The sequence below is a fragment of the Strix aluco genome, chromosome 1 (assembly GCF_031877795.1).
Source record: "Strix aluco isolate bStrAlu1 chromosome 1, bStrAlu1.hap1, whole genome shotgun sequence".
Lineage (NCBI taxonomy): Eukaryota > Metazoa > Chordata > Aves > Strigiformes > Strigidae > Strix > Strix aluco.
The window spans coordinates 44707669-44779757 of record NC_133931.1 but is presented as its reverse complement, the minus strand read 5'-3'; positions in this window follow the sequence as shown (position 1 = coordinate 44779757).

Genomic DNA, 72089 nt, shown 5'->3' with positions numbered 1-72089 from the left:
ATTGAATAATTAACATGCACTGGCCACAGTTGCTTATAAGTAGACTTCAGTTTTGAATGTATCTGTTCATATATGCATATATTTTGCTTACAGACACACATTTTCCAGATAATTAGATTCATTTTATAATAGACCAGATGGCAGAGCTTCTAAAAATCTACTCGCTTTTTCTCCAATATCTTGTTTTTCAACTTATTTCTGTGATAAATCACAAGAAAACAATTATCTTGATTTATATGTGACTGTATATAGACACGTGACTGTTGAGGAAAATTAACTGCTGTTAGATTGTTGGATACAATCAGTACTATTAAAAACTGCTTTGCTCCAGAAGAATCTTAGGAAGTACTTTGTCTAATATTTGAGAAGGAAGGAAATTGTAAATGCGTTGTTGGGAAACTGCACTTAAATATTTTGTAAATACAAACTTACCACTTACAGGATAGGTCCTCAGAGGTCAATAATTCACACAGAGTGAAAAAAAAAAAAAAACCAAAAACAAACCACTATGACAGAAGCTCCTGGCATATATACTCCATTCTCACTTTTTTCTGTGTGTGCAGGCATTCATTCAATTGCAGAATGCAGATGACATTTAAACACAGCAAACTGCAACTGTAAACCATGCACATTGAAAAGCTATTGATGGCTGACGTACACTAATCAACAAGCTTTTGCACTGCTTTCCCTTTAAACAACAGAGAGACTGCAATGATCTGAGTAGAGTGTTGAAGAGGCACAAAGTGTCACAGTGTTCTGGAATCACAAGCATTTGTTGTTATGCTCGTTTATTAGGGAAGGAAGACACGTTAAATCAATGCAGCCTGGAGGTAGAGATTGGATGCATCGTTAGACATCCCCATATTTAGCTGAGTAAGTCTCGTTATTTTAGTTATTTCCTTATCCATGAGAAAACCATTAGTCTAAGTTTCAGGTTTAAAGGCTATTGATATGTATATTTTGTTTCCTAAAAATCTATATAAATTCATTTTGTTGACTTGTATCTCCAGGTGCTTTTTTAATGCTCAGTGAATAGGCAAATTCCAGTGAAAATGGGAAAGAGGAACAAACAAACTGACAGCACAAAGCTGTTTTGCCTTGTAAATTAGCTCAGTAGAAAGAAACAAACAAAAAAAAAGTGGAAAGATCAGTAGACTGGAACTGGTCAGTGACAGTCAGGAGATCAGTTCAACTGCTAGAATAAAACTACTGGCCATAAGTGTAAGTGCCTGATATTACCCTGGAGCTCTGATCTCTCATACACAGCAAAGCACTAATCACAGAAACATTAAAACCACTCGGTGTCATCTTTTGGTTTACTAGGATTTTGTTCTGTTCACCTCTGCTGTGGAAATCCCACGTTCTCCCAATGTTGAATGGGGAGTACTTGATGTACAGTGATTGATACAACGGCTTTGCACCTGTGTTTATGTCCTTAAAGAGGAAAATTGTGATGATGGGGCAAAAAAACCCCAAACAAACAAGTGGAGAAGAAACCCCCAAACCCCAGAACAAATGACCGTGAGATGAGAGGATGGTGTAGCTCTGGTGTCTGGAGGAGATGACATCCAGGCCACAGTGGTGAAGAGGTAATCTGCTTAGGGCTACTTTGTGCTTTGGAAATCTTTCCTGTGTTTCAGCTGATTTCAGCTAAAATTCACTTTTGACCCTTGAAATGTCAAGCTTAAATGAACCTATAACTTGGTGCAATTTGAATCCTAAATCCCATAGGCTTGTCATTTTTTGAATAAACTAAGAAAAAGCATTGAGATTGCTATTCCTCTGAGACAGAAAGTCTTAGGTAAATAACATCTCCATCCCAACATGTTTCTTCATGGTTATGAAGAAATAAAAGTTCTAAAAACCAAAAGATGATCAAAAATTTTGTTTTTATTATATGTTAATGGGTTTTTCATAGCTAAATTTGACGATACTGCTCTGAGTAGCTTTTAAACTCCTAGATTACTTTACTACCTTGCTGTCATTCCTTTGTCAAGTAGCCCAGGAGTAAAAGAGTAAATGACATGCCACAAGATGAAGAATCAAGTTACCTTTTCTAAAACTGGTTTTCTGTGGGGATTCGGAAGGAGTCCCTGTTCGGAGGCCATATGCGGGAGATATGAGCAGTGCAGACTACCAGTGTGATTAAGCGATGCCAATTTTATTATGGTGGAGCAAGCCTTTTATAATGCAGCTGAAAATCACATGATATAATCACATGGTATAATTCTTTCTGATTGGACAGTTAGCTTTGCACATGCGCCTTAAGCTTTCTTCTGATTGGATGGAAGCTGCCACATCGACATTGTACAAACTTCCTTCTCCGCCCAAACCCACACCCTGAAGTTGTTTAACTTCCTGGGTTCTTCCTCATTCTTTCCGGGTCATCTCATCACATCCTTGCCGACGCTGAGGCTTTACCAGTCTTGCTCATATGCAGGATTGCTCACACATCCATTTTCTCACAGGGACTCCTTCCAAATCCCCACAGTTGTCAAAGCAGACTGGTAATATTCACCTTTTCTCTAACAAACTTTTGGTGTCTATTATCAAACTAATTTCACTTAAATTTCCTTTCATTGTGGTATTTTTTATTTTACTACACAAAAAAAAGTGTCACTCTGATGGACAGTTCTCCACTGAACTCAGAATAAATCAGCATGTAAATACTTATTTTTGTCAAATGTGGCTTCTACCAGTTCTAACATATTCAAATGTTTTGAGCTAGTGTTAATTATTTTAGTGCACCCATTTTTCCTTCCTCTTTTGTTCTTTGGAAAAATAGCTGAGTACTTTCCTTAACTCTAAACAAGGACAAGACAAAGATTAATATTAAAACATTTTGTGCTATTCGAACAAAATCTTTGTCTTGAAGGCATAATGACTTGTGGCATGCAGAGTCTTTCTGGTATGAAAGAAATAACAATAAAAAAAAGAGCAGACTCTCAGGTGCTAAATTAGCTGCTCAAGAAAGCTCATGATGTTTCAGGAAAAAAAAATGCACAGAACTTTGGCAATCTTCAATAGATTGGTAACTTTAACATTGCATAACTGTCCTTTGGGGCAAATGAAAATGGTAGGTGACTTCAAAAAGTGACTTATACCATCTTAAGATGTCAGGAATTGGGATCCTAGCAGGGCAGTGGGAAACTCTGTCTTAAGAGTCAACTGATAGAAACTAAAGGTAAGAATTTCTTTTATTTCAAAATCAGGACTTAGCCAAGCAGCCTTACACATATCTACTCTCATGTCACTGCAATTAGTTACATGGCTGGAGTACACATCTGGACTAGGGAAAACAGAATTGATCCAGCTTTTCTCATAGTTCAGGGGAAGTGCAATCTGCTCTTCTACAAGCTCTCATCCTGCCCTTGGGATAGTCTGCAGAGACCAAGCTGTTGGGTTCCTACATCAGACTCCGGAAGAGGATATCCCACATCCACCAGAACCAGGATGGAGCAGATCAGCATAATACCCCAGAATTTCACAGTGATTTTCCTTAGTTTATATAGACACAATCCAGAATAATTCCCATTTGCTGCCTTTCTGTCCTGAGACCAGGAACTTCTCAGTGTCTACTAACAGTTTGAAATTGTTGAAAAGCATCTAAGAAAAAAAGGGTGTTACTGCAAAGACTCACAGTTAAGGGAGCTGCAGAAATTTATACCAGCTGAATACCTGGGATTTTATTTGCATGAAATTGAAGGCTTTATATTCCTTATTGATATGATACTAGAAGAGGAAGAAAATGAAAACAGAATTCTCTATTTTTCTCCACTAGATATATAATTTAATTCATAAACTCCCTTTAAGTCAAGATCTCAGATTCTCTCAGTCCATCTTGTCTTACTTAGGTTTGCCCTAATCTTGTTGAAGAAGCTGTGTTTGTGCTATACAGTCTGTTTCTGAAGAGATCCTTCTACATTTCACAGTAATGCAGATTAAGACAGAATGTGAATCTAAAACATGTCAGCTATACTTATGTAACTTCAGGTGTGGCTTCAAAAGAATGACCTACCCAGCAAGAGAAATAGAAATAATACTCCATACTTGAATCTTACTCTGCTTCTGAATGACTATGAATGAATGATAGCACTTATGAATACCTTAGCAGGTAATCAGAGGTGACGTGACAATTTTTTTCTTGAGAGAACTCAACTGAATATCCTTTTCTTAGGCTGAAAAATTACCTCTATAGTTTTGATGGTGTGAAGACAAAAAATATGATTTTAACTTTGCAAGAGAAAAAGAGAACTTATTTTAGAAACGTTATGGAGAATCAGTAACAAGACACAGGTGGCAGACAGTCCCAAGGGATTGCAGAGTATCGTTGTTGTGCAATGGCATTGTGAGCAAAACTAAACATAGAGAGGAGGCTTGGAAACAAAGAATACAGATTTTTTTACCAGTGAAGTCAATTTTACTGTGGATCTCCCCCCACGCTGACTATTCATTAAAAATAAAAAGAAATTCCCTTTCCATGCATTACACTGTTCCTGTCCCAACTCTACATTATTATACATTCTTTCACTGCATTTTACTGACAAAGATTAATATTATTCTATTATCTTTCAAAATATTAGCTAAATTTAGACCTATTAAACACAATGATACTTCTTTTTGCAGTATTAATAATTTTATCTTTAACACTTTCTTGAGAAAAAGTATTTTAAAGTCTACATTTCTGCTTTCCAGTCACATTAGCAAAAAGAAAAGCTTGTTCCTAATTTACTTTAGAAAATACTTTTTCTAATTTTTTTTATTGAGTATACATTTAGTAATACAACTCATAAAGAAAATATCCACCTATTGCTAATCTGAAGTATGATTGCTGCTTTCCATTCCTATCCCATAAACCAAATACTTGAGCTGATCATGTTGCAGTTTACCTCATAACCCACAGTCTCCCACGCATGCAAAAAATTATTTGCCTGAGCTAATTTAAAATAATCTCCAGTAATTCAATAATATCTTCCTTACTATAATAAAATTTCCTGAAATTCCTCCCTGAAATAAAATTTTTAGAAAATTATGCTTTCCTTTGTGACAGAAGTGTTTGAATTAAAACTTTTTTCAAATTGTCTGAGTTATCAGTCATTTCAGTGGCATATACCATATTGAAGACAAGCTTTTCTTCTCTTCTAACTCCTACTTGATACACTCAAAATTATGTTAGATATATCTTGAATCTTGCAATTGAATATTTTGCTACATAAATTCTGTCAAGATTTTTGGTAGGAATATAGTACACAAATCAGGTCTTGGTGTAAATTAATTTTTTAATGTCCATAATTTTATGCTCATGAACAAATTTTAAAAACATTATATTTCAATGTTTCCTTCTTTAGAAAGAAGGCACATTCAAAGACAAGATACACCATTCTAGCAATAGGTTGAGTTTTACTGTAATTTTTATAGAACCTTTTAATCTTTAAAAGAAATAATTATCACAACAGCCCTTTGGACATTTATTGAAGTGTCCAGACAAAAGATATATTAAGTGCTCATCTCAGATTCCCTTACATCTCTCCAAATTACAAATGCACCAGTTATAAACACAAATTCCAAACCTTCAGTTTTACCTTTGAAATTGATAAAGTTGGTTAAGTTTTCTTATATTTGTAAAGACTTCAACAGAATACAAAATGAAAATCTGAGCTTGAATACAGGTCTTGTTTTGGACACAACATATCAAAAAGAAATATACAGAACAATCACCACAGAAACTGTAAGATGTTTGCATGGAACATGTACCAAGGTACTGTACTTGAGCTGAATAACACTAAACAATGCTGATGTTGCCAGGCTAAAAGTAAGGCACACTTTGGCAATCTAACTAGACTACACTTGCAACCATACTGATAATATGTACAATCTGGAACTGTTTCTCACAAAGACAAGAATGAACAAATACACATTACTGTAGCACAATGATTACTGTGTATACATATGTACGTAAGACCTGTAGCCAGCTAGCAAATGTGTGCTATAATGTGTGAATGTATTGAATACAAGGCAGGTTGTGGCTAATAGTCTGAATTCAAGATGCTATCTGGATAGGATGTTCTGGTTTTTGTTTAGCCAGCTGTATACCAGCATTTTGTTGCTTATCAGACTATATGAATAAAAACCCCACAAGTAATACTTCTGGTACCAAGATGAGTGCCAGCTAGAGTTCAGCAAACCTTGGCTGATAGGAGGGAAGCACCTGCAATGAAAAGACAAGATTTCAGTAACATGATTTGGAGAGGGGTGCTGAGAATGCTCCCTTTTGCAGATTTCTTTCTCTACTAGGTCATGAAGGAGTTGGAGTGAACATTCCATTAGACTGAATTGTTTGAGGAACAATGGTTCCCTGGAGGAATGCTAACCAAAGAATCTCCCTCCCCAAGGGTGTCTTAGCAATGCAAGACTCACTGGTGGAAAAAGATTAAAAGCAATACGTTTCAGTAAAAATTAAGAAAAGGAAAAGCAATAAATTCTGTTTTGCAGAGGCTGATATTAAGAAAGAAAGCAAGACAGAATAAGGACAAAAAGGAAATTGTATATAGTGAATTGCATTCTCAGATAAGACATTTTTAAAAACAAGTAGAAAGACCAGATAACATCCAGAAAAGAAGACCAAAGCAATTGTCATTCAGCCAAGTAAAAAATTTTAAAAAAGAAAATAGAAATGAAAGTCAGAGTATTAGTGTGTCTTGAAGAGACAATATAATTTGAAGGACATAGATGACAACAAAGATATTAAATTCCTGTTCCTGTTCAGTCATCATTAGCAGAGTGCCCAAACTGGAAAACCCTGAGGATAGCCCACTGTAACCACCACAAGAGTGTGGACAGATAATATTATCTTATTAAATAATGATGAGATAGTTAGACAAAACAGGGGCTTCATGTGGCCATAGGTCAGAAATGGAAGCTTTAAAACAGGGATAATGCAAAAATCCCCAAAGTGACCAAGACTGATTTGGTCATTCTTTGGTAGAGGAGAAAGACAGTAGGAACACTGAAAAAAATTTGTAGAGTTTTGAGATACTTGTTAAAAGGAGAAGACTGAAGTGTAACAGGAGCAGTTACAAGTCTAAAAATACAGTGTTAAAGACAAGGTAGGATTGCATAATATGACTGTAAAATTTTGATTACTGTAAGCAAAAACTGCTGCTCTGAGGTTAAAAAAGAGAAACACCAGAAATTCAGCAGATTTTCAAAAGCTGAAAGCTGTTCCTTTGTCACTAAAATTCAAGACTGTTTTAATGGAAATCAGCCTTTTCCTAAAATCAAAATAAGCATTTATGCTGGATGCTCTAGGTTTAATGACAAAGGAATTCTAAAGGTTAGAGTCTAAGGAAAAGCTGATGAAAATTGGAAAGACAGGGAGTAATAAAAAGTCAGTACACATGAAGTTATTCCACAGGAACAGGTTAGATGTAAGTACAACTCTGTTTTATTAAACACTTGGTTACTTAAATAGTTAAGTTGAGGAAAGGGCTTGAGGTATAGAGTTTTGAAAAAAAAAAAAATCACTGTGATGTGAAACAAGTGAAGAAGTGCCTGTGTTACAGGAGAAAGAGTGGAACTATCTTTTTCTATTACTTGCAACCCACATTTGAATTGGCTAAACTATTCATGAAATTGTACCCTAAAGGAGGAAAATTGAATAAAAATTTTGGAAGGAACATGTGCTGGTAATTTGTTTTAAATAACTGACCTGTGCTAAAGCATACAGAAGTGATTTTTCTCCAATACCCCTCCTCACTCTTGTTAAGAAATTGGCTATAAATGGTGTCAGGTAAGCAATTAAGCCTGCTTCACTCTGTTACTGTGCTGCAGAAAAAACATAAAGGCAAGACAGACTAGAGTAAGATCATCTCTGTGTAGCAGTTTTTAAACTGAAACAGGATGAAACGGTTGTTATTTGCAAGGAGCAATAAAATGACTGCTTCACAAGATAAAAAAGATCCCAGTAATGTACAAAAAGTTTAGGGTCTGTATATTTAATATATTTATTACTGTAAGTTCTCAGCATGGGACCAGAGCACATGCAAAACATATTTATTAAATTCATGGCAAGAAAACAGAGTTATTGTCAGCATGGAGTACAAAACTAATAGCTGAGCCCACACCAAAATTAACTTTGCATTTATGCATCTGCTGTGCTTGTATATCACAGAATCATAGAATGGTTTGGTTTGGAAGGGACCTTAAATTTAATACTAGCAAAACAAAGATATTTAGTTGTTACATGTTGGAAAATAGGAAAAATGGCGATTGTCTTGTAAAGGATCTTATAATTTCCTCATTATTTAAGCCACATACTGGTTTTTGTGCACAGCCTAAGATGCCATGTGATCACCTTTGTGAACACAGGAATAGCTTCCAAAATACCCAGTGAGGGCTACTGTAAAGAAACATTTCTATGTACTTAAGAAACAGATGCTGTCTATGTGGAACATCCACCTGAGATCCATCCCCCAAAATTATGCAACATATATAAATTAAATACATTTAACAAATTCAATGAAGTGATTTTGCTAAAATTTAAAAAAATAATAAAAATTGTGACCTATATTGAATTACTATAGGACTAAAATGCATAACTACAGATATATAAACTACTATACTACTCAAAATCCCTAGTTTTAGTATGTATTTATCACATATTTATATAATTAGGACAGCTAAAACACATTACAAGATTGAAGGTATTGGGCTTTGCAAGACTAAAGACAACAGAGACTGAGAAAACATGGAATTGACTTTAGCTATTTGGGAAGTATATTACAGGGGAAAGGGTGGACTGTTTGCTGCCTCTGTTGAAATGCAAAAAGAAGAAAAGCCTGAAGAGGACATTCAGTTGAACAAAAAAAATTCAGGTACTTCAATTGAATAAAAGGCTGGCAGAATCCTGTTGCTGGTCAAATAGTCCCTACCAGTTTGGTTATCAATATGTTAAAGTTTCAATGCTTGTTATAATCCTGAACAAATGAAATCAAAATGTCAGTTCTGATATCTAGTTGATTCCTTATGGAATTAATATTGGGCAGAAGAAAGGCAGACTTTGGGGAAAAAAAATGACAAAATGGATGGACTTGCCTTAAGAAAGGAACGGAAGAACAGGATTTCCCACTGGATTTTTTTGTTGAGGGTTTCAAACAGCATAAAAAAAATTGGTTTTAGAGGAATAAAATGAACTTGCTTCAGAACATTAGCTGTCACACCAGATGATTGTATAAACCCTGTTGTTTTGTTCCTATGTTTTTTAATGAAAGTCCTTTTTTATAAGGCATGATCTTGATGTTCTTTCTAAATCAGAAAATCATTTTCTTACTAGCTTACTCCCAGCATTTTGCACCTTTCATAGATTTTGCCTCAAAAAGCAAATACAAAATGTTTATAATAAGCTGTATAATAAAAAAAAAAAAAAAAAAAAAAAGTATGATCTTTTAGTGCAAAGTCCAGCACTGGGAAGTTATGAAATTCGTGTGCAGCTTATAGGCATGCTACACCTATTCTTTCACTCAATTCATTAAAGTGTGGGGTCACTAATTAAATACATTCTGTTTTGTAAGGCATGCAGAAAATGATATTGAGCTGAAGTTGTATGGGCTACAATGACTCATGACAAAGTTAAGGATAAATTCTGTGCAATGCAGCAACCTGCCCCCATTAGTGATCAGCAAGAACAGACTGTAAGCACTCCTGCATGCACTGCACTCAGGTGGGCTAGGTTAAGTAACGCCTGCTCTCTGGCAGTAAAGGATGGTTCATTCTGACACAGAAAAAATTAGATAGGTTCAGATGACAAACCAAAAAAGAAAGAAACTTACCCCAGCCTTCTTGCATGTGTGGGGTTTTTTTCCCCCTCTTTCTCTCTCCAGAAAATATCTGGTTTTGTTATGTGGTACTTCAGCATTTGGGATGAGTTCATATAACCATGGTATTGGCCACACAGTATCATCAGAGACTCCTGGAAGAAATTCATCCTTTCTTCTTGATTTAAAGGGGCAGAAGCTCCTGATGCACTGGGCTACTCGTGACTTGTGGAAAATCTCTTATCCCTTAGTTGGTCCCCCTGTACCTAACAGCTTTGACAGGGACATCAGATTTTCCTTAAAATATTTATGCTCATTTATTTTTTTGTCAAGCTGCTGAAAAGTTCTGGCCCCAAATCAAATAAAATCCAAGTAATTTTTTAATCAGCTTTGTTGTGGTAAAATTTGAATAGAACCTCTTGGGATAAAATTAGGGTACTCCTATGTCGTAAGGTCCCTCCTCAGTGACCTGTTGCAAAACAGACAGTTGAGAAAGCCTATACCATAAGCAAATCTTTCATAAATATCTTCAGTTTAAGAAAATATTCCTCTGTCAGAAAGAAAATAACCTATTTTTAATGAAGTATGTTGTGAAATATTTCTCTGAGTTCTGTAACTCTAGTTTAGGAAAAGCCTTGAGGTAGATGGTTTTACACAGAGCATGACCAGCAATCTGAAGATGTGCTTTATGCTATTAAAAATATGCTAAGCTTAGTAAAATGTCCACTACTGAAGTCAGACAACATAGTTGTAAGTCTGCTGCAGACAAGTTTCTTCAGGATTAAACTATAGATAAATGGTTTTAGAGACAGAAAAATGCAACGTTTTGTGGTTGTTATTTTTCAGCTCACTCTCAGAAATGAAGAGTCAGATGTTAGCTAGTCTATACATCATCTGTAGCTTAGAGAATAGTTTTTAAAAGAATATACTTACACCTGTGACTGTATAAAGTCTCTAAAGTCTCTGATATGTACTAAAATAAAGCATGTTCTTCCAAAAATAAACAAACAAACAAACCAACAAACCCAAAGAATAATCCCAGGTTCTTCTGGTTTTCTGGTGTTCTTCTGGTGACCTGGTTATCAACCACCTGTAATTTACACCACTTATGCACAGTGGTTTCTCCTCACACTTTTCCTGATGAAGAACAAAGACCAGGTCAATAAAATAAATTTATCTTTGTCAGATCTGTCTTTTGTATACTTCATACACACAGATATGAAGTGAAATTCAGTGAATATGTTATATTTTAACCGTTTTTTCATTCAGGCAACAGAAAAGAACTGGAGTTTTCATGTGAATCTGATGAAAAAGAAGAGACGAGATGGCAACCTTCTGATGGCATAATGTGACTCACTTCATCATTATACTTTAATAATTAATAATAATAAATATATAAAATTTCTCCTTACAGTATACTCATAAGAGTAGAAAATATTATTTCACACTTTAAAGTTGGAAAGTTGGAAAATTAAGACACATAATTAGCTTACCCAGGATTCCATAGTGTTAGATGAGTATCTTAGATGCTGAGACATCCTTTCCACTCATTTAGACTTAATGCATCTTCTGTAGAAACCTTAAAAACAGAAGTAGCTAAAGAGAACTTGACTGTCAGAGATCTCAAGGAAGATGTACGTTTGGCTGACCCCTTGTCAATGAAAGCTCTAGGGAAAAAAGTCAAAGAACATTACATTTCTCTATTTTCATTTCTAACATGTTAACAACATGTCGTAAGCAACATTAATTTCTACGAAAATGGTCTAAGAAGACCAAAAAGATACATATACAGTAGTCACTGACAGGAAGAAAAAGTAAGAAGTAATATGGTAGAGGGCAGGGAATTAGAATTAAACCCCAGATTATCATGAGGGGGTAAATTCATGAAACAAAAGCAGAGGCCTGCTGAAGGATGGGTAAACCATATTGAGCAGTAATCCCAAATGTTAAGCAAGTGTTTGTGAATAGTTTTTAAGAGATTATTTCATAATTGTTTAATTTTTAAATTATTATTCTGATGGCTGAAAGATCTTTGTGAGGGAAGGTAACAGCTGCACTCATCTGAAACATAAATTAAATTCCTATTGATAACAGTGGATTTTAAAAAATGTTAGAAAATAAAGAGGATAGAAGAAAAGAGTCATTGTCCACCTTTAAACCTCTAAATGTGAAACTTTCGCAATGAAAAAACAGTAGCACATTCAGCACTGTTAACTAGTAACTAACAGACTCCATGGTCATGAGCTGAAGGTTCAAAAATCCCAAGCAAAAACTGAGTCAGTGAATGACAGAGAACAAAGCATGTTCTCAGTGAGGTTAGAAGAAGCAAATAGCAACAAAGTTCACTTAACATACAAATCTCTATCGTCCTTGTTCAGATGACATTGTTAGAAGAAATCAAACATGTAGTAACTGCAGAAATCAGTGTTAAGAACAAAAGTAGCTATCACAAGGTACACATTTCCAAGACATCAAAAATTCTTAACAGTACCTTCTCTTGTTTGCACTGTTAGTCATCACCAAGGTCAGTAGTCTGTGTAGTCTTCATTGTTATTGCTGTTGTTCATGTCAGATACTGTTGTCGCACATGGGATGAGATCCTGAGCACTGTGACAGAAATAAAGCTGCGTGCAGGAGATGACTGCATTCAGACTTGACCACAAACTGTGGTCCTTGTTGTTGTTGTTTCTGGGTTGGTTGGTTTTATTTTAGGTTGGGTTTTTTGGGGGGAGGGGTGTCATGATGCAAATATCCAGCCCGTTTTATTGCATAGAAGCACAAATTCGACACATTTAATGTCTAACACGCTGCCATCAGTCAGGAGTTAAGGTGCTTGTATATATGGCAACATGGTCAATAGCAACAAAATTTATAAAACAGCCTTTTTTTTTTTTTTTTTTAATTCCAGTACCTTGTGATTAGAACAAGACAACTTCTTTATGGAATCTATATCTCTGATTTCTGGACATCATTTCCTAAGTGTTCTCATTCTGGGATTATTCTACACTTCCTACATCTTTCCTTTCTGTCTAACTTGAAAAGATTGCATATTGCAGAAATCACTGAGGAATATCTTCTGTAAACTGAGCTTCTTTAAACTCTTTTAGTTATCTGTCATATGCTGAGAGAAGAAGTTCAGTTTCAGCACAATTTTAGATGGAAGACAATACTACAGTCTCTGATACTATATTATAAATACTAAAAAGCTTAATTTCTCTTGGAAGCTCTCCAATGAACCATTGTTTATTAATTGCCTTTGTTCATACTGTCTTTAATAATAAAATAGGCACCATTAATAAAGGTGGCTGTTCTGCCTTAGGCATTATGTCCATCTCTGGAGCATGGAAACAACCTTACACAATTAATCCAGTGGTCTTAATCAACAGTCCTTTACAATGTACATTCATTAAGATTTGGCCTAGTATGAGTTTCTCTTGAATGTTCATGCTTTTAGGAATTCCAGAATAAAATTGTCATTAAACCATCTAGTAGATCTATTTGTATACCATGTCATCTGTTTTCTGTGAGATAGACCAGAATTATTTCACACTACATATTGTGTGCACCTGAGCTTCTTTGATTAAACTTATTGTTAAAATCTGTCACTCCAGAGTGAAATACATGGCTTTGATTCAGTGAAGTGCAATTAATGTATCGTATTACTGGCAAATTTGTTGCTAGAATAGAGATTTTTAGACTGATTAAAGTCAAGTAATAAAAGATGATGAATCACATCCAGAGCAGACATAAACCTCTATTAATTTATAATCATCATTACAAACTAGCTGATAGATAATATTCCAATCAAATGTCGTACACAAAATGGAACACACTTGCTTTTTCTATTTTCTAGCTTTCTTCTGGCAGTTCTCTAAATTATGTACTTAAAAGAAAACAAAGAAATTGATGCACTTAGATAATTAAAATCTGTCTCTAATCAGGTTTTAGAATACATAATTTCCTGCTCTTCCTTTGAGATTTAACCACTTTGGGCTAGGTTGGATTACCTGCAATTAGGAGGACTCTAAAAGCATTAACACCCATAATTTTCTTGTGGTCAATTTTATTATTGAATACTGTGAAATTTTTATAGAGGACATGCTATACTAAGATTTAGTATGGACATAGCAGCTAACAGTGTTTAGGTTTATGGAGTGTATCTGAGCTTTAGAGATAACTTGCATTACATTAATTACTCAAAGATCTTTCTCAACACACAGTGTATTCCTGCAACACTGACAATGAATTCTGTGAAAGTAATTGCTTCTGTCATGACTATACTAAAAAGGATGCCTTAAGAAAAAGAACTTCAAGGTGAAAGACTGGTGTTAACTGCCTTAACATACCTTTGGGTAAAAGAACAATAGCTCCAGGAAAAAGTTATCCTCAAATGGAATGGGAATTCATTTCAGGATTAAGGACAGATTTACTTTGATTTAAAGATTCTATTATATGAACATACATTTTTCCACCCCCCTTAAGGATTTCAGGTATTACTAAGAAAATATTTTTGCATAACAATGGGGTCTTTTTTTACCTAAATCTGTTCAATAATTAAGAGTTGCAGGGCATTATAAAATAGAGAGATTAGAAAGCATGACAATCACTTTGAAGGGAGAACACTTTCAAAAATTCCAGGTAGAATTTAAAATACAGTATCGAATATGGCTTTAACATTCAATTCTTCTTCCAAAAAGCCCCCTACCACAGTAACCCATAATGTAAAAAATAAAAGTAAAAACACAGAAACAATATTCTAGCATAATTTTTATACTGAATCAGAATAAAGTTCCTTAAACACCCTAAATATATAATTTTTAGGACTTTATGATTATGGAAGACTAATGGAAAAAGTCAGTGATATAAAATTTCTATATACACAAAAATAATAAGGTATTTGGTCCTTTATGTGATATGTAAAAGGTGTACCACTGATCTCTCAAAATTAGACATTGAGCTAATTCATTCATTTAGGAAAACATTCATGACAACATCACTGTGCTCTTTCAGGCATTTTTGTCATACTAAATTATATATGTGCATATGTCAATAGGTAATGAATATGAATGTGTTTAAATAAAATATCGATGATTGAAAACTTAAACTTTTTTTTTTCTTTTACTAGTCATGCTGGTCTTGTGTTTGTAGACACTGTAAGAGATTTCCCTTTAACTCATTTCACAAGATTCTTTATTTTACCAAATAGTGATTAGAGGAAGCAAGGACATTTTATTTAATTATAACTTAAATGTAAACCTTTAGCCACTAAACTGAGACTAACAGTGGATTCAGTACTTGTAAATATAACAATATTCATTATTTCTATGAATGAAGAGAAGTTATTATTCTTTCCTTTCACTGTGTAGCAAATTGATAATGGAGGACTGAGGAAATGCATAACAGACTTTCAAGGTAAAATATGTTGTTAGTCTCAGAAGAATTTTTTTTCTGTGATTTGGAGTTTGTGCTAGTAAACTACTTTGTCACCTACATTAACAACTGAAATATAGAAGCAAAGGTCATGCTTTAAATAGCACAATAACAAGTTCATCCCCTTCTCCCTCCTATACAAATGCCTTGACATTCACTTTATATTAGATGGAATTTTCTTTTCCCTTGTTATTCAGACCAAGAAAATTAGGTTTTTTTTCATTCTGCTGACTTTTTGTATACTGCAGTCCCCAGTCATTGTTACCTACAGAGAATAACTTTAGCAGAGTTATTTTCATTACATACTTAAAGTTTTCCAGGCTCTGTTCAAGTTAATTTGTATTACTTATCTTTACATTCATTTTTAACAAGACTTTTCTCTTTGTGAGGTTCATATACCACTAATACTTAGAAGAATCTGCCCATACTAAGATCCCCGGTAGAACTTCCAAACACATGTATTAACTACATTTGCTGCATTTAAGGCAATGAATTAATTTGGTAAGAGATTAATCCCCTTGCGTTCTAGCAGGTCTTCAGAGATTAGAGCAGCTAGGGGGGGCTGGACTTATCTCTTAATAAGTATGCCAATTATAGCTGTAACTGTAGGCCTGACACCAGATGCACGAACAGCCCATATGCTGTAGGTCTGGTTGCATTCAAGAGAAGCAGTCAGGTTCATGAATAGTACGGTTTATTCTTATGCAACATCTACAGATTCTTTGAGATTGCCTATGATAAATGCACAAACTTCAAATTGGCTATATAGCACTACACACAAAAAAACCCGATTGCAATGACATGCACTTAATTCCCAGGTAATCACTCGGCATAGCTGAGGGCCCAAATCTTACCAAAAAGCGTCCCTTCTTGGGGGGGGGGGGGGGGGGGGGGCGGCGAGGAGCACAAACCCATCAATCTGTCCCCCCAATTTGGTATCAGATTATCATCCCTCCGAGTTAGATACAAACTTGGGGTAGTATTTATCTAAGTATGTATGTGTGAGGGGTGGGACTGTGATCAAGCCATTGTTTCTTGAGTAACGACACAGCACATTCCTTGGTGCAAGGTGTGCGCTGTTTTTGTGGGAAAAGAGAAAGAATGAGAGATAAGGTCTGCAGAATACTGCAAAAGAGTCCTTGAGAGAAAGGGAAGAGCAGGAGATACATCTGCATAGTCATGTCAAATGTTCCTTGAGAAAAGTGGAAGAAGGGGACCGTGCAGCCTCCACCTCGCTTCGCATTCCTCCTTGGTGCCATGGCAACACAAATCACTGGATCTCCATCCCATCCTGTGTTTGTTCTGAGCACCATGTGTTAAGGAAATGTGTGTTTTTCAGATTTTTCGCTGTTTTGCTTTTCCCACACTTCCAACAATGTTCAAATGTAATAGCAAAGTATGAATCATAATTTTAATAAAAGATGGGTTCTTGAAAAGGGAGAATATCCTCAGAATGAAAACTGTCATAAAAACCCTGGACAACTAATCCTATAAAGTATATGGATGTTTTAAGATTTCTAAGGCCATAACCTAGGTGAAATAAAAGTCAACTAATATAATCTCTACAAGGCATGAAAGGGAGAGAGGAGAGGGGAGAGGGATGATTTTGTTGTATTGTTCTCTAGTGACTGAAAAGCAGTTTCTCTATACAGGAACTAGGATATACCATTATTCTCTGTGACTCATCTATTTCCATTAACTAATACTTCAAATGTGCAAAACAAATGACCTCTACATATAAACATTCAGTCACAGTGCAATTTAAAATCCACTTTGCTTCTCCATGCTCCCACAAACCCAATTAACTAAGATATAAGCTGGTGAAGTTGCTTATTAATTCTTTTTTTTTTTTCCTTTCTTCCCCCTGGATCTATTTATGAATTCTGTTAAACTCATTCACAGTAGTAGACAAATCATACTTACAAAATATTTATTGCAATATGCTTCTCAATTGTTTGCCCTTCCCTCCCCCATATATATTTATTGTGTGACTGAGATACATGTATTTCTAGGACATAAACTGAGATTGAGATACAGCTGTAAAACAGAAGGTGTACAGCAGGATGACATACTGGTTTTATCATGAAAGAAAACACATTTGTTTTAATAGTCTGTAGACACTGTTGAGAATAATTTCATTCTTGCAAAGCTGTTACTACAAGAATTCTGCCAGTCTCTTTGAAGTGTTGATTACTTCTTCAAACAAGTATTAGTTTCAGTAGAGTTCGTTAATCATTTGACATAAGTCTTCATTTTTCTTTCTTCACTTTGTTCTAGATGTGGCATTCCTGCAACATAGTGACATGTCACAATATGATCATGGTCTGGATTAGGGTTTAAAAAAAACCCCAGCTGGTAAATACTTCTTTTGATAACTGAAATCATAGGCTTGATGCATACCTTAGTTCTGCAGAGATGTAACTATTTCACATTTACAGCTTTCTAGGCCAAATAGGCTGGAAGAAAGGTGTTGTAAAAGGCATGTTCTGTTATTGTGGAATTATTACAACCCAAATAAATTTCTTTTCAGCACCTCAGGACTGCAATGACTTCTTGAAACTGAGTAGTCCCAGAGGAAAGTGGAAAATAAACACAAGAATGGAAGAACAAATTAATCAAAACCCTAATCTGGAATTAACTTGAAAAAATCTATGATGACTTGACTAGATGTAGTGAAATGCCTCCTTAGAAATCTGTAAATGAAAAGAGAGACAATCAGCAGGAAGTTTAATTTCTCACAATAACAGTTTCTAATGCACTGGTTGTCCAAATTCATTGCAATTAATTTATTCACTTTGGTAAGGAGGCTGTATTAGGTTCCTACTCTCCCTAGGTTCCATCAGTTGTCAGTGGTGGGGGACCACTTTCACAGGTTAATTAAGATTATACTTGGGCTGAATTAACCTACCCCTACTGAACATGCACTAAGCAAATGTGGTTCCTAACTCATATCTTGTTTAAGAGACCATTGGCTGACAGAGTAGGTCATGACTGCTTTATTTAATGGTTTTTAGTTATCTTTGGTAGTAAGAATTATGTGCTATTTCAAAAGAAGATAAAGAATACAGCATTCCATATGTATATAAAGCAGATCAGGAGATGTAATTTTAAATAAACTGTAGAAAAAGAAATTATATGAAAATATGTGACCGATAGAGAAGAGGAAGTAGTCTTGTAATCTTGGAAAACACTTACTTAAAGGATAACACCTGGTACCTTGTAGCCAAAATTAGACCAAAAGAACCCCAAAACCACCAGAGAGTCAAAAGTAGCCTTGAAAAGAATAAAGAATTTGAAAAGCAGTGAACCATGGGAAAATGGAAAGAGTTCTTGTCCTGTGGGAGAAATTGAGAACCTACTGAGTGCTTGAGGAAAGTGTTCATGACACACATTGGACTACAGAATAAAGAACACTACAGTCAGGATATGGAATAATAAGGATCGTTTTGTCAAGATATATTAATATTTCTTATTAAGAAATACTGCTGTAAAGTTTGCCTCAGAAGGCTGCTTTGGCGTGTGAGAGACGAGAAACCAGGCCTGCGAGAAACTAAGAAAAACAGCCTGAGAAAACAAAAGTTGAGGCTGATCGAAGAAATGCCTCAAACACTCGCAAGACAAAACTGAGTCACAGGGTGCATTCTGTGGAGATCGAAGCTGATAAAGCTGCCCGAATAACACAAGATGCAGCTGGAGGAGGGAGCCCTGTGGAGACAGGACGGCTCTGCTCTGGTGCACCTGGCCAAATTTCAAGGGCCATCTGTCTGGTGAATGACCTTTGCTTCATTATCCATGAAATGCATATTAAAGTTAACACCCCTTAATATGCTAACGAAGGCTAACATGATCATGCTAATGACATCATCCCATGAAACACCTTACCCTTCCCCATACATGGGATACGTAGGTGTGTGGGTCGCCCTAGGGGATAGACCCAAGGGAAGTGTGTATAAATCAAGCGGGGTGAAGGAAAGGGGGGGGCCTGGAGAGTGCAGTGAAGCGAAGAAGACGGATGCCAACGAAAAAGATGGATGCCTCCTGTGCCTCCTGGAACCCTCGCTGGCAGGATCAGCGCAGAAACCCAGACTGGTGATCTGTATTTCCCCATTCCCTCAATCTCCCTCTTTTCCCTTTCCCATTAAGAAATGCAAGGCATATTGTATTGCTTGCCACTACTTGCTATATACTTAGCTAATTATCGTGTGTTCAATTAGTACATTGTGGGTAGTTAATAAATGTTTGGACTTTGAGACTTGTTGTCCGCTCCATTGGGGATTTGTGAATCTGAGACACTTGTCTCCCTCGTCTGAGCGGGACGTGACATGACATTAGAGACCTTGTCTTTGACCTTGTCTTACACAGCTCCAGGGAAAAAAAAATCATCAGAATAAAATATTTTGTTGTTCACAGAATCATCTAGGTTGGAAAGGACCTTGAAGATCATCTAGTCCAACCGTTAACCTATCACTGACCGTTCCCAACTACACCATATCTCAGCGCTATGTCAACCCGCCTCTTGAACACCTCCAGGGATGGGGACTCTACCACCTCCCTGGGCAGCCCATTCCAACGCCTAACAACTCGTTCTGCAAAAAAATGCTTCCTAATATCTAGTCTAAACCTTCCCTGGCACAACTTGAGGCCATTACCTTTTGTCTTATCGCTCATTACTTGGTTAAAGAGACTCATCCCCAGCTCTCTGCAACCTCCTTTCAGGTAGCTGCAGAGGGCAATGAGTTGTCCCCTCAGCCTCCTCTTCTCCAGACTAAACAACCCCAGTTCCCTCAGCCGCTTCTCGTACGACATGTGCTCCAGACCCTGCACCAGCTTCATTGCCCTTCTCTGGACACGCTCGAGTCATTCAATGTCCTTTTTGTAGTGAGGGGCCCAAAACTGAACACAGGAATCGAGATGCGGCCCCACCAGTGCCGAGTACAGGGATAAGATCACTTCCCTGTCCCTGCTGGCCACACTATTTCTGATACAAGCCAGGATGCCAATTGGCCTTCTTGGCCACCTGGGCACACTGCTGGCTTATGTTCAGCTGGTTGTCAATCAACACCCCCAGGTCCCTCTCTGACTGGCAGCTCTCCAGCCACTCCTCCCCAAGCCTGTAGCGCTGCTGGGGGTTGTTGTGGCCCAAGTGCAGCACCCGGCATTTGGCCTTATTGAACCTCACACAGTTGGCCTTAGCCCATTGCTCCAGCCTGTCCAGGTCTCTCTGCAGAGCCTCCCTACCCTCGAGCAGATCAACACTCCCACCCAACTGGGTGTCATCTGCAAACTTACTGAGGGTGCACTCGATCCCCTCATCTAGATCATCAATAAAGATGTTAAACAGGAGTGGCCTCAAAACCGAGCCCTGGGGGACACCACTCGTGACCGGCCGCCAACTGGATTTAACTCCGTTCACCACAACTCTTTGGGCCCGGCCATCCAGCCAGTTTTTTACCCAGCAAAGCGTGCGATCATCCAAGCCTCAAGCAGCCAGTTTTGCCAGGAGAATGCTGTGGGAAACGGTGTCAAAGGCCTTACTGAAGTCAAGGTAGACAACATCCACTGCCTTTTCCTCATCCAATAAGCAGGTCACAGTGTTGGAGAAGGAGCTCAGGTTTGTCGAGCAGGACCTGCCTTTCATAAACCCATGCTGACTGGGCCTGATCATCTGGTTGTCCCGCATGTGTTGTGTGATGGTACTCAGGATGAGCTGCTCCATCAGCTTCCCGGGCACTGAAGTCAAGCTGATAGGCCTGTAATTTCCTGGATCATCCCTCCGACCCTTCTTATAGATGGGCGTCACATTGGTAAGTTTCCAATCTGTCGGAACCTCCCCGGTCAGCCAGGACTGCTGGTAAATGATGGAAAGCGGCTTGGCAAGGACCCCAGCCAGCTCCTTCAGCACCCTCGGGTGTATCCCGGCTGGTGCAATAGACTTGTGTGATGCAGTAGGTCACTGACTGTCTCCTGGATTGCGGGGGGGTCATTGTCCAAGTCTCTGTCCTCTGGCTGAGGAGGCTGAATTCCCTCAGTACAACCAGTCTTGTTATTAAAGACTGAGGCAAAGAAGGCATTAAGGACCTCAGCCTTCCCCTTATCACTTGTTACCATGTTTCCTCCTGTATCTAGCTGGGGATGGATACTCTCCCTGGTCTTTCTTTTGTTACTGACATACTTATAGAAACATTTCTTGTTATCCTTGATTGCTGAAGCCAGGGTAATTTCCAGCTGGGCTTTAGACCTCCTGATTTCTGCCCTGCACAGCCTCACAGCCTCTTCGTAATCACTGTGAGTGGCTAGTCCCTTCTTCCAAAGGCTGTAAACTTTCCTTTTCTCCCTGAGTTCCAGTCAAACCTCCCTGTTCAGACAAGGTGGTCTTCGTTGTTGCTGGCTTCTCTTACAGCACCTGGGGACTGCCTGCTCCTGAGCCATTAACACTTCCTTCTTAAAGAGCGCCCAGCCTTCAGTTCAGAAGTTCAGAAACTGTGGAAAGTGTCAATGGATAATGAAAATCTTTTTATAATACTTAATATTCAGAACAATAATCGAAAGGGATGTGCACTTGTTCGGATGCATATACTGAGCAATTCCAATAAATTAAATAGATCCGTTCATAGAGAATAATTGTAAGCATCATTCTTGGCTGAATCAAAACCTAGGAAGGTAAACCAAGAATAGATAGGTATGCATGAAACTGAATAATAAAAAGTGAAAATACACAGCAATGTTGAATCTGAAGAAAATAAGACTATTTAAAATTGTTTTTTATAATCCTGCATTTGACCAACACAGTCTTCGAATGAAGAGCTTCACAGAGACAATTGTATAATTCTGTTCAGTGTAAGCTAATGTGCTAACATCTAAATTATCAGCTGTAGGTAGTTTGTTAGTTCCTTATGTACTCTGACTGCTACAGGTGATTCAGGACGAATGTATGTCAAGAATGGCTGTAAGTGGAGTATTTGTTAAAGTGTTTCCTTGAATGGTGCAAAAAATATGTCTGCTGGTTAACTGCTACATCTCTGAAGTTAGCAATATGTTTCCTCAAAATGAAGACTCAATCATACTCTAAGAAAAAATCATATTTTAAGCTTCATCTCTGTTTGCATTACACTCCTTGGAATCAACATAAATCAACAAAAGACATGAAAAAAATTTCCCACTTGTTGCTGTACTTTTGGGTAAATATGTAGCACAGAGTCTGAAAGGAAGGATCTAATTGTTTACATTTAGAGAAATACTCAGATGATTTTTAAAACATTTTGTTTTTCTAGTATAAATCAAAATGCTTACTTTATTTATCAGATTTCCTTTGAATGTATCTTAAAAAGTTTCATTAATCAAATCTATAGTCCTCTAGACTCATGACTGCTTTGAGAGTTTCATTTCTTTCAACCTAACATCTTTCTCTTTTGTTCTTACCTTTAGTTTTTAATAAAAACAACTTCTTAAATCTGTCATTAATTTAAGTTTCAGGTTATCCTAGAATATTTTTAGATGGCAAATAAATATGACTTTTACCAAATATGGTAATAACAATTCCTTACTTTTTTGATGGTGATGATTTAAAACATCTAGATTGCAAGAAGCAGAAGTACCATGTTTATAAACTGCAGGGGTGGGGAGGGAGGGGGGAATCATCCTATCACCATGGCAGCAAGTGATCTTTGTCAATGCTTGTGCTGTTTGCATAAAAAGAGATTATGGGCATTTAGACTGGAGGACTGTAACATCTTTTTGAGAATGCGCTGATACCGGACATAACTCACTCTGCTATGAAGTCTGAAAATGCAATTAAAAGCAGCCCAGTCATGAGAGCAAGGTGTTAACTTGCTTGCACTGAAGGCCACAAACATCAACTATTTTAGTCAAGGGTGAAATAACATCCTCATAATTAACTAGTTTTAGAAGCTTTGGCACGTCAGCTGCACCTGGCAACCCTAAGTAATTTCAGAATGGCAGTTCTCCCATAAAAAACATAGTTTTTTAAGATCACAAAAATGCATAGTACTTGAGGGAGAGAATGTAGATATAGCAGTACCTCTCCATCACATTCCCGAAAGCTTCATCTCACTGTCCAACAAAGATTTCCCAACTTGAAGTAGCTGATATATACAGAAGCTCAGCACAAAGTCTACCACCTGCATTTCAGATAATATTCATCGTCTCATGAGAGCAAAGTATCAACTAAAAGATAAAATCAATAAATCTTGAAAGGTAAAGAGGATTTGTATGGTGCAAAATTGAAGTCCAGTTATGAGCAGTACAACTCATTAATGCAGTTACTTACATGAATACAGAACCAATGAAATTACTAGTACCAGAGTGCAGTAAATGCAGAGGCTGTAATGTCTCTGAATGATTTTTATGTGAAGGCAAAATACCAGGATAAAGCCTTCTCTTGCAGACCTCATCTGCCACCAGAGATCTCAGTACTAAAACCTGATGGTGATTGTGGTGGATAGGAGCATAAATCCCACTTTTTCTTCATAACAAAGAACTATATCCTGCCCTAGTCATCATCTCACTGGACCATACAAGAGAAGCTATGCTCTTCATGCATCTAAAAATAAGTCCATCAGTTTCAGTAATTAGATATCCTCTTCTGTATCTGTTTAAGCCTTAATCATTCTTGAAGACTGGGTGATGACACCTGATTAAAATAAGTTTCTTTCAGATGGAATTTTGTCAACATTCCATAAACAGAATTTTTCTTTTCCTTTTCTGGATATATATTGCCTGACTTAAAACAATTGCTCTTTTCACAGCCATGTGCTATTCACAGCCAACTGTTAAGTAAGTTAATAAGTAGTTAATCAAGCAAGCCTAATTCCTATTCAGCTGTTACATACAGTGAGCTCCAAGTCTATATCAAAAAGTCTTGTTATTGAAAATCATTCCTTTGTATTTCATATTGATTACTGATTACTTTGTTATTAATATTATGCATTATGTTCCTATAGCATAAGAAGAAGCATATGCAATCCAACTCTTCTTAGTATTGAGGAGACCACATTTGTGCCATTAATATGATTCACTATGAAATGTGGTTTTTTCTACCACAGACATTAATGAAAATATTATAGAATATATATCTCCCAAAATGTACAAAGATTCTGCTAATTTTTTTGCCATATTGTCACTACAAGCTATTCTCATTTCTCTTTACAGTTCTCATGCCTGGAAGATAATGTTTCGTCACATGACAGCACTAACAAGTCCTATGTATTTTTCTGTATAAAAAATTATTCTTTTAACAAAGAATAACACCAGATTTTGTCAAAGTCCACCTTTGACGGGTCTGGTTGCATTTGACTTTATTTCTAAGTCTATACTTATTCCTCTTTCCAGTTCCTTTGGTCAGCATCAGGCTGTCTCCCAGTTCTTTCTCACTCTGAGAAGAGTTTCTATGTGGTTCTGAAAGTTAAGCTCCTAGACAGAACAGAGTCTTCAATTATTTCCAGTTTTCACTTATTTTAGAGATAGGTGATTAACCACAGAGATGGAGATTAACAATATTACAAATGTAATTGCTTTCCTATGCTCAGGAAAATAAGTTATAGTTTTATCGGTGAAAAATCTGAGATAAAAACATGGTGTACATCACATGGACCCAGTGTAAAACCTGGATTTCAAGCTCAAGCAATTTTTTAAAAAGAGGGGGAGAGGGGGTATTTGCCAGTGGGACATTTTGTCACTTGGACAATTTGAACTGAGTGGCCTCAGTGGGAAGTACTTCCTTCTGTCACCTTTTGTTAGTAAACAGATCTACTAACTAAAAAATCTCTAGACTTATGCCTTTATAACAAGAACACATATTTGGTGAAGATCATATTCTGTAAGTCCATGCATGTAGACTGTGGTTAACTAAATCAGACTTGATTCATAAGGTCATACAAGAAGAAAAGTGAATGAAGATGTGTAAATAATTAAAAAAAGTTAAAAAACATACTGAAAGAAATATGAACATATAAATTGCATGGGTTTTTTCCAGCTAAAACACTGTTTTCATGAAAATCAAACCAAATTAATTTTGACTGATGCAAAATGATTACTTCTTCCAAATTTTATTTTGAGAACCATTTATTTACATAGTTATAGTTAACAATATCTTCAACAACCAGATATTAAAAACAATGTGTATGATACTGTCCACTGCAACTCTGAGTGTGATGATCCAACCAATTCCTTATCCGCTAAGTGGTCCAGCCTTCAAATCCATGTCTCTCTAATTTAGAGACAAGGATGTTGTGCAGGACAATGTCAAATGCTTTGCACAAGCCCAGGTAGATGACATCAGTTGCTCTCCCCATATCCACTGATGTTGTATCCCCATCATAGAAGGCCACCAAATTTGTCAGGCATGATTTGCCCTTAGTGAAGTCATGTTGGCTGTCACCAATCTCCTCCTTATTTTCCACATTTCCTAACATAGTTTCCAGGAGGAAGCTCCATGACCTTTCTGGGCACAGAGGTGAGACTGAGTGTCCTGTAGTTCCCTGGATGTTCATTTTTTTCTCTTTTTAAAAATGGGAGTTATGTTTCCCCTTTTCCAGTCAGTGGGAACTTCACTGGACTGCCATGACTTCCCAAATATGATGGATAGTGGCTTAGCCACTTCATCCACCAGTTCCGTCAGGACCTGCGGATGCATTTCATCAGGTCTCATGGACTTGTGCACCTTCAGGTTCTTTGGAGGGTGTTGAACCTGATCTTCTCCTACAGTGGGCAGCTCTTCATTGTCCCAGTCCCTGCCTTTGCTTTCTGCAATGTGGGCCATATGGGTGGAGAACTTGCTGGTGAAGACTGAGCCAAAAAGTTGTTGAGTACCTCAGTCTTCTCCATATCCCAAGTCTCCCCTTTCCTTCCAGAGAGGGCCCACATTTTCTTTGGTCTTCCTTTTATCACCAATGTACCTACAGAAGCTTTTCTTGTTGCCCTTGATGTCCTCGGACAGATTTAATTCTATCAGTGTTTTGGCCTTTCTAACCTGTTCCCTGGCTGCTCAGACAGTTTCTCTGTATTCCTTAGAGGTTATCTGTCTTTGCTTCCGCTCTCTGTAGGCTTCCTTTTAGTGTCTGAACTTGTCCAGGAACTCCTTTTTCATCCATGCAGGCTTCCTGGCATTTTCACCTTACTTACTCTTTGTTTGGATAAATCATTTCTGATCTTGAAGAAGGTGATCCCTGATTATTAACCAGCTTTCTTGGGCCTTTCTTCCCTCCAGGGCTTTATCCCTTGCTATTCTACCAAGCAGATCCCTGAAGAGGCCAAAGTCTGCTCTCCTGAAGTCCAGGGTAGCGAGCTTGTTGTGTGCCATTCTCGCAGCCCTAAAGATCTTGAACGCCACCATTTCATGGTCACTGCAGCCAAAGCTGCCCTTGAGCTTCACACTCCCCACCAGCCCCTCCTTGTTGGTGAGACCAAGGTCCAGCATAGCACCTCTCCTCCTTGATTCCTCTATCACTTGGAGAAGGAAGTTATGATCAATGTGTTCCAGGAATCTCCTGGATTGCTTCTGCCCCGCTGTGTTGACCCTCCAACAGATACTGGGGTGGCTGAAGTCCCCCATGAGGACCAGGGCTTGTAAACGTGAGGCTGCTCCTATCTGTCTATAGATGACATCATCTGTTCCATCTTCCTGGTTGGGTGGCCTGTAGTAGACCCCCACTATAACGTCACCTGTTCCTGCCCTCCCTTTGATCCTGACCCCTAAGCTCTCGGTTGGTTCCTCATCCATCCCCAGGTAGAGCTCCACGCACTCCAGCTGATCATTGACACAGAGGATAACACCCACTCCTTGCTCCCCTGGCTTGTCATTCCTAAAGAGCCTGTATCCTTCCATTGCAGCACTTCAGTCATAGGACCCATCCCACCACGTTTCTGTGATGCCAATAAGATCTAGCTCCTCCTGTTTATTCCCCGTGCTATGTGTGTTTGCACAGAGGCATTAAAGTTGGGCCCCCAATGAAAGTGACTTACTGGCTGAAGTGGCTGGAATTCCTTTGTGCTGCTCCTCAGGTGCTCTCCTGCTGACCTGTGATCCTTCTCCAGCCTCTGGGCATTTATTTCTGGTACTGGCATCAAGCTGGTAGGAGTGGGACAGATTGAGGTTCCCCTCCCCGGGCAACATTTTTTTAAATATGTTTGTTGATGAGCAAATATAGCAGAAAAGGAGAGCCTTAAGTTATCTAGCAGCCCTGTCAATATAAATATTCAGTACAACGCTGGTGGGCTAGATACTGTATAGCTTCCATTAAATTTTTCTGGTGATCTACAATCTATATGCATTTGGTGAAAATATATATTGATCTTTACTCAGGCTAAACAAGGAAAGTGTGAAATGCCTCTTGGTTTAATGATAGCTAAAATGACAGAAAGCCACAACTTGGGAACTGTCAGATGTCCAAGGACTGGACTGAATGATGTGAGCTAATCTGTGTGGAGCTGTATGCCGGAGATCATCAGAGAGCTGAGAAAAAGCAACAGAAAAAGAGGCATTGGTATGATGATCTGACATAGACTATAGAAACAAAAACATTTCGATAAAAATCTGACCAGAAAAAATAACTGATCACTTCCTAATATGTTCAGAAGCAGAATTTTGCAAGATTTCATCAAAATTATCTAATTGCCAACAATTTTTCTTTTTCATAAATGCAAATAAATAGTCTCTAAGGTATTGGACCAAGTGATGTAACAATATAGTACACCTTTATGTCTTCCTTAACACTTTTTATTTGTTTAAATAGTACCCATTTCAATGGCAATTGAAATTATATCCCCATATTGGGAAGTAAAATGTAATTATTCTAAAGATGAAGCAATTAATTTAAGGTACCACCAATGGATGATGCATCTTTGGCAGACCCCGTCATTTGGCTAGCTGAATGTTGTTTGTCATGCGTTTTGGTGATTTGTTTGATCACAGTTGGCTGGTCTGTGTTTTGGCTGAAGTTTGCAGGGTCTATTTAATGCAGTATGACATAAATAGGAGATTTTTGTATGTGTATATGACAACAAGGAAGCCTCCTTCTTCATAACTGACAGATGGCTTATCACTGAGAACCTAGCAAAAGACTTAACATCATTTACAAACCACATTCCCAGAAAGTTCAGCAAAGTATGTAAGGGAGTCTGCATTCAGAAGGTACAGATTTTGTATTTTGCTTTGAAGTTAGAGGAGAGGAAGGGAAGGTGAAAAGATAACTGAGACAATTCATGAATTAACCTGAAAAGATAGAAAGATAGTTGCATCTAGAAGCCTTTTTAGATTCGGGTACCCTTATATGTAGGCACATGAGGGATGCTATTTTTACACAAGGTTTTATTGGATACCATCTCTAGAAGACAAAGTTTGAGGCTAAGAGGTGTAGTCTAGTCAGAGGTGGCTGGAGATCATACTGGGATTTGAGGATATGAGGACAAGGTTCAGTTGTCAAATTCCATGCTCCCAGCTAACACCTTTCAACATAGCGCATTGGAGCTGCCAGATGTAGCAGCACAGCTAAGCAAAGCATCTTGTCCTTTTGCAAACCTTTGTCAAGGTGTAAAATAAGAAAAGGAGATACTAGGGTGGAGTCCATGGCCCCAGTGTTGCAAGCATCACTACAGTGAGGGAAAAGGGATACCACACAAAAAGGATTGGAAGTCAAGAACATTAAGGTATTTTTTAGTTTGAGTGTTGTGTGATATAAGTGACTACTCAGAAGGGACTAATCAAAAGATTTTCTGTAATAATCTGTCTGTCACCAACTGAAAATGACTAAGTAGAAAGATCACAATATATGAGCCAATGATAAAATACAGATACAGTCGTACACTAAATACCCCCAAGCCCCCCAACTTCATACTCTTACAGGATTTTCTAGAATGTGGAAAAAATGCAAATAAATTTATGTAATAACTTGTGGCCAAGAGAGCCTATTTTATCAGGAGAGATTATGAGAGCTCAGAGGCATAATGATTCAGCCCAGTGAAAGAAAGACTCAGAGGATATATAATTGTTTTCTATAAATACATTAGTATGGGCAAATTGCAGAGAGGGAGAAAAGCTATTCAGGATGAAGAACAATGCTGGCAGAAGAGCAAATGCATATTCAGTGGCCATGAATACACTTAGGCTGAACTATCAGAGAAATGAGGTTCTGGAAACCTTTCTGTGAGAAACTTTGGGGACAAAACCAAGCTAATTTTATATGAAGCTTGAGAACTTTATGAAAAATATTATGACATAAAAGCTTTCGCATGCGGGAGAATGGGCTAGATGATATCTGGAGTTCCTTTCAGTCTTTATTCCTATGTACATTAAACATAGTAATAGTTTGGAATTACAAAAATATAAAAGTAATGTTGTGACAATCTGGCAGCTTCCTGTAGACATTTATTTTGAGCCAGCTGAATAGACTAAAGATAAAGGAAAAGCTTTTTTTGTCGAAGTGAATTATGTAAAATGAAAAGTCTGAACTGCTTAAAGATTTTTCCATGAAAGCAACATTCAAATGGCAATTTTTAAAAATTGTATTATTTTCTAAAGTGCATCCTACCTCTGTAGAATATGCTAAATTTGCATCAAAAATCTGAAACCTCACTTACCTTAAATTTTATGGAACACCCATTGTGCCATGTCATGAAAATAGGTAGCATATTAACACAAAATACAGATAGCTGAGAAGTGTAGGTGATCTTAAACATAAGACAAAATTACCCATTCCAGTTATGATTCTGTATTTGTGATTGAGGTATGGTAGACCTGAGTTGCAGGCAGGATGGCTGATATTTATTCCCTGGCAGCCTTAATCATATGATGAGTCAGGGTTAAAAATAATTATCTCCTCTGTCACATATAAACCAATCAAAACAAATACCTCTACAGGCTACTAAAGAGTAAGCTGCATGTTCCCACCATCCCACAAAAGCCAAACTGTGTTTCACAAAGTCTGAATCTTTCATATATACATATGTCATGCAAAATAAGAGATATAGAGCCATTTCACTGTTACCAAAAATGTTACTGAACACCAGATGAAGCACTGAAGTTGTGTGCATGCTCTTAGATGCTAGCAACAGTATGATGATTTGACTCAGGTTTTAATCCCTGCATCACATGTTCACTTGTATCACAAGCTGGTATATGGTGTTAAAGGAGTGCATATGGGTATTTACTGCAAATGATAATCATGTCAGCTTTTGTAAATTGATTGGGTCAGGGACAGACCTTGCTGGAGAATGAAGGTGCTGGACACAAACAGGTGCTGGGGACAGGAACACACATGCCATATCAGGTAGCACCAAAAGAGAGAGACTATGTAGCTCAGTTAGAGGTTCTTACTTGATTAAGTGTCTGAATACTATTAGATGTTTTTTATATACATGTATACATAAAGAGAGAAAGACATTGGAATAGAAGGAGTATAGCATAGCATTTTCTCAAGGGCAGTAGATCTCTTTCTCACTTCAAATGAAAGCTTTAGTGTTGTCTTTCTAATAGCTCTATCTGACATGAATCATGTCAAAACCAGGGACCAGCCATTTCCTCTCCCAAGAGAACCATTATCCTTACTTGAGACAAATCTTGTCCTGTGTATTGGCACCTGAACAGAGCTAAGGAAATTTCACAACACTCTTCAATAGCTCTTCCATCTAAATTCATGAGAAGAAACTCTTAAGGTAGCCAGGGACTTCGGAATCTCTTAACAAAATTCTCAGCTGTGTCTTTAAATTAGGAGGATGAATTAAATTAATTTCAAATGAAATGAGGTTAAAGTTTATAACAATTTTAGTTTGCTTGAGGAGCTGAGGCATTACTCAAGATTTTTTTGGCATGTGCATATCAACACTCACATTGCTGGATGGACTATGACAGTCAACAAATTAATAATTGATAGAAAAAAATAAACCAAGAGCACAGATATTTCTGATGTGAATTTATTCCGTATAACCCATGAAAAAAAAAAGCAATCATAGAGAAACAACAGTAATGAAAACATGGCATGGCCAGTTTTAAAATAAATCCTAAACTGAAAATATTATTCAAGAGCAGAAATACTTCTGCAATGTTATAGAGAAACCACATTTGTTTTACTTGTTGCTGTTTTCATTTATTTGGTTAATATTCATAATACTGTTATGATTTGTATTAAATCTCACTGAAACTTGGAAGAATATAATGCTATTTTAAGATAGGTGGCTAATAGTCTCCTCTGTGGTATAAGAATGTCCCTTTCTCATGTGCCACCACTGAACAGTAGTATTTCAACACTGGTGAAATATCAGTAAAGAAGACATGAAAGAATATCTGTTTGGTGGACAAAGTAAGTAAAAACACTCTTTGCTGGTCTTTGACCCTTTTACCCAGAGAAAAAGAACTTCATATACCATTTGTAAATATTTAATATCTAACTTCATTAGGTATTTTTCTTCTGTAGTAAAAAATCTTGCAGCTAGTCACCCAAAGAAAAAATTATCTACAAATAGACATAAAAATAGAATTGAAAACAACTATCAGGTAATGTCCATAGTTAGACTGAAGTCTCTAGAGAAACAATATGGTTAAGTGGTTAACAGAAAATTTTCCCAAGACTTTCCCAAACAGACATGACCATCAACACCAGTGTTAGCTGAGCAATGAGAAGATATTTCCTGCCAAATGTGGTTGGAAAATTTTACATAAAGTGTTTAACTACTTTTAGATAGTATACGGTGATAGCAAAGTCAGTCTGACATTTGTTGTCACAATTCCAAAACAGCCTTGAGAGGTGCCTTTTGGTGCCATCCTCTACATCCTGAGATGTAGCTCTTGCCCTGGTGAACAGAGGGTCTGGTCAAACAAAAGAGACAACCCACTGGAGAATGATAGGATATGGATTTACATAAAGATTAAGTTACTTTTGAGGGTCAGGCAGAAAATCTGTGGAAAAAAAAGGATTTACATATAGGTCTCCTTTAGCTTGACCTAAAACCCTTTTAACCATTTACCCACAACCTGTCTATTTTTGTAAAAGATCAAAGATACACACTTTCTTTAAAGTGCTGGTTATCCTTACATTTCTTACTGCCTCCACTAACTCATGGGCTTGACAAAATGACTTTTCAAAAAGTTTTTGAATATGTGCTCAACATGGAAATTCTTGAGTATATTCTGTCACTGCATCATGTCTGAGAGACTTCCTTATAGTGTGGTAACAATATTCACATTTTCCTTCTTTGATTCTTTTCCCAGGGTAGAAGCATATACGCAGAAGCCTTTACTTTGGGGGTTTTTATTTGGTTGATTAGTGCAAAACATTGTTTTCTGTTACATACTACATAATATTTTATTTTTGTATTTGTGAGAGACAAGAAACCAGGACTACAAGAAACTAAGAAAAACAGCCTGAGAAAGCAAAAGTTGAGGCTGATCGAAGAAATGCCTCAAACACTCGCAAGACAAAACTATGAGTCACAGGGTGCATTCTGTGGAGGTCGAAGCTGATAAAGCTGCCCGAATAACACAAGATGCAGCTGGAGGAGGGAGCCCTGTGGAGACAGGACGGCTCTGCTCTGGTGCACCTGGCCAAATTTCAAGGGCCATCTGTCTGGTGAATGACCTTTGCTTCATTATCCATGAAATGCATATTAAAGTTAACACCCCTTAATATGCTAACGAAGGCTAACATGATCATGCTAATGACATCATCCCATGAAACACCTTACCCCTCCCCATACATGGGATACGTAGGTATGTGGGTCGACCTAGGGGATGGACCCAAGGGAAGTGGGTATAAATCAAGCGGGGTGAAGGAAAGGGTGGGGCCTGGAGAGTGCAGTGAAGCGAAGACGGATGCAAGCAAAAAAGACGAATGAGTCCTGGAACCCTTGCTGACAGGATCAGCGCAGAAACCCAGACTGGTGATCTGTATTTCCCCATTCCCTCTATCTCCTTCTTTTCCTTTTTCCATTAAGAAATGCAAGGCATATTGTATTGCTTGCCACAACTTGCTATATACTTAACCAATTATCGTGTGTTTAATTAGTACATTGTGGGTAGTTAATAAATGTTTGGACTTGGAGACTTGTTGTCTGCTCCATTGGGGATTTGCGAATCTGAGTCACCTGTCTCCCTCGTCTGAGCGGGACGTGACAATATTACAATAGACAAGATTAATGCAAAAGCTTGGCTGAAATTTTCTACTACTGCATATCCCAGATTCCTAAAAATAATATGCATATATATATATATCGTGATCACAATGTATTCACATGAACAGAGGAGAAATTGGAGATAAAGCTGGTTTTGAGCTGTCAGTCAGCATAAACAAGGATTTACTGACATTTCATTTCTTTTCTTACATTTATGGACATTGAAATACTTAAACCAAGATATCTCAATATTGCATGAACTTTATTTCTGGCAGTTCATGTACAGTCTTATTGTTGTTTCATTATCACTTTCTGCTGTTACTCTCTTACTCAGTTGTTTTCAGGGGAGGATAGATATAGCTTTTGGGAGGTGAAAAGTCAATTTTTTGAGTTATGTTAAAAATCAATTTATAGAAAAAAAGTAAAGATTACTCCCCTCCAATGCCACCTCTTCAGTCCTGAAAAAAATAATTAACTAGTCTTTTAATTTCCCTGGTGCTTTAGTCATAGTAATGGTAAATTGATGAGGTGTGAGCACTCCATTCTACTGAAGATGCTTATTTTGTTGTTAATAAATTTTACACCAACTTTACTTAGAATACACTACACAGAGCAGTGTAAGTTCGAATTTAACCATTTTTCTTTTGCCTGTGTGTCTCTTATCCCAGAATAAATTGAAGATAATTTGAAGATGTTTGCATTTCTGTCATGAAGGAATATGCTACCGTGCATTTCTGACAGATCTGAATCATGCACAGGGCAGTTACCAGAGCAGATGACACAAAACAAATTCACAGCCATGCTTATATGGTGCCAATAATTCATACTGCATTTATGTGACCTTCTAACAGCTTCCACGAGGAGCACAATTCTTCTATACCATTTTTTTCACCTTAGGAGTAGAAATTCTAGAAATAATAATCTGCAAAAAAATTTTAATAGAGCAAATAGTAAAAATTGTTAATATTGTTTTTCTATGCATGAATTTGGACCAAAATGTTAGACTGACTTTAATATAAAATAAAACTAATATTCATTCACCTTTATTGAATCTGGATTTATGAAATAGAAGTCAGGGTTTAAAATAATATCTTTAATTAAGTGTCCTAGCAGAGAAATCGTGCAGTAAATATGGAAACAGAGATGTAATGCAAACCAGCTTCAAAACAAGACAAAAATCCAACACCACCTCCCCTTAAAACATTTAATTGGAAAGGTAAATAAATATAGCAAAGCTAAAAGTGTAGCAAACTTTTGATATAGAAGCTTTAATAGTTTTGCGCCATGATTTCTTCGCAGACTGAGGCCTAGAAATTTGCATTACAGGGGAAGATGATTACTACTGTAAAATACAATACAGGGGCAATTGTCTTTTGTATGTGGGTCCACCATCCAAACAGGACATGTCTGCTTGCCTTATTGAAAGAAATGAAAAAGCCTCCTGACAGTAATCCTCAACATGACTTTAGAAAGCTTATTTACTAATCCAAATTAGTTTAGTTTTCTGACTGACAGCTATTTAAAAAGATTAAACAAAACGTATGTGATCACAGCTTGTCATGGTAAAACATATGGATTGTAAGACATCGTGCAATTATTTGCTAGAGTTAAGTACACTGGCATTGAGGCAGATACAACATCTGAGCTTCATGTTGTCCCTTCCTTAATCCCTTATCAACAACAAACTCTTTCAAAGCTGGCTTCAAAGCTCAACTCTCTTAAGTGTTTAATAATGCTATCTGACATGACTGCTGTCTGCACCACCTCCCTCCATCCTAGTCTACATGAATAATACACCACAGTCTCCCGCAGCCTGTGGTGTACCTTTATTCTTTTGTGGAAGCAAAGAATGTTGGAGTCTTCTAGGAATTACTGCAGTAAAATGGTAAAGCACTATTACAAGGTTATAAAAAAAAAGGTCTGTAACGTAGTTTGGGGGTTCTGGGGGAACATCTGAATGGATAAGTAAAGAGGATAGATGTGCATCAGTTATGCACAGTCTCCTGACTAGGATGTAGCTCCAGTCGAGAAGCTTCCTTGCTTCAGGAGGCAGCTTCACCAACACAAATGAAGAAACCCGTTGTCTGTGGATGCCAAAACACCCACTGTTGAGTTACTTTGTCTTTTCAAGTTATACTCTTCTCAGATGATGAACATGTGTTGAAGTCAATGGTAAAACTGACATCTGCTAGATTCTCACCTTATATCTTCCAGGTATATTATGAAGCTCACACTCAATAAATAGTGATACAGATAAGCTATGCTGATCAGAAACATAGTCATAAGTAGCTGCAAAACCAAAAATTAGTACAATTCTTACTTTGTATGCAAAGGATCCAATTTAAAATATCAAATACTTGTCATAAGTATTTAGAGCTACAGCTCCCTCCAGTATTACATAATTCTCACATTATTGGCCTCAATTAACTACAGCAGCAACAAAAACACTAGCTACAGTAATAGGCTGGGAATATGAGCTCCTTTTTCAAAAGAATGGATTTTCTGTGTCTTTTCTTTCTCATGGCAGCATTTTCATCCCACATCACCCTAAGATGTAGCTCTGTGCCAGAATTAAAAATAGATTTCAACAGCAGCAAGACCAACCCTGGTACTTTTAAATTAAAAGCACAACAATGATTTTTCCTGAAAACATCGAAAAAAAGATGCCTACTACCTGTGACCTTGTGAGCCAGGTTGTCTATTTCTGAAATTTTATAGCTGAGTTTTAAAACTTTACAGAGTTTGTAATGGAAAGGATAGTAGGATAGTAGATTCTTAAACTTATTTGTAATGAAAGATGTTGTATGGCACCTCTGATGAAATCTAGTAACAAGAATAGTTTGCAAGCTTGCTGAAAGCTACCAGATTTAATTTATTGCTTAAAACTATTATATATCTGGGAGTACTGGACTTGCATTATATGCATTTCTTAATATCGATTTTCACTAGCATTCTCAAATCCTCTCTTTTGAGGATTGGATTCATTATCATTCTCAAATTCAGTGATAAAAATATCTACAAAACTCCTGGGCCATAAGTAAGTACCCTCCTGAACTGTAGGCCTAAAACTAAAGCAGTCACTTGCTCCTTTTATCCATGAAAAATAAACCTTTGGATTTCGGTCCATACAGACACAGTAGGAAAAACTTTGGAATACTGCTATTTTAATGATAAAATAGTGTTCAATCTATAGCATGATAATTATTTGTTCTCCAGGTTATGGTAATGTAACAGTAGTGGCTAGAGGAATCTACAAACATGCTCAAACACACACAAGAAAGAATCTGTTTAAGCTCTATGGGTTCTCTCATTCCCCCCCCCCCCCCCCCCCCAATATTTTCCACTTGCTTTTTTTATTTTAATGAGAAAATTTTATTTCCATTTTTGAGATAAGTTATATTGTTTTCATTTTTTTCTGTATTTTATGGCTCGTGATCTCAGCCACAAATTCTTTCCCCAAAGTATTCTCTCCCTCCTGCCCACAAAGGACTCAGTGGTCAAGCTCTCTGCATAGCTATCCCTCATGACACAGTCAACTTTTCATTAAGGACCATGATGACAGGCAATAAAAACACTGTATTCTGCCCTTCCCATTGCCCCAGCCAAGGGAACACACAGGCAAGGAAGTCATATAGTTTCAGGCAAAGGCCAAAACATCTGTTTTTTTACAGCTAAACCTAAACTTAAATTAGGGCAGTAAAAATAGGTAGGCAACAATATTTTTTTCCCCAGTAGGGCCAGTATGTTGTTCTGAAACAAGGAACTGAAGATATCAACACGACCTAGGACTTTTACAAAGAGTCTTTGGAAGAAGAATAAGAAATAAGTTAGAGACACTAAAGTGGCCAAAAATATTATTTTTTTTGTGTACCAGGGCTCTTGGATCTGATAACCAATAACAAATAGCAAGTCTATACCATTAAGAAAATGTTTATCAGTATCTCTAATTATTTGCTTATTACAAATACAAAACTGTTACACATTCTTTGGTTAAGTGTATTTATGACTCATTTTGAACTTACAAACATATTAGTCATAAAAATAACCTAATATTTATGAAAGCATGGTTATAGTCATTCCAACCTTCTGTGTTTACCCAACAAGCAAAACACTCAGAACGGTACAGAGAACATGTTTCTACAGCTCTGTAAGGCAGATTACAACTTTAGACATGTCAAAATATGCCGTTAGGGAATGCCTCTACTTCCAACACTCATCCACCCTATGGACAAAACAAGAAGAAAGGTTTCTTGCAGTGTTCCCCACACTTCATAGTGCAAGAGCAGGGGAAACTAAATTGATGATGCTTTGCCTGGCAACACCAAAAGATATAGGTAGATTATCTCTTAAGAAAATGAGAGGCAAAAAAAGTTCAGGGATACTGGCCATTGTCTAGGGTGTATTTAATTTTTTTTAATATTTTCAGCCAACATGGGGAGCTAGCTAACTGTTCTCATTCAGGATTTGGAGGCAGGGCTGGTGACCTGGTGCTGATTTGAATCACCTAGTCAGAGTGGCAAGGTACGACCTGAAATGGCTTGAAGCAGGAAGCCCTGATACTCCTGGTACTTCACAGAAGAGGACATTTGTGAATGTCTGTCTCAAAAACAAAGATAAAGGTACAGATCTGCAACACGCTTGATATCAGGAATGGATGCTATGGGACAATTACCAAAGCTTTCGGGGAAGAAAGTTATTGAAATACCACGAGATTGCAAACTCCAGTTTTATATATATATTTATAGCTTGGACATTACTGTAGTAATGAGACCACAGTAGTGGCAGGATAGGACAAACTTTGAATTCCTGCACAGAAAATGGTCACAGTTTTGCCTCCGTACAGATAAGTGTAGGAGGTAAATGGAAAGTATAAAATATCCAGTGTAGGGATAAGGTGAAAAAAAAAAATGTTTTCTGTCCTGCTTTTGAGTCTGTGCTGCTTCTGTAGACTATCATTAAGTTGAATGCAAGTCAGGGTCACAAACTAAGTGCTGAGGTTCAGTGAGCAGTGAAGGTACCCATGAGAAGGAGCCATCAAGCTTTGATATCACAAATATTCAGTGTTAACACCAGAACGGTGATGGGGCTGCAACTTAATTTGGAAGTCACAGACAATTTCTCAGCTACTCTACTTAGCAGACACATCTACAGCCTAATGTCTCCAGGTGAAGAGTGTTGTTTGTTTGTTGGAAAATATTTTCAAAATAGCACATTGGAGTACAGCACTTCAGGTCAAGGGCCATTATGCAAAACTTCCTAATACATGTATGCTGTGTCTGAGGTGAGGACCCAGTGCACACCACTGACACTTTGTAACCTCAGAACACGCAACTATGACATACTGATTTCTCGCAGCTACCACAGAGGTCAAACAAGGGCTCTTACTGTAGATGGTGCTCTTAAAAAGGATGCCAACAATGTCCGAGTGTTTCAAACCCAAATAACTTTTCCGTCTGAGCTTTAGGGCTGAAGTAGTTCACTGAATACCTATTGCTTAGGGCTCAACACTAAATTGTACGTTTGAAGAATAACCCTTCTCTGCCACAGGAAGCCAAATCATATTAATACACGATAAAAAGAAAAAAATAAAGAAAAAGAAAAAAAGGAAAAAAAAAAAAGTAATTCTATTTTCAGGTATTTCAAGATTTTTTCTTCTATAGAAAGCAAATCCCTAGCAAATCAAGAGGCACCTGATGTAAATTATCCAAAATCATTGTGAGAACCTGCCTAATGTAGGAAATACAGGGTGATATAAAGTTATATACATATATCTGTATATGCCTTCATGTATCTGTAAGTCAGTGGTGTATGTTAAAAATACTTGCTTTCTTATTCTCTCCTGTTATTGAAATATTAGCAGTGCCTTTGTTAAAATCATGTTTTTCTTCAAATGCAATAGTTTCTTGTTGCTGACTGGAACAGTCAAATTGTACAGCCATCTATGACATTACAATTTCATACTAAGTTGTATTGACTATTATGACAGAAAACATTGAGCATGAAAACCCCCAGCTGTTAGTGAGCAGTGGAAGTAGGAAACTTGATCCAGAAAACAAACTTATTCACATCAAAGGTTTTTTTAATAATGGTTATTTAAGATATTTGATGCAAATCCAAATGACAATGGCTATCTCAGCCTGATTTTCTTTTGCATGTTAGATCATCAGCAGATCACAGTAAGCAGCAGACTAGATGAATTAGTTGTATTTTCCTGTCTGAGCTGGAGCACTCTTCTGCAGATAAACCTAGTTGATTATCAATCACCACAATGTTTTTGGGTGCTTCAGAGTCTGCTGAACCACTTATGGTTTCCTTTTCTGTGAGAGTGAAATATAGACAAATTCTGTTACCTCTCAGGAAATCCTCGTTAGTGAATTTTATAGATAAAGAAACATATCTGTATAGTAATTTTAAACATTTTTTCCTGCAACAGTTACTTGAAGTGACAGATACATAAGCAGATATTTTGGAATTAAAGTATGTACACATAGAAGAAGTTATAGTTTAATTATTCACTTTGTTTTTCATTATTCCCTTTTCTTCCTTGTGTACTCACAATGGAGTTCCCGTTTCAGAAGGAAGAAAGAGAAATTACTCAGAGGCCGGGAGATGACTGCAGACAATGCAGGTGAGATCCTGGTCCAAGAGGAACAGCAGGGGAATGCACCCTATTTGCTGTGGGCCAATAATTGGGTGAGTAACTGTGCACTTTGGGCAGGTACTGTCCTCTTATAGGAGCCTTTTAAAATCTGTGCTGAGGAAGCAAAGTGGTAAGGGAGAATGGCAAATGAGAACACTTCTGCAGAAGACAGTGGTAGTTTTCATAAGACAGAATCGTGTAAAAAACATGACACTAGACTCATGACTTAGAGTCATCATTACCAGAAAGACAACAATTTTTTTTTTTTTAAATGGTTTTGGCCTTTTTGACAACAGGAGAGATTATATACCAAACACTGGACATTAAAAAAAAAACAAACCAAACCTCTATTAAAAAGCCAGTGTGTCTTTGCCTTAGTGACACTGGAGCCTGCTATAACTGAATATATTTAGTTCTTTTATTTCCAGAAGATGAAATGTAAATTCCTTTTAATGTCTTTGGTTTATCAGGCTCATGTTAGACTCTTGTTTGACAATACTGTCATTTTTTTCATTATTTTTTACATAAATACTGTATGATGCATTCCGTGTATATCATATGCCATATACACTCATTTGTTTTATGCACTCCAGTTGCTAGAGGACAATAAGAATTTTATATTCCCTTTGAAAAAAATTCTGCCTCTGGTCTAATAAGAACATATCTTAAAGCCAATGTTCCTGATCCTTTACTGCAGCTTGTGTGACAGCTTTATCTACCTATTAAGAGTATACCTACCTGAAAAATTACTCTCAAACTGGAACATTTCATAGTGTATTTTTCACCTTTAAGAAACTGGTTTAGAGCTGTAGGCAGAGGTTACTAAAGCCTCAGGGAAAAATTCTTCATGCCATTTTACTGAAAAATATATGTATTTGAATTTTAGGCAAGATCTTGGCAAGATTATATTGCCAAATTTTCATCCACTGCCCTTTTTTCCCCCCACTCCACTGACACAAAACTTTTCCATTCAGACAATTGCAACATTGTGGTACTAGTTACTATGGGTTTTCAACCTGAGGAAGTGAATTCCCCAGCTATAAAACTCCAGATTATGAGTCTGTTTTTGCTCAAGCTGTGCATCATCAGACCTGGGCTTGACTTAGCTACTGGGTCACACTAAACCCAGGAGCTGCAGTGCTGTCTGTAATTCACAAAGGGAGATTTCAACCAAAAAAAGCAGTGACTAAGTACCCACTACATCCAAGAACACAAAGGTTTGCTCAAGATGCCATTTTTGTGGGAAGAAATAAAAATGTGGTTCCAGAGGGACACTTAGAGGTTTGGGGTTTGTTGTTTTTTTTCTTTTCTATTTCTAGTTAAGTGTGATATAATCAGTTTACATTATTGGTCTCAAAATATCAAAAAAGACTGCCAGTCATTGAACTTGAAACGGTGCAGAGCACAGAATGTAGTCTTTAATAGCAGATTGTGACAAAAGTAATATTCTGAAACACTGACATCTCGTGGCACACTGTAGAAATAGCAATATTCTCCAGAGAGGTTCTTGATGAACTTTAATAAATGAAGGTCAAGCAGAACAGATGGTGCAAAAGACTCAAAATATATGAACATTGTCACTCTCATTTAAAAACCAAAAGTGATAGATCTACTTTCTAGCTACACCATTAACAAAGAACAGCATAGAATTTTCTTCACCTCTTAGGGTAAATGCCACCGTAAACAGTGCTATGATAAGATAGTTAAGAGTATTTTGTAATTATTTAGGAATCATTTTCCCATTAACACCATTAATAAATTGGGCAGCCTTTTGGGTAACCACAGTGGGATGCGTAATGCCAATAAACTACATCAGTAACAGGTCACATAATTAAAGGGCAAATAATCATCCTGGAAACCATGATGATGATTTTGAAGTGGTTTCATTAATGGGGTACGTTGCAAGGTGACTACCATTAGGCTAAATCAGTAGTGTATTCCTGAACAAGAGGAAAATAATTTCCATACTGCCTACACTGAGAAAGGTGGTGTTCTGTTCTGACTTCTTCAGAACCAGCCCCAGAGAAAAGTCGACTGTAACAAGCTGTTCCAGACATTCACTCAGATGACCTCTTCTAGGATTTAGGTAATAGCAAAATCCATTTTTTTTTTTTTTTGTGTGGTTGGTACCACTGGAATACCTCTTAAAGACATTTGATCTTAATTCTCACAAAATCAAAAAAAAATTAGTTACAGTCACTTGCAATTAGTTCTTATTTGTTTTTACAACCTGACTATTTGCACTCCCATTAGATAAACTTAATTATTTTCCTGGTGGTGATATTTAGCAAGTCCTGTTAAAAGACCATGAAGCCTTCATTCTAGAAATTCAGCCAGCTTATCTCCATTATATTTTTTATATTGTTTATATTCATTTCCTCTCTCCTTTCCTTTTCACCAATCCTGTCTTTTGCCGATAGCTGTCTAGGACAGCATTTCCCATTTGGTTAATTTAATTCTAATTGTGATGCTACCTTGCCAACTGCCAGACATTGGTCTGTCACAGGCTCCAGAAAGATAATGAGTATAGATTGTGCTGGAAATAAGTGTTTAGCATCACTCACTGCATATACTCCAAACTCAGTGTTAGTGGAAGAACATAAAGACAGACTATAGGGCAGAACCAGAAGAACAGACAGGTTTTATTAGCTTTGTCAGTTCTAAGTCTGATATTGTAACATTAGTTTTGTCAACACAAACAATCTGCTTTTCTCTATTCTGGAATTTTCCCTGTCACAAGGAGAAATGAAAGATCACCAGTATTTTTATACTCGACTAATGGGAGCAAGCAGCTAAAGGCAAAAATTTGAAGTAAAACCAGGTAGGATCCTTTAAATCCTGATGAGGAGAAGGGAATGCTTGAAGTGGAGCCAATGCTACCAGCACTGGAGAAACCTAATTTTCTCCAGTCACTTCACATTTTAAGCTAGGAGTGTCCCAGATTTGTCACTGTCACCAGAAAATGCAGAAACTATGGTTATCAAAGTGGTTATAAAAGTCACTTTCTTTGTCTATGATTGGCAAAAAAGTTGGGAATTCTGCTATCGTAGAAGAACTTCTTCCCTATGATCCTTACCTTCAAGATATCTAGGATGTACCTCAGAATAGCACAGAAGCTATAAATGTTGAAAAACAAGTCAATTATCTGCCAGAAGATATCCTTCTGTAAAGGATTCTTCATTTTTAGATATCATGACATGGAAACATGTCCTCTTTGGGCTGTTTTGATCCAGAAGTAACAGACACTGTTCAAACTTTTTGAAAAAGAGTAATAAGTAAAACCTTCTTGGAAACTAAAACTTTGAGATTCCCACCAAGGAAAGAAAATGAGAACTGAGTGGGCATGATACTCTCTTCAGAATAGAAGAGCATTTTATATATTTCTTCTCAAACTAATTAACCATATAATCCTAAATGCATCAATATTTCAAATCTGTTGTCCATAGTACTCAACGTCATGATTTATATTCTTTACATATACATCTTAAGATTCGTCTTTTCAGATGTTTACCATTGGTATGTCTGAAAAAGAAAAGTCCGACTTCATGGATTATATTTTTCATTCCCTTGTATACCATCAGAACTATAATATGTCTTCCCTCAGAGTTGGAAGACATAGGTTTCAAGATTTTTCCCCCCCCTAAACTGTCTGTTCCACTCAGAAAGTGAACTTTACTTTCTGTGTAAAACGTAGCGTGCCTCAAATCTTCTCAGACATCACCAAACGTTAACGCTGAGTAAGAAGAAATAAACATCAAATATTCTGATAAATCCTTTTCAAAGTTCAATATATTGATAAGAGATTAAGTGGATTAAATATCTATCACATTTCTCTGTTTTGCATCACTGCTCTAGCTGTCATGCGTATTTGAAATTTTGTCTTTGTATTTAAAGGAATTGTAGACCTGCTGAATGGAGATAATGATCTAGTGACAACTAACAGAAATTTAGAGGGTCCCTAGAGAAGCTGTATGCACTTATATCCCCAAGGTTGGATGACATTCATGTAAGATTGTTTAAAGACCACCCCAAACAGAATAAATCACTGTGATCAAGGGAAACCCCTCACAATAAGAAATACTGGATTATGCCCATTTTCAAGAAAGACAATGAGGATTCAGATCAGCCTCACTTCAGCCCCTGGAAAGATCACAGCACAAACCTACTGGCAAGAGACTTTTTCTTTTCCAGATAGTCTCTCACAGAACATCAGAAGTTGTCTGCTGGTCATCAGAGGTCCAGAGACTACACTATCAAGGTACCACCCTAGAAGAGATGTGTAGAAGGACCATGTTTACAAGCCCTCTCAGTACAGTAGAATATGAAATCCAGTTTTTGTAAGCCTAGATAAAGCTGAGAAATACTGAGATTTTACTGCAGCTAAAACCAAAATATTACAACAGCTGAAAATCAAACACAAGTATATGGAAATATGCCAGAAGTCTAGAAACAGATTAAAATACTTTTTCTAAAAATTAAAAAAATATAATGAATGAGGACAAAAGTAGGAGATAATCACAAACTGGACCATATGAATTAAAATTATTAGTAAAAATAGTGACTTTAAGAGTTTACAGAACACAAGTATTGAAAGAGGGAATACATTTGTTGCTTTGTTGGAACTTTGTGATACCTGCAAATTTTATCACTGTGTCCTGCAAGTCTTCCAGGTGACTAGGCTGTCAAAGTACATGTTGTTTAGGGTACTTTTTCATGTGGATTTCAGTAATGCAGAATATGCTTCTACTTCTGTCATTCACCGTAGATTGTCAGCTGTTCAAGCTGAGGGAAAGAGCACTGGCATAATGAAAAACTGAAAATAAATTCACTTATCTCCGTTTCTTCCCTCTACTTCTTTTGTGCGTATCTATACATAAAGAATACGTGCGTACTGTTGAGAAAGAGGCATAATGATCTGTGGCAGTGAATGATATGCTGAGATCACTGCTTGAATAAACATAGCAAGGAAAGAAAAATATATTCACTCTTCAAACTAGCAAGTCCAATATCACAACTTTCCTCCTTTCACAATGTGGTTTTCAGTTTTAACCCTATCTTTTCCTCTGGTGAATGGTGAAAGTGTGAGGTAAATGTTGCTCTTTGGAAGACAAAATAACAATAAAAAAGGCAATAAAAAAATTATGTCAAACAAAAGACACAGGCACGAAAGCCCTGTCTTTACTGAGAGAACATGATGGAAAAAATCTCCACAAAACTAAGTGAAAAAAGTACCTCAAAGTATTCAATTCTTTCTATAGTTGCTCCTGCTGAACAGTCCTAACCACTAAAGCAAGTTAAGCAGCATGCTACAAGGAAACTATCTCACCCAACTCCAGGTGAACTCAGAGTGTGATACACTCAACAATTTTTGATGTGAACTTTCAAGAGAGACGCACTGGAAGGGCCCAACTTCTCTTCATAGGAGTCCAGTGTAACTGGCCTAGTTAGACATATACATCTATTCTGTAGTCCATTTACAGTTAAGTTCCCAACTGTCTACTGATATCAGTAGAAACTTATATGCACAAATGTCACTGTGATACAGCCCTCATAAGCTTCAAAGATTAGAAACAGGGTCTGATTGTACGAATTGCTGAGACCCAGGTCCTCAGGGTATCTAGGCACTTATCTCCTATTGAAGGGAATTAAACAGAAGGCATCAGAGGGTGATGCTGAAACTCCTGCAGGCTTAATTAACATAAGTGCTGAGGTTCATTTCAAGTCAGTGGTAGCTTTGGTCCTCAGCATGTCCTTTTCTCAGAACTTTAACTTCTAAATGAGTTTTAAAATTCACTTTTTCTCCAATAACCATAGATAAACATAAAATCTCTTCACAAATAATTTTCATCCTGATTTTTCTTCTGGCAGAAGACAGTCACTTAGTACACACTTTTTACAGTTTATGAAATACATTTGATTTCTGCTTTTCTGTTAAAGTAATTTACTACTAATTATGCCCTAAAAGAAATAAAGTGCACTCTCAATGTCAAACATTAAATGAGGAGAAAGTGGAAAACTAATAATTAAAGATCACTATTAAAAATGAAAACAGGCATATATGTATACACAACTGCATGGTTTTCTGTAAGATCTGAGCTATATGTTTCTACATTTATTTTCCTAAGATCAGTGACAGGAGTGTGTATGTGTCCATTATATCCTCCCCTCAGTTTCACAGAATCACAGAATCACAGATTTGTCTAGGTTGGAAAAGACCTTGAAAATCATCTAGTCCAACCATTAACCTAACATTGACAGTTCCCAACTACACCATATCCCTCAGCGCTATGTCAGCCCGACTCTTAAATACCTCCAGGGATGGGGACTCACCACCTCCCTGGGCAGCCCATTTCAATACCTAACAACACGTTCTGTAAAGAAATACTTCCTAATATCTAGTCGAAACCTTCCCTGGCACAACTTGAGGCCATTCCCTCTTGTCCTATCACTTATTACTTCGTTAAAGAGACTCATCCCCAGCTCTCTGCAACCTCCTTTCAGGTAGCTGTAGAGGGCGATGAGGTCTCCCCTCAGCCTCCTCTTCTCCAGACTAAACAACCCCAGTTCCCTCAGCCGCTCCTCTACGACATGTGCTCCAGACCCTTCACCAGCTTCGTTACTCTTCTTTGGACATGCTTGAGTAATTCAATGTCCTTTTTGTAGTGAGGGGCCCAAAACACAGTAATTGAGGTGCGGCCTCACCAGTGCCGAGTACAGGGGTAAGATCCCTTCCCTGTCCCTGCTGGCCACGCTATTTCTGATACAAGCCAGGATGCCATTGGCCTTCTTGGCCACCTGGGCACACTGCTGGCTCATGTTCAGCCGGCTGCCAATCAACACCCCCAGGTCCCTCTCTGACTGGCAGCTCTCCAGCCACTCCTCCCCAAGCCTGTAGCGCTGCTGGGGGTTGTTGTGGCCCAAGTGCAGCACCCGGCATTTGGCCTTATTGAACCTCACACAGTTGGCCTTAGTTCATCGCTCCAGCCTGTCCCGGTCTCTCTGCATCCTCCCTACCCTCGAGCAGATCAACACTCCCACCCAACTTGGTGTCATCTGCAAACTTACTGAGGGTACACTCGATCCCCTAATCTAGATCATCAATAGAGATGTTAAACAGGAGTGGCCTCAAAACCGAGCCCTGGGGGACACCACTTGTGACCGGTGGCCAACTGGATTTAACTCTGTTCACCACAACTCTTTGGGCCTGGCCATCCAGCCAGTTTTTTACCCAGCAAAGTGTGTGCTCCTCCAAGCCTCGAGCAGCCAGTTTTGCCAGGAGAATGCTGTGGGAAATGGTGTCAAAGGCCTTACTGAAGTCAAGGTAGACAACATCCACAGCCTTTCCCTCATCCAATAAGCAGGTCGCAGTGTTGGAGAAGGAGCTCAGGTTTGTCGAGCAGGATCTGCCTTTCATAAATCCATGCTGACTGGGCCTGATCCCCTGGTTGTCCATTATATGACTTTTAATGGCACTCGAGATGACCTGCTCCATGACCTTCCCTGACACCGAGGTCAGACTGACAGGTCTATAGTTTCCTGGATCGTCCTTTCTGCCTTTCTTGTAGATGGGTGTCACATTTGCCACCCTCCAGTCCAATGGGACCTCCCCAGTTAGCCATGATTTCAGGTAAGTCATAGAAAGTGGCTCGGCGAGCACATCTACCAACTCCCTCAGCACCCTTGGGTGTAACCCATCTGGTCCCACAGACTTGTGTGCATCCAAGTGCTGTAGCAGGTCTCTGACCACCTCCTCTTCAACTGTGCTGACATCAGTCTGCTTCCCCTCCCCATCTCCCAGCTCATGAGGCTGGGTGTCCAGGGAACAGCCAGTTCCACTGCTAAAGACTGAGGCAAAGTAGGCATTGAGCACCTCAGCCTTAGTTACATCCTTAGTTCATTACAGTAATACTTCCAAGTTAATTACTAATCCTGATCTCTCCCTTCTTCCTCCTCTTCATCACAAATTCCAGTCATAAGGCACCTATAGTGCTACTACGGCATGAGAGAAAGTTCACACCCTTCCACCTGTGCACGGCTGCCTTCCTCCTTGGTTTATATTTTCAGACAGAACATCACTGGTACATAATATCTTTAATGAATTTGGACTTTAAGCAGTAGTTGTGTGGAGTAGACATCTCTTCTTTCAGGGTCTTTGTGAGGCCCTTCATTCAAATTATTTATATGGATACATATTTAAAAGTATTTAATTATAGGTTTGATGAAAATATTCCTTACTAGAGCACCTGTTGAATATCAGGAAGATGCTTAATTATGAAGTTGTTTAAAATGCAGTGGATTGGATAAGTACATAATTAAGGAGTTATCATTCCCAACACAGTAGGGAAAAAAATGACTCTGAATTCCATTAAGTAATCAAGGATTGATTAAATATGTCTAGTATAGTGTTTGGCCTGTGAAGAGTATTGTTACAGAATTTTATGAGTCATTCAAACGTTTGGGCCAGATTTAAAATCTTTAAATTTATTCCCAACAACTGTAATGAATGCTAGCTGATGCCCACTGCAGGTCCCAAAGATACCTCTAGTACTTGATTCTGAAAAACAAATTTACAAGAGAATAATTAATATCCTTGGCTTTGAACAAGTAATTTCAAAGTAAAATTGGAATCAAATAGGAAATTTAACACTAGATAAAATTGTTTGAATAATGTAACCGTTCAGAGATAACTCTAATTTCCTTTCAGAAAGAACAGTAAGGCAGAGTAGATGCTTGTAATATACACTTAAAAGATGGAGAAAGCAGGAAATTGGGCATTTTCTTTCAAAAAAGCATTTGAAAGACCACAGGAAAATATTTTTCTACAGTACAAACCCAATTCTTTGTACACCAGCTTGTATTTCCTAGCATAATAATGATGAATCTCTCAAAATACTGTTGTTGATGTTTTAAAAACTTGTACCATGTGACATATTCTGAACATATAGTGAATAATTTACAATGTCATTGACTTTTCTGTTATAAAAGATATCTCATTCTGATTGACCATTATTTAGTAATATTTTAATAGCAAAATTAGCTAGTTAATAACAAGCACAAACCCACTATCTCCAAGACTCATGAAGAAAAGAAAAATTCTTTGGGGATAATTCCAACAAGTTTGGCTGTTACTATAGATTTTTTTCCTCTGATGAAGAATGGAAACAGAAAATTTTTTTTATTTCCCTGAAGAAAAATACAGTCAGCCTGGAGTGTTAATAGATTATTCCTCCTTCACCCCAAGTCTGGCAATCAGTTGACCCAGATCCTGGGAGCAAAACACACCAGCAAGGAATCGAAGGTTGTCTGATGAGCAGAGTCTGCTTTGCCTGTGGCTGCTGACAAGGTTACTCTCCCTGCTGTCCCCTCTACCCTCTATGCATTGATGCCTGACCTGTTTGTCAATCAGCTTTTAAATTTCCACAGTTAAGAGCAAAGTATTTTGCAGCTTACCAAAACTACAGATGTTTTATTTTAAAATGCTATTTTGTAATTGATGCTCCTATGTCTGTGCATGGGGGATAGGGCTGTAATTGCCATCATCTCAGATACAAATATTCCCCTTGTCTGTCAGATATTACAAAGTGGACCCAGCACACCACTTTCATATTCAGAGGAAAGAGGGTCAAAACCAAATAAAATAGGTAGCCAGGCAGAGGAAAAAGCACTTCCTGACCTTTAGAGTATCACTAGCTGAAGTTCTGAAACATGAGATTTTACTTTAACCATTATCTTAATTGACTTGAAAGTACTGTAAGAATAAGAGCAATACAGAAGCTGTTATTTTAAAGGAAGGGGATGTCTAGAATAATTCACAGAAGCTGATTTTAGGAGAAATATTTTTTTCTCTTTTGTCAGGTTTTGTTTATTTTCCTGTTCTAAAGTATGAGAGAGTGTTTACAGAGAATATATCTAAATGAAGTAGTTCAGTATTATAGGGCTAAGGCTGTGGATCAACAAAAAGAAGTCCTCCAGAATGTCTAATCTCCACAACAGTAACAGAAGATACAGAATTCCTCATAGAAGCCAAGTTTACCTTCAGTTCTCAGAAAATTCAGACTGTTCTTAGAGGTGGTACTGAAGAAACCTCACCTACCACCCTTTCCAAATTGCTCTAATATTAATTACCTTCATTCATAGGGCTGTGACCTTATTCCAGGTTGCATTTGCCTAATTTCAGTTTATATTCCTTGGATTAAAACCCCAATACTTCTGCTCCTCTGGGATATAATTCCCCTGTGTGATTAACTACAAGAAGTTAATACTCATTCTCTTTGTTAATGAGCAAAACCAACTGAGCTGCATAAACCTCGATTATAAGACTTGTTTTCCAGTGCCTGCATTATTTCTGAATGTAAAACTTCCATGAACTGGGGATAAAAATGTTGGACTCCTTGCTCTGGCAGCAGTTTTACCAGTTCTGTACTCAGTGGGAAGATAATTTCTCAACTTCTGCTTGTATTATGACACATGATTTTTTATTACAGCCATTTAATCAGGCAATTAAATTCTTCCAAGTATTACATTATTCAGAATGTCTGCCTCACCAGTATGTGCATCACCCACAGCCTCCAGAAACACAGAAACTCACTGCCTAATCTATTGAATTAGGATAGAAGAGGCACTCCTTAAAAGCTAGGACTAACCCATTTTACAGCTCCGTTAACAACTTAAATAAAACTGTCAGCGAGCTATATTGCAATTCATCCAGCCTCGTATCTTAGCATTATTAATTGTGATTTAATGGGACATCTTGTTCAGTATCTCAGACAAATCCACTCATTTCACCCCCTGTTGGCTTTATTAAGAAAACTTGCAACTTTGGGTTTATTTGACAACACTTTAATGATTTCTTTCATTTGCCTTTTCAATAATCACAGCTGAATTATGTCACGGACCAACCTTATAAAATAAGTGTGTGTATTTGTAAGTATCTGTGTTTATAAAGGTGCATTATTCTTAATTTCACCTTGACAATTTTGGTGTGTTTTTGTATGGAAGAAAGATGTTTGTTTTTACTAAGGGAGAAAAGACAAGAAGAAAATTTGTTGGAGGCAAAAACAAATGAAAGACAATTAGATCAAGTATCCTTACGCCAAACGACTTGTCAATAAGAAAGAAGCAGTTTCACAGAGCAAACAAAAAACTTCCACAGATGGGTCACAGTGTGAAAGTAACTGAGTAACTGTTAGAACATAATGCTTTCTCTGCTGAATTACTTCAAGGAGCTGGTTGTAGGCTCTGCAGGAAAGAAGTCTCTTGTTACCCAGAGGTATTTTCAACAGATCATAGTTTATACCAAATAAAGCTACTTTATCATTCTTATGCTGATAGTCCCTGAGCACTTTCCAGGAGATGGGTGTCACCTCTATACAACTAATGACTGGTACAACATAATCCCTTAGAACAAAAAATAGCAAGTTCTGCCACTACACACTGCAGCCACTATCTTTGTAGACAGCAGGGTCAAAAAAACTGTAAGTATTTTTTAGAACAAATCTCAATAGTTTCCATTGCTTCAGCTTCCATCTGTGACCATCTCAGGTCACTGAATCATGTCCTTGTCAGTAACCAAATGGTAAACTGTCCAAATCCTGTCTTTCCCTTCAACTCCATTGTTCTGGTGCCCCTTGCCAGAGGAGCATTTTTGTCCTTCACCTGCTTTTCTAAGTTATCAGTTTATGTCCTCTCTTACTTCCTTTATAGGTCAATCTTGGTTAGATTTTGTCTCTAGAAGATCCCTCTTGTCTCTGCCAACAACTGAATGCCCAACAAACCACCTTTGTAAGAGCTTGGGTTTAACCACTTTCTCCCTCCTCAGTCAGCTGTATCAGGAAACTGGAATCTCTTTACTGTTTAAGGAGCAAGTAGATTGTGGCTGAGCTCTTGCATTTGCTCTTACTCTTCTGCTGTACCACTGCTTTGTACCCCGGGCGATGTAGATGCCCAAGCTGTCCATTCTATTTCTTGTCCCTACTTTCTAATATGAACTGTCTTTCTGAGCATTGGCCCTGTTTCTGTAGTTCACTTTTGCTTCTGCAGTCGGTGTCTGCTGCTTGCCTTATGTTCTGTCCTCAGATCAGTTCTAAGAAGATCAAATTTTTATTTTATTAAAAAGCACCAAAATAATCTTCAGAATTTTTTTTTCCCCACAAATATGAAGGTTAGGTGTCTAATTTCAGTTGCTGCAACCTCCTCTTATCTCTGGCTCCTTTTATTGCTCAGATCCATTAGCTACTAATAAACAAAGAAAAAAACCCTACAATTGTCTTGTCAGTCACCCTTACCACACTTTGACAATCTAAATATATACCTATCATTTCTTTTTTCTTTGTATAACAAATTTAAGCTTCTTTTTGTCACTCTCAGATCACTGTAGAAGTATTTTCCTTCTATTCTCTGTATTAGAACTCTTGATTTATCCAGTGGCACAGGGTTAGGAGTCTGCTTTCACACTTAACAAATACCTATTCTATTATCCATCATGGTATCCACTGAGTATTGAATTAATGCCTTTCACAAACCATTTCATGAGGGTCCCCTATAATTTTCTTTTAAATATTATTTCAAGAATAATTTCCTGAAAGATTTCCACTAGTTACCTGGAGGTGAAAAACTACACATGTACACATGTGCACATGTACACCACACAAGTACACATGCTGCTGACTAAGAAAAGGTTATGTGCATTGAAGTTTGCAAAAAAATGCATTACTTCAGGCCTACTGTGAAGATGACTGTAATTTGATTTCCATTAAGGGAATTCACTGGAAAGCTCTTAAGTCCATCATCAACCAAAGTGAGACTTCAGAATCAAGCTATAAATTTACTTTAACAAATATAGACATAGAGATATCTGCATTGAATACTCTGCCTTAGAGAAGAACATTTGGTACTTTGTAGTATGTATTAACTTAATAACAAAATATACATACACACTAATATTTAGTATAATAATGAATTGTCTTAATTTTCTTTTTTGTGCTCCTAAACATAGCAGACATAATGCTGACAGTTTCTTCTGATGAAGGGGGTTAAAGAGGACTAAAGCCTTGATAGCAAGTGTCTTAGAAATACTTTGTCTAAAAGCTTTTTAACATATGAATAGAAGAGAAGCTATTCACACACAAGATCCTACCAGACAAAAATGGTGTTTGGACACCAAGAGAGGAAATCAGTTGCCTGACCCTCAGCTGTCCTTTTAAGCAAATCCACCATGAGAGAACATCCAACAGTTAAGCATGCCAAGATAATAGCCAGGAAAAAAAGCTAAAATTATTAGGATCCAGATGGTATTACAGAAAAAAATATATACCGGTATTTTGCAATGGGGTCACAGTGTTGCCAAGCAGTTCCATTGGTGTTAACTCTCTGCCAAAGTAGAAGGACAGGCTAAAGACAACGTATTAAATACCAAAAATATAGTATGGTTGTTTCTAACATTATAGTTCTCTTGAACACAGATTGATATCTACATAATCCACATGCCAAATTAGGGAATAAGCATATTTTCTACTCTCATTGGGATTATAATTTAAAATTTGAGTATTAAAGTAGTAATTATTCACAAACTAAACAAGCAGAGTCTCTTTTATACATCTTATAGACACCAGTGAGAGCAAAAGGTTGGTGATAATGTTGATAAAGTAACTGCAAAAAATATTTATTTTTGTGTAAGAAATGCTTTTATATAATCTGTGCTCAACATTCAGGTTGGAATAATTATCTGCAATATATGGATAAGACTCCAGTGAACCTGCTAAGAATTCACAATTAAAGATTCAAGGTTATGGTAATTCAAACAAACACCACAGATCTTTTCTACTGCTAGAAGAAGAAATAATTGAAAAAAAAATGTGTATTTTCTTACTGAAAAAATCTTTTTGGCAAGACATATTATTATATGTCATTGATGGAATCATTTGTTTCCCGATCTCAAAAAAAATCTTTCTCAGAAGAATTCCACATCTCATTTCCACTCCAGTTCTTCCTGAGTACATGAAATGGCCAAAATTCATTTCTGCCTTCAATCTCCTTCATACTACCAGAGTGGGAGGTAGTGTCTGACACTAATTATGTATTACCCCAAGCCATTATTTATAATACAGTTTGAAGATTATATTGAAAATATTGGTTTCAGATTTTTCAAATTAAAAAGGAATGGACAGTGGTGTTATTTCCAATGTCTTTATTTAAAAAAATCAACTTTAATGAGCTGCACACTCCACTGATTCAAAGAAAATAGTAAAGATGAATTCTTGCATGTGTTCAGTTGAAAATAACAAAATTTTGAAGTTCCAAAAAATATTGTTTTCATGCCTATTTCATTACTTTTAAGAGGAAACTCTCATAGTAGGTTTATTATGCTTGATTGCTTTCCTAAGAAGGAAGGTGTCGATTGTCCTACTTTTCAGATGAAATAAAAAGCATTTTGAGAAGAGTTTCCAAATGGATCAAAGGTCAGTTTCTCTTGGAGTGAGATCCCTTATATTCATCATGTCAATATATTTTAAAAGAAAATTTATTCATTATTATATTTTTCCTTATTATGCATATTAATAATTTCCTTTAATATTTCTGGAGATATGCATGACTAGAAGGAGAAGGAGGAGTTTGCACTTATGTCTTTCAAAACTTGTATTAAACTAGGGGAAAAAAAAAAGAAAATTATTAAGTGTTTGAAGGCTTACATAACGCACTGAAAATAAAATTAATAAATGCCTGCTGTCTACTGTGAATCCTTTGTTTTTTAAAAAAATTGCTCAAATAAATGTAATCATGTCTGGTTTTTATTTATTGCCAGTATGAATGTTCATGACATATCTCCTGATTATCTCCTAGTTAAATAATATGAGGTGTAAGATACTGTAATAATCTGACATAAACATGTTAATACTCTTGTTACCAAAGTTATTTGAAAACATTTGATTAACCCTTAAAAATAATGAAATATCATTTGTACTGCCCTCAGTTAAAACTTACACTAAATAAGAGCAAATGAATAGAAAATGAAATTATTTTTCCTAATCCTAAATTTTAAATGGAAATCCTGATTTTCAATTGACATGCAAGATGAGCAGAATATTGGTAGAAAAACAGTTAGTTGAGTGTGCAATTCGTTGAAGGAAGGGTCATCTTTTAAATTGTGTTTACTAAAAAATTGAAGAATTACTTAACCAGTCTTCTGACGAATTTGACCTGTCAGCATACTAATATGAATAAACACTGGTGTTCTCCATTTCTTTAACATCTATAGATTTTTCTTCAAACATGTTCACATTACAGAATGTTAAATGTAGAAGAATATAATAATATACATACAGTGCACTGTTTTCACTGGTGTACATAATAGACAATTTCTGCAAAAATATTAATACTTTTTAACTATAAAAGCCTAATTAATTCTTTAGAACTTTGTCATATATTAAAAAAAAAAAAAAGAACAGAAATACCATCAAGCATTGACAGGTTTTGTGCAAGTATCCAAAAGTTTGTCAGAAATCAACGGGGATGCAGAGAAACTAAATACAGTATTACTGAAATCTTTAGTGCAAAGACTGTTTACAGGCTGATCCAAAATGGTGCAAAACTGTTTCATTATATACAAGTAGCATAAGTGTGTGTTTACCATGCATGTATGAATCTATCTTGTTGTTTACAAATAGGCAGAGAAAGAAGCAAGGGAGAGGGAGATCTCCCTGTGTAAATATCTAGATGTAGATAAATGGAAGAAAACCAGTCTTTGTGAAGGTTCATCTTGCTGGTAGATCTCAAATCATGCAATTCATTTCCTTTTCTAGGTAGAGGAACTAATCTGTTGTTTTAGTTCGCTGTTAAGTCTGGCTACCTTAATAACAAGCAAAATGTACCATTAAAGCACCAATGGCGTGCACCTACATTTGGGGTTTTGAATCCATCTGGAAGCATAATTAATAAATGTGTATGAGAGATGGCTGAAAATCTTACTGTCATGTAAAAGTGCAGTGCGGAATTTGTGTAGATGCATTTTGCTATGTAGATAAGTCAGTGTCTTATATACAGAATATGTATAAGGTCTCATCCTCAAATAAGTAAATAAAATAAGAGGCAAAAGCTATAAGAAATTTGTAATAAAATGTTTTCTTGGAAATGGCTTAACTACACTGTTATATAAAATTAAAAAAATATCTCTGCTTTTACAATAAATGATACAAACTTACCCTAAGTCCGTTAACTTCAGTCAGAAAATTTGAGACCAGGAGTGCAAACTCTCAGGTAATTTTCCCAAAGGTAAAGCTTTCTCAGGCATTTCTCTGAATTATTTTTGAAAACTTTGTCCTGTGAGGTACCTAACTTCACAGTATTTTTATGTTATTCAGTATCCTCAGCCAACAAACACACACTCACATCATTAAGCTGCATTGGCTCTTTCGATAACATCAGTTTTTAAGATATTGTTTGTTAAAAGAAAATGAAAAAATATTTCTCCTCATGGACCAAGCAATGGACTGACAACACCACAGTCTATTTCAAACGTATTTCAAAGCTGCTAGCAAAATATTTGTAGTGCTATGCATCAGTATGTATCAGGTTTTGATTCCCCAAAGGGCTGCTTCAGGAGCTGTCCTTTGACTACAAGACTATTCAATAACACTTTGGCTCCACAGATTTGGCTTACCAGTATTCTTAGTTGATTTTTCTGAGTCTGATGGGAAAACAAAGAACCCCTACTAGCATCCACTACTTATTACAGTTCCCTCTTTACATTTCTCATAAGTGGGTATTGGACTATGACAGTAAGGATGAACATGAATCTCTCATGATTCAATAACCAGAGGAATAAGGATAATGTGGTTTTTATCAATTACAGGAGGAAACTGCAGCGAAACATTTTGCAAAGATTATAGAGATGGTGCCAAGCTTTATAAACTTCATATTTAAAGAGGGCTCAGAGTTCCTCCCCTAACTTTTTCCCCCACCTCTGAATCAAAGACACTCCAGAGATTTGACTGATCTTATTTCAAATAAGCCATAATCAGTATTCACTTTGGCAATGTTACATAAATCATACAGTACTTAAAATCACTTCATTTTTTTAATACAAGGTGGTTTTAACAAAACTTTTTACACTAACTGAATAAAACACAGTTGTCCATCCAAGACATCACATTAAAAAAAATTTCTCTGCTTAATCTTTCAATAGTAGATACAAGTAAGGGTTAAATACTGGTTGAGATAAACATTATTGTCATAACTGAAATCAAAATGAGTTGCAGGAATACTGCAGGAATTTCCCCAGGTTCAGATCCTCTTTCAGTCTGCAATTGCCTTTTCAAGGAAAATAAAAAATGTGTAAAATACTGGAAGGTTGTCTGTTCATTTGTAAAACCAGACCAAACAAACAAAATCAAATGAATAAGGTGCCCACTAAGTGGGACAAAGGCTTAGTTAGGGCTCTATGCTTCTAGTAATCACAGAAGTCAAAACACAGCAGAGCTTGAAGTCATCAGTTATAGAATCTACTTGATAAAAATAGAAACAATACATGGGGAAAATATAAAAATAGATAAAGGAAGGTGAAAAGCAATTTAAAAGAAAAGAAAATATCAAAACAACTGTATGTATCAATAGTTGCTTTACAGAGAGTTAGTCTACACTTAGAACCTAAAAATCTGTGATTAAAATAGAACATTGAAGTACACATTTCTTTACCTACTACCCCTACAGCTGCTGCAGTTAATGCTAGAATTTATCCTTAAAATAATATTAAAAACATATTTCATGAAAGTTTTATATCACCTTTTTCATTACTTAAGGAAACAGGCTTCCCAGAAACAAACAAACGGGAAATTGTGCATTTTCATTAATGAATGCAAATCAATCAAATCTCATTTTATCTATAGGCATTGAAAAATAAAGGCTTCACTGATATTACTGATAACATTTCTATTGATTGTGTCAAGAAGCTTAATTCAAAAGGCATATACACAGACAATGTAAAACCTTAACCTCTGTCAAAATGTAGACAGTGTTCCTTTACCATAATTTTAAGAACAATATTCTCAGTTTTAAAGAGTATAAATACTCAATTCTTGCTGGATTCTTTGTTATTTATTATTTAAAACGAAATTACTGATATTTTTTCTGGATTAGGTGACAAAAATCAAACATATTATTCTTTTCTGAGTAAACCATCTATAAAATCAACAAATACATTCTAAAATTAAACAACTTTATAAGTAACTTTATAACTTAAATAACTGACAATATTTTCAGCTATGGCTTTTTGGTTATTATTATCCTACACAACCTTTTAAAAACAACTGGGCCAGACATGGGTCTGGTATCAAATTTCAACTAATGCCTCTGCTACAGATTCACAGATATGCTAATATTTGTTCACTATGTATAAAAACGTTTCAAGTAATGAGGTTGTATGTTTTGCTTGTTCTTTGTCACGCAATCAATAATGTGGCAGCATGTAGAGTTTCAAGTGTCCAAGCAATTATCTCTAGTAGAGAATACAAAAATTATTCCAGTTCCAGTAACCCAGTATGGTTGGTAGCATCTGCTTGATCTACGAAGATCTCTCTAGTGAAAGATATTTTATGTTCATAGTGTTCCAGGAAATATTCCAAGGTGTAATAGTAGAAGAGAATGCTAATGAGCAATTACCATGTCATTAAACTCACATTTTGGGTAGCCACTCATTACTCTATGCCCTGTTCCTGGCCCTGGACTTCAACATTGGATGGATCCTACTTTGAGTTGAAGGTAATCAACATTGTCCAAGTAGGAAACTGAGACTGGGGGCCTCCTCAGCTATACTACTGGCTCTATTATTCAGTTTTTCTGTTGTCCTGATAATGTATTTAGCTCGTTGCTTTCTGTTTCCCCATCTTTGAAATTAAGATAAAAATTAGATACCTATTTCACAGAGATAGCCTAAAGATTAGTTAATATTTGTAAAATTGTTTCAGAACATAAAGCCCTATATAAATGCTAATCATTCTTATTAAATTAATTTGGTCTTGGGCTGGATGTACTAAACACACACTGGGAAAGAAGAAAGCTTTCAGTAGTCACAGGAAGAGCAGAGGAAATGAAAAGGAAAGGAAGAACATGAGTACAAACAGAAATATCTGCTGGTTTACTACCAGGGAGCAGTTTCTGTGGAGCCTCATTCTGTCGATTAATGCGATTAAATACCATACTTTTTTCACTGATGGTTACAATTTTCTGAAAACATATTAACTTCTCCTGAGAAAGAAAGGAGGTAATAGTGCATCGTTATTCACTGTATTCCTCTGTGTTCTCTAATGTTTCATTAATTGGCGCAGTTGTCTCTGTGTTCCTCCTGGTTAGCCCACCCCTGCTTCTACCTTGCGTGAACTTTCTTTTGCATTTGAGCTTCATCAGAAGCCCCAGTTTCAGCCTCACTGGCCCTCTGCCACACTGATTTGATTTCTTGTGCATTGGAACAGGCTTCTCTTGTGCCTTAAGGAGGATGTCCTTGAAGATCAAGAAAATATCCAAGGCCCTTTGTCCTCCAGGGCATTCTCTGGTGGGACCCTGTCAAGCAGAGCCCTGAACAAGATGAACCATGTCCTCCCAAAGTCCAGGGTTGTAACTTGCTCTTTGTGTAGCTCATTTCCCACAGCACATGATGACTGAACAGAAAGTTCTGCACGTAGAGAACAAATAAATCTGTCTAGAATTAGTCTGGAAGCAGGTTAGTTCTGTTGTGTAAATTAGTAGCACATAACAAAAAAAAAAAAAAAAAAAGAAATATGAGACTGTAGAAGAATAAAAGAGAGATTAGGATTGGACAGGGTTAGATGAAGTGATGGAATTTCTCCATATGTTCACATTTACTGAGTTTTAATTCTACTAGTGAAGAAGAGTGATTTAATTATACAACTTTATGATTCGAGACATAATATTATCAAAGCCAGCATTGTAATAAACTATTTTACTCTAGCCATTCAGTTATGATTATTTTTCCATTTGCATTTATGTAGAAATAATAGAATAGCATATAAATCAAATGGATAAAGCTATTATTTTAGTCTCTGAAGTTACCAGAAATATACACACTACAAAAATGATACAGCACTTTTACCCTGTGTTCTTGTTCTGTTTACTACAGGCTGTGCTTTGTACTACCTTTTTAATGTAGGTCATTGTAGATTTTTTTTTAAGACTATCACATGGATAGTACACACATGGACTTGTTAAACTGGTTTTTTGTATGTTTCTCACCTGACTGCTGAGTTTTCTCATCTTTTTTTTTTTTTTTTTCTGATTCAAGTCACTGTAAGATCCTGTAAATCATCTTCACAGTATTTGCATCTCTTCTTGCATCTCAGGCTTTCTTTGTAACACTAGTGAGTATTATCAAGTGTGATGATCTACTTCATGTCTCGTTCTATCTGTCCATAAACTTCTATAAGCACATGGTTTTTTCAAGCAGACCTCATCCCTTTTCTCTAAGTCAAATTCTGTATATCACAACTGTCCCTGAAATGTCTGCTGTCTGTTTTTAGCAATAATGTAGTCAGTACAAACACTACTGACAAAAATATAAGCAGCACTATTAGGTATCCATGCCCTTCGACTTTATTTGTTTATCTGAAGTTTCTTAATGTAATCTGTATGTGCAATATTAGGAATTAGGATGATTATAGTTTTGGAATGACAGTGAAGCACCTTGTATTCTATCAGGAAGTTGTCATTTTTTGGATGTTCCTTACCTGTGCGAGTGGGAATAAAGAAGAAATATTATGCCTCTCTAACAATAACCATTTGCCAGCAGGTACCACAAAGCTAAAAGCATAAATCTTTAAAAGTTTATATAAAAGAACCAGGCTCCCCCACTGGGTTCTCTAACAATCACATAATTTTTTAACCGGGCATGCGACACATGTCAGCCAATGAGCTATACATCAGCACTTTCAGATCACATTTTCAGTGATGTTTACAGGAATTACTAAGAAGGAGCAACATTATGATTAGATGCATGAAAATGTTCTGTGGTTGCATTCGCCTAGTAGTATCTTCTGTTGACACAATATATTCACTGGAATTATGTGAATTATTTGTAATTACAGATGGAAGATTTACAGTGTAAGCATTGACACATTTTTATGCCCTTGAAAATGAATTTTGCCAAATTATTTTCAAGTGATTCTATTTTCCCCACAAACTTGAAAAAAATATCATACTTCTTGGAAATACAAAAGGATGTTAAATGAAATTACGGAGATATTCACAAATAAATGTCTGCAGCCCTAAATCTCATTATAAAATAGAACTAAAAAAGTATTTGTTCCTAAGTCAATTAAAGATAGAACATCTGACAAATATCATGAACAAACACTACTATTGACTTCATCAAAGTTCCCCAAAGGAAGAACAGCTATTTGCATTTCCAGATTTTCACCTCATTTAAAATTTAAACACAAGTTAAACCTTAACAAATGTTGTAGTCACTTAGTAACCTTCTCTGCCTTTGAAACAAAGTCCTAAATTGTCTTCATATTACTCCAAGACATTCATAAAATCTTCCATCAATCACAAAAATGTCAAACCCTTGCTGAAGCTTTCAAGAAAGTTTTACTTTGGTGGGCTTTAATATAAAAATAGACATGACTTTTCTTTGAAATATGTGTACTCTTTTAATCTGGCTGATATCAAGAACATTGAGATAAGGACCTTCACAAAGATATTTATTTTGTGGAGAGATGACAACAAAATTATTACTTTTCTGTTAAGAAACACAAGCTGAACAGTTTTGGATTTGGCACCAAAATATGATTATATTTTATTAAAAATCATAGTACAATTTTATTTATGGCCTAGACTAAGACATACTCTAGATAATTTGCAATTATATGACTTCTGGTCACAAACCGTAAAAGTTAATGGGAATTTTGGCATCCACACCATGGTCATTAGATTGAGTTTTAAATGTTCTGGGAAAGTTCCAGCTAACATGGGAGTGGAATTACAAATTCTCCCTGATCATCTTACCATTTTCTTAACCTGTTGCAATATGATGTCTGGCTGAAAAAGTGCTTGAAGTCTCTCATCCTCATTCAGAACTCATGACCATGACAGAGAATAAAATTTATTGTATACTATCATATTTATTGATACTTTTTGTGATATGAAACATTAGCAATAATTCTGGGATGGGAATTTCCCTTTTTACTTAAAACATAAGACTCATTTTAAGCTTTGATGATGGGGGGCATAGGTTCTTTTACTTTTAATGTATTTGAGTGACTGTTTTTTAGCTAGCAATTCATCTCTGAAATCAGATAAATGCTGATTTAAATTATGCATATGCTTCAATAGTTGGCACAATTAATATAAAAATAGGAACAAAAAGTCAAAAGCTGTTTGGCGGATGAAATTCCGTGTCAAAATGTAATATTCCGTCAACTCAACTCAAGAGTTAGTCCTAATGCCTTCATATCTCCCTGGGTTGAGTTATTTCATTCAATTTGTAACGGCTTGATTTCACTTCTGGTTACTGGAAGATATATTTTATATTTCGTAGAAAAGCTGAAAAGACACAAAGCATTAGTACAGGGATTGAAGACATGACAAATAAGTACTGATCATGTTTGTCCAAAGCACAGAAATGGAAGTTACATTCAGGGAAATAAATGGTTAAAAATGCATGCACACAGTTCACATTTTTTGCTTTGTGTGATGTGCAGAGAAGCATCAGCCTAAAGGCTCATGCGCTCCATGCATTGACCCTAAGCAAGACTGGTGTCTGTATACTTTTGTTTCACAGAGGTGTCTACAACCTCTATAGTGCTAACGCTTGCTTAAAGCTCAGCCTGGGAAGACCAACCAGTCTGGTGATGCTTTTCTGCTTGAGCCCATGTCTCAGTCAGAAAGATCTGAGAGGAAGGCAGTTTTGTGAAATCTCTGACAGTTTTTTTTAATTGAAGATACTCATATTTTTGGAGGGTCTGTGGTCATTCTAACTACCATTTCTTTTTGTCATTATCTGGGGATTTGTGGCTCAGTGTTAGTGTTTGTATGAATCTCTCAAGATAAAGTTCAACAAAATCCTACAGGGATGGAGTAATTCTGTACTATAAATTTTATAGTAGCTTTGGACCTTTGGGGTGGAGGAAGTGGAACACCAGTGCACACGGTAGTGCACACGCAGCCTTTGAGGGCCCTGGCTGTGACTGAACAGTGTTGATAACACACCAATATTTGGGCTTTGCTGAACAGTGTTTGCACAGCATGACAGCTTTCTTTTTTTCTCACCCTGCCCCCATCCTCCCACAGCAAGTATGTTGGGGGTGAATATGAAATTGGGGTGGGACATAGCTGGGGCAGCTGATGTGGATCGACCTACTGGGTATTCCATACCCTTTGATGTTGTGCTCAGCAAGAAAAGCTGGGGTAAAGGAGGAGGATGCGGGGATGTTCATAGTTATGGTGTTGGTCTTGGCAAGTAACCATTACACGTGATGGGGCCCTGCTTTCTAGGAAGTGGCTAAATATGGGCCCAGCGATGAGAAGTACTGAATGAATGTTTCTTTCGGCTTTGCTTGTGTGCACAGCTTTTGCTTTCCTTACTAAAATGCCATTATCTTGATCCCAAAGTCTACTTGCTTTCCTTCTGTTTTCTCCCTGTCTTGCAGTAGAGGGAAGCAAGTGAGCAGCTGTGTGGGTGCTTGGCTGTTGGCCAGGGTCAAGCCACCACAGACAGAACCTTGCTGGGCCAAGGCCTAATACTCACTACAGCTCTTCCTAGCAATGCTCTGCTAAATGAAAGACAATTTAGAACACTGCCAAAGGCAGGAAAAACCTGTTTTTTCCAGTCCTATTCAGTGAAGTCTCTATTGAAAGGAAGCTTTCTCAACTGAGTAACGAACTATGAATCCATGAGCAAATGTGAATACAAGACAGGAAAACAAAATATATCCTTGTGTATAGTTTAAACACTTGTTGCAGATATGTTCTCACATATTGATTCTATTTTAGGGGTTAATTTCAGAGTTTGTTTTCCTGATCTTTTTTTTCTAAAGTACACTACAGATTTACAAAGCTTTCCTGCAGATAACTGCCTAGCTATACCCTGAGAGCACATAAACAGAAAGAGAGGGTCACTAAGACTCATACCTGCAGTAGAGCAGGAGCAGGACTTACTCCTGCTAGCAGGTGGGAAGCTAAATCCCAGAATACAAAGCAGAATCAGAGTCTTCTTAACTCAGAAAACAGTCACCAAAGATGGCAAGGACTATCTGTTCAAAAAAAGGAGTGCTAAATAGAAGTTCAGAGACTTTAAAATTAACTTCCAAAACTAAGGACACCAAAAGGAGAGATGACACAGCAATTCCTCATCCTGATTGTCACAAAATATCACAAAGTAATCAAGAGTTCTTGTGTTGTGTCTATCAGAATGGAGAATGCACTCATGTGAACCGCCAAATAATCACAAAATGATGGAGAGCAATTCAGGTTAGCTGAATGCAGTTGATATCAAATTTAAGTGCAGTTCAAAAGCCCAACCATCTGTCATAATATTTTGACCTGAAAAATTATAATAAATTGTAAATAGCTTTTAAATGGAAACAAAGCCAAATAGAGGTCAAGAACCTCAGACCTTATAATTCTATGGTTTCAGCATGGATTGAGATCACAATTAAAATCTATATTTTTCAAATTTGGCCCATCTCAAAACTTTTTCTTCTTTTTCCCTCTTACTTTCAGGGTAAAAGATAAATTGTTCATATGAAAAGCCTAAACAGCTTTGTTCATGAAGCTTTTTTCTCAAGCCATAATCCATGCCACTCAAATCAGAAGGAATGTGATGTTCCTTGAACTGTCTCATCCAATTTCTGACTTACACTGATTTCTTTCTCACTTGTGTTTTGCAGATGTTTACTTCTGTAGCTGTTAAGGATATGGGGTAGGACTTCCAAAATTGTCTCTCCATATAAATTTACAAATAAAACCTAAGAGATACTTGACAGCTATGATATTTCAAAAAGAAATCATCTGGTAAGTGCAAAATACTTTCTACTATGCTGTACCCTGTTATTTATTTCTGTTTTCTGAAAGTACCAATGCTATGTACTGTACTTCCTGGTAATTTTGGTTGTTTGCTGCAGAGTAATTACACTTGTCTCATAAAAGTACAACAGTAAGAATGGAGAGTGACTAAAGGCTATACCTCCAGAATGAAGCTTTTTTCACAATGTTAATCAGGAGAAGAAGCAACTACAGGTATGTGCATTTCTGTTACAAGGACTGCCAGAAAAATCCTTTTCTGAAAGCTCTTATAGCCAAGAAGACATAAAGAATTCATTATTATAAGTTTCCTAACCTGTAGGTCACTACACTTACTCTAGTATATTGCATTAAATCCAGTGGATTATAATAGACAATTCTATAGTAACAAATTACATAGTCTTAAAAATGTAAGTAGAACATTCACCTGCTACAGTAATATTCACTGAATTTCACTGAATTTATGACAGCCGTAAAGGAGTTAAAAGCTCTTTTCCCAGTATTTTCACTTACATATTGTTCTTTTGTTATAAAAAATGAAAAATCAGAAAAGCTATTTCTCTCACCTGAATAAAGCTTCTGACACTCTAAGGCTTTTCTTGGAAACCACAAGCCAACAAAATTCAAGATCATAATTTCTTAAGTGCTACTAGGGGAATACCTGACTCCTGAATAGGAAACACAGAACTAATTTAAGCAAGTAGCAGAGCATTCTCTTCTTATACCACAGAGAAAATCAAGAGAATATACTGTAAGTATCTAACACAGAGACAATGAAGAGAGCTGCAAGGCAATGTTCTATAGGATGTTATAGCAAAATTGTCCCTTCTGAGGAAAAGTATGCTCACAACTACATATTTTTTACTTACTGAAGGAAATGAAAAGACAAAGCTAACCCTAAGGCAAGTTAGAGCCACTTTAATGTTGCCTAAGCAGGACCAAAAGCATATCAGATTCAAATGCTTAGGTCAGGAAAAAATGGAATAAGAACAAAGCTTTCACTTCCCAGATTCCTCCCTATACTCTAGCACAGTTAGAAGATATCTCAAGAGCCCATAAGTTTTGGAAACACAAACACTATAGCAAGATACACATAGTACATATCAAATCTCCTTGGTGCATAGCAAATCTCCTCGGTCTATAGGATCCACACAATGGCACAATATGGCAAAGTCTTCGATCCTTGGGTTGTTAACTCTTTTAACAGTTGGACTTTGAGAGCAGCAAACTCAGCACATGGTGGGTTTTAGTAGAACAAAGCACATTGTTTTCTTCCTGTCTCTCCTGTTTGCCATCTCCTGAAGTAAAGGGTGGAGAGCCAGGGTTCCACCTGCCCTGCTCAAACCTACTCTTTTTCCCCTCAGTACCAGCAGCCATATGCAATGAAGGAGATGTTGCCTGTCACAAAGAACTAGTATTATAATTTTACCTACTTTTTCATCTATGTATTTGAGTATAATGACCAACAATGCACTCAATGCTCTGAATTATAAACATTCCTTTTCTTTTTAAATTTCTGAGATTTGAGTATCCCTACATGATTTAAATATCATATAAACCCCTTATTTCAAATGGGAAAAAAAAAGTCAATGGTGGTGGGGGGAACAAAAAACCAAACCACAGAACAGTATTAGAAAACATGTTTCACATAAATGCATGTGTGGAAAGTTTGAAAGTGATTATTGTGCTGCTCTACAATAAACGGTATATTTCCTCCTATGAAATGTACATTTAAATTGTTTAAAGAGAGCTTTAGCTTGTACTGTTTATATAAAGATTTTCTTTAGAAGAAATTAAGGAGCAGATGTATAACGCTATGAAACAGAAGTTTTAAAACGGTATATGCGGGATGTTGAGTGAAATAAGTGATTGAAAAAATCAGAAGGCCATCTACAATGCTAATAGTATACTTGGTGATTTTGAATAATTAACTTTATTAGCTCCCTAGAAATGAGAACACTACATGCAGAGCTGACTGCTGTTACCATATGTTGGACAACCACCTAATGTGATGATACTTCACAACATTCAAATGTTAAAAAGCATGCCACTGGGAAACAGAGTTTTATGGAATAATTCCATGAACAGCACAGGATTGTAACTGAGCACCTGAAGATGTCGTTATGTGGTAATAGAGGGTGTATCTGCAATGGACATGCAAGACATAGAGGTTGAATAGACCACCTCATGTGTTCCCTGCAGAGAGAAGTGGGAGCGGGTAACTGAACACCTCAGCACCAGTACTGCAGCACTTGTAGTTAAACTACATGCAATGTATCATGAAAACAGATAAAGAACACCAGTCCTATTCCCAGAAATAGATCTGGTGACTTCACTGAAAAATCAGTTGCAGAGGACATGAGAAGAACAGATTAAATTAAAGAGTAAAAGTTCAGAAGAGAATGTAAGGGTAATGGAGAAACCTAAGAAGCCTGGGTCACCTAAGTAATGTATTTTGACAAGGTGGAGTATGAGATACAAACGCTATACTGAAAGGTTTGAAGGTTCCATTTTTAAGAGACTTTTAATTGTGCATCATACAGGTCAGTAAGATTAATCTTTAGGTTTCCATCCACTATGATATTTTTTCCAAATGTTTTCTAGCATCTCTGCTTTGTCTATAAAAGATCATGACCTCTACCATGCAACCAAAAGATCGCAGAAAAGTTAATTCTAAATTTCCTAACAAGTAAGATACTATGATGCTGATGATTAGATAAGTCTGACTGATTATATGTTTTTTAAATGTTGAACTATAAAAATGTATAAAGAAATGAACAAATATGCTAGTGTTGACAAGCAGACTCATGGCAACACTAGCATATCGACATGAGGTAAGAGTAAGTTATGTAGACTTCCTGCTATCTTCACAGAAATACCAAGAGTATAAAGCAGAGAAAACAGGATTCCTTAAGCAGGGTACTCAGGGAAGTAGGGGAACTCATTGAGTATATGACTGTCTGGTTGTATATATCAATATATATATTAGTATCTAATATTCTAATATGAGTGCTTAGTACCTCTGAAGAACAGGTCTGTCCTGAATTAGAACAGATAGTGACACAAAATATTTCATTCCTCCAGAAACACAAACATGTAAATCTAACATCTCTTTCACTTGAAGCAGAATGTGGACAGAATGGTGAGGAACCGAGGGGACAATTGCAATCATTAGGGAACTAATGTTAGCTGTTCTGCAGGACTAAAGCCTATTTCCCCAAAACAATGCCAAATAAACTTGTTTAGAAAAGAGACACAGATGCTGTATTTATTTTTATTTCTTAAAATATAATATACTTTATGGCATATAATGAATTTTTGAATAATTACTAATTTAGAATTCTGAACAGTATTAAAGTAGTCTTTAAATGAGGATTATAAAAAGAAAGAGTATCTATGGCCAGGCTCAGATTCTTCCTGCACAAGGGAGATTTCCTTGCCCCAGAAAAAAATGGCCAGAGAAAAGTTTCAATCCCTACACTGTATGGTAGTAATGTAGCACTATTAGTACTTGGGAAATAGCCTCCTTCCCACTGACTTTACTGGCATGTATCTTTGGTGTGATAGGACTAGATCCTTAAGATCTTTTATTGTTAGACTGACCACCTAAAAAAGTAAATTAAAAGGTCTTTTAAGTTGTACCTCTAAGTTTATTTGAACAGCTACTAGAACTGAGAAACCTCAGAGAGGACAGAAGGGAATTAAAGGATTCTCACCTCTAGTCCACTGTGCCTCTGAAGAGACAATCTTGCTTTCCCTCCAGTCTTATTTTTAGTCTAACAACATTTTTGTGGGTATTTAGGTAACTGTAAACTGTTAAAATGGTAAACAGTCCCCTCAACCTATATGTGGTTCTTTTTCGTTGTTGTTATTGTTGGTTTTTTTTCCCAGCAGGCTTCTTTCCTTTTTCTCTGCCTTTCTTTGCAAGGCACCAGTCTTCTTCCTGTGTCTGAGTCTCAACCTCTGGCTGACCTGGTCAAGAAACTTTTTCTCCCCAAACATACTCAGTCACTCTCAGACTAGACCTAATTTTCTCCTTGTTCCAAGGTTTCAAACAGTCAGGTGGAAGAGAACAGGCAACTTTAACTTTCTGCTTCACAGCTTCAGAGGAACAGAACCCAGTAAGAAACAAAAAAATTGAAACACATGCTGCACAATTTATTTTCCCTGGAAACTGTTTATCAGGAAACTGTAGCCCCTGATCTTTAGACTTTGTTAACTTTCATGGTTATTTTCCCACATTTCTATCTTCTTTCAGTGGAAGTGCCTTGTCCATGTAGTACTATACTACAACTGTAGAGTACACTGTAAAGGGATCATGGAGACTTTCATACTGTTTCTTTACCTTACCCAAAGAGATATTTGGATAAATTGCAAAAAGTTTCTTGGGCATCCTTTGGGAAGAAAAAGGGTTGGTATTGAATTCCTACTCTAGATTTTATAGACCTCCATTTTCTTTTTAACTAATTTGCAGTAAGTTTAACTAAAATAAAACCAGAATGCAATTCTAAGGGTTCTAACACCTCCAGTTATTTTGGTTTCCCTTTGAATTATAGAATCATAGAATCATTTAGTTTGGAAAAGACCTTTAAGAACATTGAGTCCAACTGTTAACCTAACACTGCCAAGCCCACCACTACACCATGTCCCTAAGCGCCATGTCTACATGTCTTTTAAATACCTCCTGGGATGGATGACTCAACTACTTCCCTGGGCAGCCTGTTCCAATGCTTGACAACCCTTTTGGTGAACTTTAGTAAGTATCTCAGAACTAGCCCAGGGGGTTTGCCTGCAGTTTATTGTTTGCTGTCTGCTCTAGTCCACTGAAGGAGTGTGAGTAAGTAAGAGAAAAAACCTGTTGGGTTGCCTTGGCCTGGCTGTGGTTCTTCACGTCAGCTGGAGTCCTCCAGAAGTAGGGGAGCTGTGTGTGCCTTCCCAAGACTGATGGAACAGAGCTCCTCCAACCAGAGAAACTGGAGTGCAGCATGGAGCAGGTTTGGGGAGCTCTAGCAAGCAGGGAGATAGCAGCAGAAATGAGGCTGGTGGAGTTTTGAGAGGTTTCAGTCAGTAAAGCTTCTGAGATAATAGAGATATTTTTCTGAGGAGGACCTAAGGGAGACTGCATGGTTTCCTGAAACCTGAAAGCTGCTGAGTAAGAATGGGAGACGTGGGAAATTATTAACTTTCAAGCCAACTGTTGCAAATGGCAGAATTGTTTTCATATGCCTTTGCTTTTGTTTGGTGCCATACAACACAAATGAGATTTCTCTAACTAAAAAGACTAATGAAAAAGTTTTATTTTATTTTCTACACAGTCTAAAGAGTCAAAGCCTGTTTTGTGTTTTTCAGGAGTTAGCAGCTTGTGAATTTTGTTATGATTTGTAAGGACTAAGACAAAATATCATCTTTAGATTCAATCCTGAAGACATAATCCTGTCTGTAGGGCTACATATGAGAAGTATCCTGTTTATGTCAGTAGGAATTCTTATGGCAAAAAGTATTCAGGCCATTAGCTTAATTCATTCCTGCCCTTTTAATATAAACTCGATTTCACGGTTTCATAGATTACGGAGCAGAGAACTGCAGAAAGATCAAGCCTATATATTTTCTAAAAAAAGTTATAATCTCAAATCATTAAACTAAACAAGCCTTTTAAAAGATGATAGATGTAAGAATAATTATAGTGAAAAATATAATTTATTATAAACACATGATACATTTTCTTTGTTGCTGTTGATAATCTGATTTCAACTGAGGCCACTACTTTCACAAAACAGATGGACAATTGCATACACAGAGATATAAAGGGACATCTAATTCTTAATATTACCTTTATCTTCAACTAATGAGCAGTCAGAGACACTGTCTGTTGCCACAGATAATCAGAGGCTTCAAAGAGGCTTCATTATCGTCACTTAAGAAGATCAAATATGGTTACTGAGTTAAAATTAGCACAGTCTTTTGAGTGATCATCATACTAGCAAACACTAAATTAGTTCCTCTTTGGTTACTATTTCTCTGGACAAATCAGATTGAATTATTAAAAACCAAGATTCAGAACTGTCACCTAACCTTCCAATTTTGTGCAGAGTTGAACAGCATGTTTCCAATGTACTTTGTAAAATAGATAACCATTTCTAACCTCTAGAATCATTTGCATAATAAGCAAAATGTAATGCACTGTTACAGTTGTTAATGGTCCATGTTTTAAGCCATCATTACATATACTTGAAACTTCCTAATTAATGAATATGCAATTCAAGATTAAAATAATGAGCACAATAACTAGGAATGAATCTTTACCTACCTTGTCTAAGTGAGACTTCCACTGTTTGCAATGAATGTAACAGTCCGACTACAATTGAATTAATTTATTATACTCCTCAAAAGACTTCCAGGCTCACTATATGAATCAAGATTAAGATAAATCATTCCACTTCAGAATTTCACTTTGGGGGTTCATATTGTAATTAACAAAGAAAATGGAGAAATATGGCTCTAAAAATCTGCCTATGAGTAAATAAAAAACCCCAATGTGATAGCGTTATTCTGAAATCTCAAAGAAAATTGATACAGAGTGACAGATTAACCACTTTAGATATTGTACATCAGTACTACACAAAATAAGCACAGTCTAAAACCTTCAACCCCTATGTTCTTGATTCTGCTTGTATCAGTTACAAAAAAATTACTTGAGAAGATAATAAGGAGGTGAAGTCTCTTGCAACCTGAATTATCCTATGGTCCTATCTGAGATGATACACATCGAAAGGGCTCAAACAAATGAATTTCAGACAATCATTGATTAAGACTAAACTGTAATGCATGAAAACTTTGCTTGTGTTTTGCTTTGTTTGTTTCCCAAGGACTCCTTAACTGTTTCCCTAGGCCTCTTTGTCTGTTTAGACAAAAGTAAAATGTTCCCTATGTAAATCACTGATAGCAGACTCAAAGCCTTTAATGGACACTTGGGCAACTCCTAGAATGGGCAAATTAAGATAAGGAGGACTCGAACAAAAGGACACAGAGATCTTATCTAGGGAGAATGGTTTTGCTAATTTAGGAAG